The sequence below is a fragment of the Rhopalosiphum maidis genome, chromosome 3 (assembly GCF_003676215.2).
Source record: "Rhopalosiphum maidis isolate BTI-1 chromosome 3, ASM367621v3, whole genome shotgun sequence".
NCBI lineage: Eukaryota > Metazoa > Arthropoda > Insecta > Hemiptera > Aphididae > Rhopalosiphum > Rhopalosiphum maidis.
In genome coordinates, this window is record NC_040879.1 from 23,029,336 (window position 1) to 23,095,293 (window position 65,958).

Consider the following 65,958-nt stretch of genomic DNA (forward strand, 5'->3'; position numbering starts at 1 on the left):
TAAAATGTTGACAAAATTCGTGACATTTTGGAAGTTTTTACACTATTTTTTTTTAGTTAGGAATTCATAGTAATTTTTTTTTTTATAACTGAGATTTTAAAATTTAATTTAAGATTCTTGATATGTTTTACAATCTATATTAAAAAAAAATTAATTGCTAAGACTTGAAATTTTAATACAAAGCTTAGTATAATATTGTATATGAAATTAATCGATTGACGTTTTGATAATTTTCTGATACGACTAAATGTAAAAAAAAAAAAATCTAAATCATTTAAATCTACTTTAAATCTATTCCATAAGCGGCGTGAGTCAAGTACTTACATGAAAAAAAAATAAAATTTAAGAGCTTCGCAAAATTTTCAAATTGCACCATGTATAGAGTACTTCTGTTACATAGTCACATACAATAAAAATTTCTTAAGAAATATTTTGTTAGGCCATAAAATGTTCATGGAATCGTTAAATAATTTGGAAATTGTTTGCAAAACAATTTGCTTTTCATATATAACTATTAAATAATATGTTTTGTACATTCTGTAGATGATAATTTCCCAATAATAAAACTAGTGACATACCTATTGTCCTTGTACGTTAATTTTCTCTCCGATCGAAAATTCAATAAATAATAACGTAGATACTAGATAGAATGTAACAATAGGTTTATATCTAATACAATAAACTGTATCCGTACGTATAAACGTAGTTTTTATTTGGCCACTGACCACTGACTACAAAATGAAATGATTTGATCATTAAACTGTTTTCGTTAATGAAATGTAATTTTAATTACATTTTTGGTATTTTAATGAACATTATAGAATATACAACATTTATACAATTAATACGCACTTCCATTAAAAAATGCAAAAATATATAAAACGAATAATAAAATAAAAATCTTAGAATCTACGGATTATTATGAAATGTCGGCATTTTCAAATATTTGTAAGTGAGGTGTACAAAAAAATTTACAAAATAATTATATAATTGCATAATATAAATCTAGGATTTAATAGTTTTTTTAATATTTAATAACTTATCTACCAGTAATTTCTTTTGCGTTATTATTTATTAAATATTAGCAATATAAAAAAATTTATCAAAACACACGCTATATAGCAGGGATGGTCAACATAAATACGTTCGCGAACCACATGGATAAATAGATAAATACAATGATACCAAGAACCAAAATGTTGAAAAATACATTTTATAAAATGTAATAGTTTTTAATGAATATATACCATAAAATTTTTATTTCATAATAATATAAGTAGATTTTGATTTTATAAACAAAACGCGAGTTATTGCATCTGATTATGACGAGAGTCGCAAATTGACTAACCCTGCTATTTAGCATTATAATAATTCAGTTAAAAATTGTAATTGAATATATTTTCCTACATCATTACGCAAGTTGTTCCGTAATCGTGCCAAGTATATTCTAAATAAAATAAATGGGAAATTGACCCATCGAGCAAATAACACGATCACTATTACTAATTTATTACCTAACATAATTAAAATTTTATCTGAATCTTTTCCGTTGTTCATAATTTAAGAGCGTGATAGAACTATAGAAGGAAAATGAAAATATGAACAAATGTAAAAATATTTTATTATCCACTCTTGTATTCAAGGTCATAACTGGGAAGAGATGTCCAGGGGTCCGAATCCCCCGAAATTTTTAAAAGTAAAAACAATTAAGTGATGAATATAATATATAGCTATGGTATAATATAGGCCATAGGGTAATATACTATTATGTAAGTATCTATGTTAAAGAAATATTGGACTCCCAACATTTTTTTTTTAGTTCCGACTTTGTATTTTAGACTTAAGTTATTAATTTGTATAAGTTACACATAATAATAATCAAACTTTAATCTCTTTTTCCCTAATTTTTGGGATAATAAGAGATAGTACATTAAAAATTAAAATTTCAAACACTATATAAAATATACTATTGTAATTTTATTGTTTTTTTTGTTATTTAAAAATATAAAAGTTAATATATCTATTAAGAGTAAAATGTAAGTGGGAGAATTTTTAAAACAATTTTCATATACCTTTTCCTTATGCATTTTATATATATTTTAATCAAAAATCAAAATTCAACCATTTTTATTAGAAAAAAAAGAGGAAGAAATACTATTTATAAACTTTTATAGACGTGCTATATTGTATAAGTATACTATATAATATTATACCTAAATAACCCTAAACACAAATAACACATCCGTATGCTAACAAAACTGAATAATATAGTGAATAACAATAAATGATAACTATTACTATAGTATTATAAAACTATTACTATTAAGTGCATAATAATGGTGATACGCAGCCGCGGGTTTTGGATTTTTTTCTAGGGGATCCTTTGATAATATCTTATAACATAATAAGACAAAAAAAAGTTTAACCCATTAACAAGTAATTTATTGTTTAAAATTTAATTTTTACAAAGACGAAAAAATCCATAACATAGCATTTAAAAAATGTTTAAAATTGGGTACAAGACAAAATCTAATTTTTGTTTATTTTTAAATTTTAATTAATTTGTCTAAAACCTCGTCAGCCGTTAATCTATTTTGAATCATTGTGAATGCACTTTATAACTAGACCAGCAAGGCAGTAACATACTAACACGAAAGCGTGAGTTATATTAAAGGAATTTATATGATTATAATAATTAACAATTGACATACATTTAATAATAACATTTTAAAGAATATGTTGAAATTTTAAAATAATTAATATTCAAAAATAATCAGAATTACATTCACGATACAAAATCATTTACTTAGATTAATTTTTAAATGAACTATATTATTATATTATATGTAAAACAATAGGGATAAACACATTGTAAGATAACTTAAAGCGTTTGCATTTAATTAACTTGATTTTTAAAATTTTAAATACTTTTCAAGTATGATTCTAATTATTTGAGTATAGGTAATTTTATATACATTTATATACATACATACTTATAATGTATATCTTATATATATTTTAATAAATTCGCAACTGATAACTAAATCGTACAAGATTACAATTTATACGTTCGACGACTGAATATTGAATAATGTACCGATTTGTCAGTTTATGCATATTAAAAAACAAAATATGCTGTTATATGAACGTTCTTCGAAATCCGAACTGCCGAACGTTATTATTATCACCAAAAACCAATAATAGATATCGTAAACGTTGTCATTCCGGGAAAAATATAAATATCTAAATAGCTGTAACAACAATTCAAGTATACGGTTGGAATAACCAGATTTATGTATAAGTGTATATCCGCATATAAAAATCATAACTCTCGAGCTAAACTAAACTCAAGCGTCCCGAGCGAATATTACATCACAGCCTAACTCGGGACCTGTGGCGGGGTCAGACCCTTGGACCCCCTGTAAAACTTCCAATGTATAGTAAGTACTGTACAATTAGGTTATCATATTTAGACATTGAATGGATTTGTGAAAAATTTGAAAATACTTTACGAATATAGGTACAATTTTAAGTTTTAAAAACTGTCATAACTCATAAGTGGAATTGAAGAACACTATAACACTATATTATTAGCAAGTAGCGACAACATTTTATAATACAAAAAATACACACTCATTGGTTTTTTCAAGGAACTTGGTGTAGGCAATTTTTATGACATTTAAAAAAAAATGTTTGGAAAACTTAAATACATTTAAGTATTAACTATTTTAACTACTATTCCAAAGTACTTTACAAGTGGCTCCACATCAGTGCCAAGCTGACTATTATAAATAAATTACAAAGTTTTACTAAAAAACGTTGTCATGCGTAATAAGCTGAGATAAGTAATCAAATTTTTGATTATGACAAAAAAATAACTTTATATAATTTTGTAATTTTATAACTATATGTCTATATTTACTATTGGTATTACAGGAGGTTGATTTAATTTTTTTAAATGGTGCACTTAACAAATATCTAAACGTTCTATAATTTAATATTTATAATACATAAGTATTAATTATATTATTTATATTATTATTTATTTCAATACATTTTTTTATATATTATATAAAAATAATAATATAAACAAAAAAAATTAATTTTAAATCTATGTTCATTTTCATTCATAACAGAAAAAAAATAGTAAATTGATCAATTACTGGATAGATATCATGGGAACAATTTTAACTTTTATTGTTAGAAGTTAAGTAGGTACTTACAACATTTTACAAAGTTAAAACTTAGTAAAAGTTTAAATAAAATTGAGTATAAATTAGGTCGGTATCATCTAAAAGATTATTATTCTATAATATTACATTTCTAAATTTAAAATTATAAAAATGATTTATCCCAAGATTTTATGACTTATCAAATATCGAGTATTTTGATAATAAAGCTCGCTAAATAAATAAAGTACCTAATTAATAAAGTAGATATTTACCTATGATATTCTTCATTTGTAGTATATTAGTTTGAGTTTACTGTAGATTTTGGAAAAATGTGTTATATTTTAATATTAAATACTATTATTTATAATTTATGAATTAGGTAGGTATAATTTATATTATTAATAATGAAAATAAAAAGTTAATAATTTATACCTAACTTCTTTGTAATTGTTATTTAAATGAATGTTTATTTTTAATTATTACATTTTTTTATACGATTACTGTCTACTTAGTAGATTCTACTAGTTACTACTTTACTGAAGTCCAAAATAAAGGTTTTGAATCGTATAATAATATGATAATAATATACCTACCTAATATACTTCTATAATTTAGTGATAATTCTACCTCTGAAATATTAATGCACGCCAAACGTTTCGTAGCGATGGGTTCGTAGGATGTATTACGTTCGCAAACTGAATATGACCAACGCTAACCGCCGTTATCATCGACGGATAGAAGACTACACGGTAGATAATATCATTATCATTTTTTTCGAATAAAAATATAAACAGAAAAAAAAAACAAACAACTTTTTATACATTTTTTTTTCTCTGCTGGCGGTCTGTCGCGTCGTTTGATTTGACTATAATATTATTTACGCTGTTTGACATAAATAATAACATAATAACATCGTTCTAGTGACCTACTAACGCGTCGTCCACCACGGTTGTGTGCATATTGCCCGTGTCAGATCCTATGCAAATGCCAACGAAACAATTTGTCTAACATCGAATAACACCAGTCTCTCTAAATAAGAGGTAAGTAGATTTTTTTTTTATACAATATGTACATATTATTGTATTTCATTGGAGAATTTTTTATTACTGCTGGCTGATTACTTTGTGCATGGTAGATTCTCTGACAATTAACTCATTCAGCAGTTCTGGCTAGCTCTTACATGTAATGTAATTGTTATTACAAACTGCCAAATTAAAATAGTAGAAAGTATTAGTGGGATAAATGATATTGTATCGTTGCTAATACTAAGGGGAAACAGTAATCTTTTAAAAACTTTAAACACTAAATTATTATTACTTTCAATAAGAAAATGTATTTGCATGTTCTACTTAATACACAAACATTCAATCATATATTCATATTGCACAGCTGATATGAAAGAAGGTCTTTATATCATTGGCTAGGGTAATAGGAACTTTATAATATTATTTGAATGTTATGTACTAATGTATTTAAAGTTTAGTAGATTTGTTGTACCAAAATAGAAATGTTTATTCGACTGTTATTTATTATTGAATTACAATGCAGCAATAATTTGACATTGTTAAAAATGTAAAACAAATGTCCGATATGTCAGTACCAGACTGTCTCTTCTTGGTGATCATTCATCTATATATTACCTAAATGATTCTCTTATACATTTTGAGAAATCTTTATTACACAGTTTATTTTATGTTCAATTGTACATGAAATAATTTTATCCATGATTATTTTCTTAGTGTAAATATTAGATATTATACATTTTTTGAAATTTAAATTTGAAATAAGATAGTTAACAATGCTGATCGTACGCTACACTAGCATCACAATTCTTTAACAAAGCTTAATCGATTATTATAATGTGTTTATTAACCTGGTCTGTGTTTAGAAATTATCTGCCCCAGGGTACTTATGAAATTTTGCCCCTCTTTTTGGTGGCAGGAATACCCCAGGATGTCCAGTGTTAAAAATAAAAATTATAAATACCTATATACAATTATAAAACATAACTTGTATTTTAAATAAAGGAACAAATTCACTTTAGTAATTAGTTTCCTTGCGTGAAATCTTTACCAAAACACAATACATAAGGAAAAAATATTTAACATAATTTTAAAGTTATAACCTCCTTTATAACTAAGTTGGCTTATTAGATGAAAAAAGTTCATGAAAATTTACTGCCATCCCCCCCATGTTGGTTATGGTCCATCTTGGTCTCCCTTAAATATGGGCCTGTTGACATCCTTATATCCAAATGTGACACAACATTGAATGATTGAATAATGCCATCTAGACGTGATTGTCATTGTGTTAATTAGAAATACTTGGGTTTGTTTATTATTGGGATTCCTAACAAAACAAAACAGTGCATCATTACTGTTTTTAGTTACCAGTATGCTATTAGCTACAACTCTATTTCATTCTTCAAAGTATAGACATTCTTAACATTATAATAACTACAATGCTAATACATTTTCTATTGAACTATTCCAAGAAATTCAGTTGAATTATCTATTACAAAAAATGATTAATTTGTTCAACATACTAATGTAGTCAATTAAATTTGACTATATAATAAACTTTCATTTATTTTTGTATTATATATATTTTGAATATTGATACAGAAACTAGTTTTAAAATGAAAATATTATTTCAAACAGAAAAATTTAGATATTATAATAGTTTTAAAATTTTATTTAATATTATTATGTATTAAGTATAACCTATCGGTTACAAATACTGTAAAATTTGTGATTTGTGCACAACGACTATAAATCACTCACTACAAAATATTACTCATTAATTCAAATTGGTTGGCTTGTAATCAGAAACTTAAGTTTTTCTGTTCTAAAGTTGTACTATTATAATATTAACAATTAATTTGTAAATTGTTCATAATTTATTAAAAAAAAAGTTCAGTTCACTTAAACCTTGATACATCAGTTGTACCTATACCTTTGTCTTTAGTAAATAACCTTAGCTCAAAAATTTTTCTTAATGATAATTCTTAATTGAATTAAATTATTTTTAAAATTATGTAATGTTAATAGGTTTAAAAAATTGAAACAAACTATTTAAACGCTGTAAAAAAAACAATTGCGGAATACATTTAAAAATTACATTTTTTATCTACTTCAATTTTTAATTTAAATTGTTATTGTTTAATAATTAATTAAGGATCCAGTATACTAAATTTTAACTTTGATGATACACTTTATTTCTGTAACTAAATTATGATTTTAATTGTTCAATTGATACATTGTTGAATAATTATTGTTTAATAAATTTCATATTTTCCAGTAATAACAAAACAACTACAAGTAATTATTTAAAACCTCAGTTTTTTAAATAAAGGTAAGAATACAAAACTAAGAACTAAGAACTAAGTTACTAATTTCAATATACTACAAGTATAGATATGTCTTATTTTAAATTGAATACAACGTAAAGTAGAATCTAGTATTTTTATTAGTGTATATAAGTTATTATTACATATTTATTTTTATTCTGTTAAATTATTAAATAATAATCAATTAATTATAGTTATGTTTGCTTAATAACAACTATTAAGTTATAATGCAAAATAATATCACATATTTATTCTTGAAGTATAAAATAATAATATTATCTATTTTATAGTTTATAAATCATAATAATGATATAATAATTTAAAATATAGTAATAAAAAAAAAAAATATAGATTTATCTTTTTTTAATTTATAAAAAACTTTATGATATTCAGTAAATATTTTGTACTATTAGAGAATATAAAAGTCTAAAAAATTTTGTTTTAATATTTTTAAATTATATGATAGGTACATTTATAAAATATTTAAACACGAATAAAAAAAGTTGAATAACATTTAACAAATAATGATTATTAATAAATAATAATGATTATTCTTATAAACTTTATTTAGACTTTTAAATTCAGAGACTTAAGAGGAGACTTGTTTAAAGGATTTTTCCTAACAATATAATAGGCCATATAATGAAAAAAATCTTTTGATGAAGCATATGATGTGAATAGTTGTATGTACATTTATTTAATTTAATTAGTTAATTTTTTTTAATAACTATCCAGTATGTGAATGGTTTAACTTTTGAATATGTAAGATTTGAAAAGAAATTTTTGAGCTTAGAAAGTAATAATTTCAATCATAATTTCTGGATGATGTTAATGAACAATATTCAGTATTATCTAATTGTTCTTTGGTTAATCTTACGCCAATTTATGGAGAAATTAAAAATATAGACCAAATAATAATGTTCACTTATTGCTATTTCAAAGTTATCTGTAAAAATATCAACATTTTTGAACTACATAATTCGACTTCAAAAAAAGTTTTCAAATATGTGTGTAGCTTCACTATTTGTACAATAATCAACATATGTTTTTGATATTGTGAGATACACTTATTTCTTAAAATATTAGATTATATTATTTCAAGAGAAGAGATATTATTGATGAGATTAATATTTATTAATTTTTATTGGTAAACTAAAGTTTCTATTTAATATTTAAGTATTAAATTATTATCTGGAAAGATCAACTCTGCACTTCTGCAGTAGATGATTTCAATGTATACCTGCATCAGTTACCAATACTTATGAATTATAATTTTTATTTACAAAATTTCAAATATACTTCAATTATATATTTATATTAGTTATAGTAATTATTTGTAACTATTAGATATATTATATTTAATTATATGTTTTTAAGTTAATCTATTGTATTAAGACTTAAGAGTTTATATATATCTATATTTATTTTTGGAAACTATACCTATACGTATTATGCACTGACCAATATTTTTATTTTGCTTAAAATATGATTAGATTGTGTAATAAACATGTTTTAAACAGTATAAAAAAAAAACAATTGGAAAAAACACGTTTTAAACAAATAACATTTTTTAAATGATTTGGTAAAAAGTTTTTTATTTTTACCAACTCTGCTAACAAGTAATATTTTATTTTTAGTTGTTAAAATACAGTAAAACTGTGTATGTTGAAATTCAAGTATCCAACATTTAATTCATTATAAAATATGTTCAATGTATCATTAAAAAAATATTATTTTTTTAGTTTTGATTTATTATTATTACTATTATTATTGAATCATGTATAATAAAACAATAACCTAGTAAATAATAATTACATTTAATATTTATTATTTACAACTATAAGACTCATTGTTAATATTTTTACTTAAGATATTTTTTTTGAGATATAATATTCAGTGGATTGAATGTATAGTGTATACAGTATATGTAGTTAACACAATAAAAATAATATTATCATATTTTTATCATTCAGCTAATCAACTATATGGTTTGCTATAACCGATAACAAAATATATTACGCACTTTTAAAATTCTCAGTCATAAAAAAAAAGTATTACGACTGGATTTAATATTTTTTTTATAAATTATTTCTTATATAATCATTTTACAAGAAGAACATATATTTTTAAGTTAAAATATTAAATGAATACAAAATATTAAACTATTAAATATAAATATTGGAATTTAAATAGGTATTTAAAATTGTCTTTATGAAATGTTTGAAATATTTTACTCAACAGGTTTTTAAATTAAATTACTTATAAGGTACTTGCTGTTATTGCTGATATCTGTTATTTTAAAATTAAAACAAATAATTTAGTATCATTCAGAAACTATTCCATTAAATTATTGTGTTAAGTAAAGATAATTATTATATTTAAATTGTTATCAATACATAATTGAAAAAAATTTGGGAATTCTGTTAGCAGCTCAATAATATTAGTAGGTAGCAAGTGTTCCTTGCTATTCAGTAGGTCACTATAAAATATGTGTAACTAGAATTCAACATTAAATAAAAAAAAATAATTGCAAGAGAAGATGGAGGACACTCCTTATTTAATTATCATTAATAATTTTTCTATTATTAATAGTAGTAATTCTGTAGGTTAATCTAATTTTTTCAAAAACATAACAATTCTACTTATATTATATTGATAATACAAATTGTAATATAATATAATATTATTGTTGTTAACTTATAATTTATAATTCAATGTATATTGTATTAGAGTTTGAATAAGTTTATGATATAAATAGTTTAAAATGTGTCTAAAAATGATGAGAATTGTACTATTTATAGAAAATATTACATTATTATGTACATAATGGTAAAATGAGTCATGTCACTAAAATTAATATGTTTTTGAATTATGATACTACTAAAATTGTTAGAAAACAAATCATTAATTTTCGTTTAAATATTCAATTTTTATAAACATTTGAACATAGTTATAAAAAGAAATTGTATTTTTTTATATTTTTAGAATGCTGTAAGAATAACTTATGAATAATCTTATCAACATGAATCGAAAAAACTGAGGAAGCCACTGCTGTATAAAATTAGTGGAGTGTATTTCGTCAATGAGTATAAGTCATTGTAATGGGTGTGTTCATTTGAATTAAATAATAAATCATTGTGTACAATGAAAAACAATTCTAAACAGATGTCTAAAAAATAATTTGAAGATTTATGTCAAAACTTGAAATTTAGTCTTGTAAAAAATTAACGTGGCTTGACACTAATGTTTTTTAAAATGTATGAAATGATAAAGTATGTGAAACTTGTATTTAATTTTCATATCTAGTTTTAAAAATTCAAAATTAATGCAATTTTAACTATTTTTATGAATTTTGTCAAAATTTGAAATTCAAACCCTTATAAAAAATAAATGTACCATGTATTTTATTAGTAACTATAAGAAATACTTCTGAGGGATTTTAGATTAAATTTTCAAGCCGTCTTACTCCTAAATAAAAACCTAAGAGGTCTATAATTTCAAATGTCTATAAATACCTAAAAACTACCAATATATTATATAAGTTTAATTCTGTCTAAACAAATTGTAACATAATTATTTACTTCCTAAAAATATCAGGTATTTATGTATTTTTTAAACTATAGTAAAATGAGAAAATTATTTTGTAAAAAATTGGTATGGTGTGAATAAATTTCCCCTTTTACCCACATTTTTTTTTTTTGTTTTTCTATGAAATTTTGAAAAGTGCTGAGAATTTTATTTTTTTGACTTTTCCTTAATGTGCTGACTAGATAAAATTCGCTTCCAGAAACCACTTTTGAAGTTGGACATAGAAGTATTTTTACTATTCCACATATTCATTTTTGACAAAATAAACTTAAAACATAAAAAACAAATAACAGTTCATTCTTGTAATTTTAAATTTTCATGTTTAAGTATTTTCTAGCCATAGTATAGTTTTCCATAAATGTTGGCTTTTTTGAGCTGTTTAGGAATAAATATTTCATTTTTTTTTTTTTATAAATATATATTATAAGAGAATTTATTGCCTCTGTCTTAAATGTATGTAACATAGCAAATAATCTAAGCTCAGCAGTTCGCGTTGAACTTTGTTGGGTTATGTATAAGAGTAAATTGTCCTATTAAAACTAGATATTTTAACTTAAAATAACGATTTTTATTATTTTGTCTAGTAATTCAAAAAATATTAGACGTAGAAATGTAAAACATACTACTACTACCTATAATAAAATTAAATATTCAATTTATTTAGATTTATTTTAAGCTATTTATAATACTCGTTTTAATTCGAAAATACATGTGCATGATTTTTTTTTTAGGTTTATAGTTTAAATTTCTACAAAATTGGATATTTAAACAAAAAATAATGATCTTAAAGTTAAAGTATAATTTAAAATAAAATATAAAATATTTTAAGTAATATTTGTTAACGTATCCGCTTCAGAATCGTTTTTCCTAAACAATGAATACACCAAGTTTAAATTGATTAGGTACACATTTATTACGGTGAAATAGTCATTGACTAGATATACACTGGATATAAATAATACGTATATAACAGCGTACCTATATGTTCACTTTTACTAAATTTTTGGTTTTTATATTAGATAGCATTATATTGAGTTTTCTTCGAATACAATTACTGTAAATTTTCTTTATCTAATTTATTTTAAATTGATTAAAAGTTATATCGTTAGTTAAAAATACTATATATATATATTTTTTTTTAGTTATAATTTCTAAAAATAAATACATTTTAAATATTAGTGGGTATTATCGGTAACAACGCAATGTATCGGTCATTAGACAGACGGGTACAACAGAGATATATGAGAAAGGCGTGTAAAGTTATGCTATTAGAAATCTAAAATGTGATAGAAGTTTATAATTGTGTCAATCTATTTACAATTTTCCATATTTTAACTTCTAAAGTTCTAACACATAAACATCACAATATTAACTATGCAAGTATATCGAATAGGTAGGTACTGTTAATTTTTTTTTCAATTTCAGTAATTTTTGTGATTCAATGGTTGAAGATGATGTTACAAGTTCCATTTTGTTATTATTATTTATTCTCGAAGGTGATTTCAAATACAACGTGCTAATAGACGTACATAATCCCCTCCTTGAATTGTATTCCTTCAAATCCGTTACTGGTTATGTTCCCCTCTTATTAGATCGAGTAGAACACATGGTGAACTATAGTGACAGTCATCATGCCAGTAAAAAGAGACCGGCTCTATCAGGATCTCGTATTTTTTCTTATGGCGTCCGTGTTATTCTGTTTGGCCTAAATAATATGTTTTAATTTTTTAATCTCTTTAAATGTCGATAGTGTAAACAAAGAATGTAATTAATATTTAATGTTGAGTTTTATTTATGGTGTGCACCAAAGTAATCGGAGAAAAATGAATCCCGATCAACATTAACTAGTAGTTATTTGATTCTGAGTAACTTTGTTTTAATTGAACGAGAAATAAGTATGAAAACTAATGATATTAACGATCAGGTAAGAACCATACCAACAACTTATAACTATATTATGTATTTTCCACGATGTAGGATTATGTATATTATATATTTATACGATTAACAATTGATTTATATTTTATACACTTTATTTTAAGTTATAGAATACAAATAATATTTGTTTATTTTGAGTTTTGACTTTGATTAGCGTGATTTAGTTGTTAAATATAACTAAGTTCTAAACATTTTCGTCGTCGAATCAATTTGTTGATGCGTCAAAAATCTTACAAAAATATTTTCGTTTGAAATATGTATTTTAGAAATATGTACCTATTAGATAAATTTATTAAAAAATACAATATCATAAAATACTATACCTATATAATTATTATCGATTTAATGTTAGAAATTTCATTGAAAATATTTTATTGTATTAATCAAATTATCGACGCGCGAGGGCAAAATTTATTGTGAGTTAATATAATGGTCTTTGGCTTTTTGTAATAAGTAAATCACATTTACTAATATAGATCGAAAAATTATCGACACCATGATTATTTTTGTTGATCTCAGATTATATTCGTATTATAAAAATGGATTTACTTATATAAGTTTATATTATTTACATATTATAATCAGCAACCCTCTTCTCGTCCTTGGTTTATTAAAATGCATTCTGTCAGTTTTACCAGCTAAACGTCATTGATTTATTATTTTTTATTTTTATACATTATTATGATTTAGAATATTTTTTTTAAGAAAAAATGTTGGGCCTTGTGCCCATTTTATAATCTTAATAAATAAATAAAAGCACGTCCAGATGCATATCATGTATTCATGTATAATAAGATTTTCTATTAGGAAAAAAAAACAGAAAAGTTTTTGTTTAAATGTTACACGTATGTGTATTAAATTTTAGGATTATGTTTTGAGAAGTATTTCTATGCGAACTATTGAATTTTAAATAGGTAAAAATAAAGTTTTCGTATCAATTCTTAAACTATATGATTATTAATAATTATATTATTATAATTTATTTATTTAAGTATAACATCATAATATTATGTTCAGCACAAGGTTATTATTTACGTGTAGTCATTCTTGCATTATATTTTGTGGTAACGTATTGTATACTTTATCATTCTAGGTATTCGTCGTTCCTATAGATGCGTTTATATGGGTATACATCGCGTGCTTAATAATTGTATTTGTATGCTGTTTAATTGTTAAGGTCTTAAAAAAATTGTCATGTGTATCCACATAATTTACATCTGATGACTGTAAGGACAAACGTCTAGTCTATATCTATACGAAATAAAAATGTATATTATTAAAATGAATTGTTTGAATACATACTGTTTGTTTACGTACCGTACGTAAATTCAAAAATATTATCACCAGATTTGATAGATATTGAACTCAGACAACCTTGTCATAATACAAAGTTTTCTGTTTTGTTAAAAATGACACGTTATTGATACATTGTACCACTATCCACTTCAGGTTTATAGATTAAAGATAGTTATCAACAATTTAACGTGTGAAAAATATATAAATATAGATCGTTTTAATTTAAAAGAAATTAAAAATATTTTTGTATTTGTACATAATTTTAGGTAGTTTATTGTTTATTATATATATAGTTTATACACACATATAATATATTAATATGCTGAAAACTTATTACAATAAAATTATTAAATATAAAATTGTATAAAAGTATATAGTATAATAATAACCTTAGAAATGTTGACATTATTAGAATTCCTATCTATATATGATTTAACAATCAATCAAACCCGTAGTAAATAGGGATATAGATTATATATACCATATAATAATAGAAAATAGTTAAACACTTTATGGGCTGATTGGGCTATTGCTCATACAAACACAAATGTTACTATATTATTATTTATCGAATGCGCTCAACCAATCATATATTCATATGCATTTATAGTTTATTTAGAACCAAATTTGAATAATAGCGCTAAATAAATGTTTAAATGTATCTATGTTTGAGCCGTAGGTATTATATGACTGAATAATTTATAGATTGATCATTGATGTAATTATAGTGGCGCTGATGTCAGTTTCGAAAGAAATTGTACAAAAATAAATTCTGATGTATTAGGCGGTGTATCAGTTAATAGTAAATTTGTTACGTTACACTAAAATACAGAACAAATTTCATGTACTTTTCTATATTTAAAGATATTTATTACTAACTGTTATTTTTAAAACAATAAGTTAGTATGTTACAAGTATATATATATATTTAGCACATGATTCATTTTTGAAGGAAATTGTTCTCTAATAACACCTCAAAATATATAGGTACTTATATCTAAATATCTATAGTTTATACCTATAGTCCTATGGTTTATCATCGCTCGCCACATTACCATTCACTCCCTTTCATAGTATTTTACATTGTAGCCATTGGATGTGATCTGTACGACCATAATTAATTAATAATTAGTTTAAAATGTTCAATTAAAATTCCCTTGTTAGATATATGTATAGTTTATGCTTAACTAACAATACTTTAAGTATATAGGTGCCTAGTTGGGCTAAATAAATCGATGGTAATGAAAAAACTTTAAAATATGTTTTTCCATAAGCTTAGCTGTTTACTAAATTATAAATGCGTTAATAAAACATTTAAATATAAGTACCTATTAATAAATTAATAAAATCGAGAAAAACGCAGTTTATAATGATAAAAATATTTGGTAGGATTGAAAAGTGGTAATGAGAAAAGTAATTTTGTTAATGATGTTTTTCGGGTTGGAATATCAATTAGAGTTATATTAGGTATTTACTTATAGTGTAATAATAAATCATAGATTAACTATGGTTGTTTGAAACTCATTTGTGATTTGTAAATAGAGGTAAAATCGCTAATTATATTTGAATGACAAAAATATTTTTTTTAATAGGTGTTTTTTTAAATATATAAAGGTATGCTTTAAAAATTCTGACAAAATATTTCATAGTATAATATAATTATTATAAAATAATAATTGTTATAATATTATATTTATTCACTATTATATACTTATATGATATTGCTGATGATTTTAGTGACACGTTTATTATGTATTCATTCTATATTGCAATTAGGTTTAAAATTAGGTAGATAGTAATGATTAAAATTAATTTAAGATAAATAAAAAAATTATGATTTTAAGTTTGCATACAGTTGTAAATATTATGATGTTTGATTGTTTAAAAAAAAATTGACCTTTTTTAATATTATGATAATAATTTAAATCAAATCAGATTAACTAATGTTTTGATGTGTCGATCGACGAAATACATAATTATTTTTTTCAATATAATTCTGCGTGATCACAAATCGCAACAAAGTTAGCAGTATGTATACACAAATATATAATGTACTGGTGTAAGACGCAAGTACAACTACAGTGAGTTATAATTAATCAATACCATCGTTGTTATTTCGTAACAATTAACATTTATAAACTACGTTAATTTTAATTATATTTTCATTTACTCTTATTAAAGTTTTACTCATCTTTTTTTATAAATTTTTGAGTACAGAGTTATAATTAAGAAAAACTCAACGCATATATTAAGACACAAAGATATTAATGCATCTTTTATAATATATTTAAAAGAAGTTTTCTAAAAAAAATATATTTGGTATTAGTTTGTTCTAAAGTCTATTAGTCTTATTTTTAGTCTTGGAAAACTTCTTTTAAATATATTATAGAAGATGCACATGATGCAGAACGATATATCTTTATATATAAATATATGCGTGAAGTTTTTTTTATAATTCCATCTACCATAGTACCTATACACATTTATGTATTAGGTATTTTTCATTGAAACTCAGTTTCACACTCTCTGATTTCAAGAATATTAATCAGGAATATTATTCTAAATATTACAATACCTAGTTAAAATTTTCCAATGTGACAATACCTACTTGTCGCACCTTGCACTACTAAGCTCTATCATTTCAAGGGTAGGATGCTATTGGGCGCTGATATTACAGCAGTGTAAAGGATTATGAAATTAAATGTACGTATTATATTATATTTAAATATCGGGAATCAGGACAACGAAGACTATGTTAGAAGTGTTGAAGAACCGAACAGCACAATAATAACATGTGTGTGTGCTTTTATAAAGTTGCACACGTCTACGTTTAAATATTGTTTACAATGAAGACGCTTTCTCTTATAAAAAATATTGACTCAACAGATTGTCCGCTATTCTTTTTTTATTATTTCCTAAAAGCACCTGTCAATATTTTACGTCAATAATCCTATACATATTATAATACGTATATAATATGAGTGTATTTATAGATAGCGACGTTGTGAACGCCACCATTATCGTACCTTTACGATTTTACACCGTTCCTTCGGTAAATAGATGACTATTGACTAAATTTATATTACATAGTTACACAAGCGTTCTTTAAATACGACGAGTAATTTCACTATTTTAGTTTAGCAACGCGTAACAAATTAGTATTTATATGATGAATTCATGACATTAATGTGTCTAAATTATGCCGCGTAGGTAGGTAGTTGTAACTGCAAGTGCTATGCTTAGTGTATATACTTGCCGCGTCATTGTGAATATCTATATACATGAACATGATACGTATAGAAATGATGAGAGTAGCGAGTAATATATAAGTATATAAATTGCGTTTGAAATAAAAGGTGCAACGGTAGTAAAAACTATTTTCGTCGGTTTTCATATGCATTATGAAAATATATTTAGTATAGCTTCGATATTTTGTCTTTTTCAAAATGTCAGTCGACAAGGGCAGTGATGGAAATAACAAATAAAAGCATAATATGGTTTTTGGTTACTTATTGTGCTATGCTACCTGGGTTGGGCGATTACTTGAACTGATTCTGGTTATACAGGTTATAAGGTAATAATAATAATATGATAAAATATGTTCCATCAAAATTCAAGGCTCTGATTTCAAGTTTACCTACCTAATATACGTATCTATCTTTTTAATGTAATGTACGAGTACTTATGTCTTGATTACAGTTGATAAGAAAGAAAAATCCTCATAAAAATATAAAAGCTGAAGGTTAGTTTAACATTTTTATTTTACTCACGAAAACACGAACGCTGCAGATAACTAATCAAATCATATTATTGTATACGCTGTATGTTCTTTTAATGATTTTTTAAGAATATTATTATTATAGTAAAGGATATAATTGAAGACAGCTGAGATAGTTTATAAAGCAACATTAACAGTAGTCGACGCATTAAAATGATAAATTATATACTGGTATGACAAAATATATAAGTCCTCTAAATCGTTTTACGGAAAACTTGACGTAATAATTGTAATATATATTACAATACAATGTATGCATCTGAAAGTTTTTGTTTTTACTAGATTTTATGTAGTTTTAATTTTGTATTCGATTTATGTATTATTTATTTTAAATTAAAAATGTCTAGCTTTGAATGGCCAACATTTTTAGGATATGTTTCTGAAGTTCAAACGAGTTTTTTTAATTAGGAGACTATAGGAGATAAATTTAGAGAGTCACTGAAGATTATAAAAATGTTGTTTTCCTAACTTTGAAATATACATTATACTGATTTTAAAATGGTAGTGACATCTAAAAACATATAATTCATCAATAAATAATACAATATATAGAATTATAATTTAATAATTGATTAGATAATTATCATTAGATTTAATCTAATATTTCCTGTAGTGAACATTTTAATTAGACTCGTTGTTACACGTCTGCGTGGTAGTGTACAATGTATATTTTATCTTTATACTTTATACTAGTTTATAGTATTGCGTTTTTATGTAATATCTTACTATTTTTTTTTTTTAATTATACGCGTTTAACTTTTTTGTATCTATTGTCAAGTATAATATAACGGTTTTTATAACATTCAAGTAAATGTTGTTAAATCTCAAAAACAAATTTCGTTACAGGTGTGATAAATTAAGCATCTGTGTCATTTAAAAGATGGAGAAAAAGAGTACATAAAATATATTATAGCTCTGTCTATAGGATGATACAGCAAAATCTACATCGTACTATTAAGGAATAGTACCTATTACAAATACCATATACAAATATGGCGTAATGATACGACATGATTTATTGTGCAAAAAATAACCAATAACAAAGCAGCATATTTACATGTTTAGCAGCACGAATCCAATAGTCAAAAGTATAAACGATAGTTTTAGTGTAACATTTACGAAAACATGTTTCATATGCCTAAATTTTGTAGACAATACCAGTAGACTTAGTATGTAGAAAATTTCGATCGATACTACGCATAATATCTTGTATAATTTGTTTTTAATTAATGACCACATATAAGTCTGAGTTGTACGCTTGTTCAAGTCAATTTGAAGATAATATTTATTTAAATAAATTAAATAAAGTTGACGCAAGCCGTAAATGTTAAGCGCAATTGTGTATTAAAAAAAAAAGAAAATGTATGGTAGATAATGACCGTATTATATGCACACATTTCACCAGGGTTCACTATACAAATATTTTCGGTTTAATTTCTCGTTATTTATTTATTTATTAAACAACGTTAAATTTAAAACTTATATTAATATTAATATTTTACGTTTTTTCAAACATGGAAGTATATTGTTCATATATTTGTATACGAATTGTTCGTACTTTTTGTGTAAATAAAATTCTATTGCTACTTAGTACTTACACATTTATTGACTATTGTATAACTGCTTCAACTAATATGAAATAGAATTTTGTAAATCTGCCTTATAAACATTAATTATAAAATCAGTTATCAAAATTAATTATTATAAAATATTGAATTCAATTCAATCAATACTTTTGTGCACGCGTTCATTTATTTTTATAAACACAGTATACAATAAATAGGTTCTTGTATATTCTATGTGTTGGGTATACGGTATACCTATTGTATAATATGAATCGATTATTTGTGAATGGAGTCATGACGAGTAGAAAACTTTCAGAAAAGAAAATAACCATATTTAGTGCACAATGCCGCAATTTAATTGAAAAAAAAAATAATATTTAATAATTGTTTATTCATAAATGAATAAAACGGGCAAATTTCTCAATAGTACAGGTAAGTTGTTACACTATAGAAAATATAGACAATTAATATAACATAACATTTCTTAGTATTAATTAGCTTTTTAAAAAAAAAAGAATATAAACCAATAATAAAGTCAAATATTGCATATTATTATTTAAATATTATATTTTATGAATTGTGATTAACGGAGAAGAAAAAAAAATAAACATTAGGAGCAATTTTATTGCGCAAAGCCATGGGAATAGATTTCTTTAAGTAATTTGTGCTGTTTTCCGGCAAGAAAAACATGGGAGTGGTTCGATTGGCTAGAATTTTAAATCGAATATGTTGTAATAAATAAAGGGCATCGATGTAGTATTGATTAATTAATAATTAATTTATTTTATTATTATTAATTTATTAATTAATTAGTATTAATTTTTTGTTTTTTTTATTTTTTTAATTAATTTTATTGTTTTTATTAATTTATTTTTTAATTTTTATTTTTTAGAAAAGAATTGTTAGCTAATGTTTCGTATAGAGGCTAAAGTGGGAAGGTTTAGAAGGTATCTTATTTACGTATAATTGTGTTGGTTAATAGTTAAGTTGAATTTACGAACTTTAAAAATCGGTTTGAATACTTTAAATAAAGTCAAAGTTGAGTTTAGTATAAGAACTCCATATAGGTAGTCCATGCTTTAGGAATGATTTAATTAAAGCACAATAGAACAATTTAAATGATTCCAAATCCTTAAAATCATATGAGTTGCGTTTAAACCGTTTAAGGCTGTAATACACGGAAAGATTTTTTTACTATACTCTCCCATATGTTCCTGAAAATGTTAGTTATGTGTTAGGGTTATATCTAGGCCTTTGATGAATGAATCTGAAATAAGTTTATTATCGTTAATAATAAACAAATTATATCAAAATCGAATAACATAAAAATATTTAAATACATATGAACTATATAATTCTAACTTTTTTTTATTATCGAGTATATATGATTATAATTAATCCTTTGCATATGTTATAGTGGATTAAAAATCATCAGTACCTACCTATATGTATAAAATAGGAATAATAAAAAGATAAAAACCATAAATTGTGTGTAATAATATTTTGTAACCCATTGTAACCCATTCTCATATAGCAGCATGTTAAAAAATAAACAGATAAAAATTAACAATTTTTTTATATTTAAGGAAATATTATTTATATTGCCTATTTTTAAAATTTGACATAATTTATCAAAATTATCTTATCTGTTTTTCATTTATTGGATGATTTTGATTTTAAAATTAAAAGACAAATGGAAATACTTTTTTCTTATTTTGTTAAGAATATGAAAAATATTCATATATTTCTCTTAAGTTTATCGACGACCATATCTCGTATTGTTATTGCATTATCATCGTGATAAATTTAATACACTTATTCCAATTTAATTTAGTAAACAATTTACATTTTATTCGTACCACATTTTTTTTAATAATCGTTTTTTGTTTAGAACATAATTCCTAAAACACAGGTATTGAGCAAAATATTTTTTTACGAAATGTATTATACATATAATCTAATTGTAATTATTAATTATTATACTTTTAATAATAATAAAAAAATAATAATTTAGAAATTTCATAATATAATAACTGGTAGTCAGGCTTCACTTTTAATTAATTTAATTTAAATTGTATACTCTTAATAAGGTTAATATTATATTCAAAATAATTCTAAATTCTAAATGTATAGTTTTTATTTATTATAATTGCTATACCTGTAGAATCGATGATAATATATATTAATATAGATGTAATAGGTCATTATATAATTATAATATAAAAATTATAACAACATTTTTTTAAGTATTTTTGAGTGTTCAACTACTGAATGTCAATTGCTATCAGGCGGAGATTCAGTATGTCTATACATACTCGTAATATTAACAATTTTGTTCAGTGTTGAAATGAACAGCTCAGGAATATGTATTGATTTGAAACTAGATTTTAATTTTTTGATCCTTTTTAATAATAATATTAAAAATGGTTTTAATAATTAACTAGCAGTGTAGAACTGTATTATTAAACAAATAATAAAAGGAACATTTAATACATTTTACTCGAAAAATGTGTTTTGTATTTATTTTGCCAACGTGTATGAAACTAAATTATTTTTAATCGATATTTTTCTGACGAATTATTGTTTCTGCTCATTCTTCTTTGTACAGGTAACTAATAATTCTAGGTAATTTTTAATAATTAAATATATAAATGTATAATATCATCCTTGATAATATAATGAAACGCATTCAAATGGTTCCTCGGATAATTTTTTTCCAATTGTTGTATACCAAAAGATACGTAATGAATTTTGGTACATGGTACATTATGTTTAGTTATGTACCGTATAATATTGTAAATTTTAGATTCAGAATAATCAATTCAAATTTTTCATTTCTTATTTTTAATATTAGTAAATGGGTCAACCTATAATGCAATTTATAGGTGAGGGAGGCCTTAGCATTTTAAATTTTACAATACATTAATTACATTTAAAAATTACATAATATCATTATTTTAAATATGTTTTTGAAAGGTTCAAAATAATTAAATAATTTTCAATTTATGTTAATCCCACGAAAAACTATCTTCTGCGTCATTTAACCCGTGTCCCGAATAAAATTACTAGAACCGGCAATCAATAGCTACTAGCTAGTGGTGTATTGCATCTTTGACTGCGCTGCAGTGAAACCGCAGTGCAGGACTCTATACTATATTTATGAAGACAAATAACATAACGAAAATTATAGAAAATAATATTACATTACGTATAAATAATAATAGTATACTCGGTAAACCGTTATTTTAGGTATACAATCATTGTCTTGATTCTAACACGCACAATTTAATAATATTGCGCGCGCACTCGATCCTCAATCATAGAAGCTTACAAACAGTGTCGATGTGTTTTGCACGAGTCATTATACAGTTAATTCATTTCAGAGAAAGTAGTTATAATAATATAACGGTTGCAAGTGTTCGTATAGTCCAAAATAAAATCTCAACACATGACGGCGGAAAACATAATAAGTATGTATATTATTATTATGCTCTATTGCTATTCACCTATAATTTATATAAGTATTAAATAGGTATGTACTACTATATAAATTTTATGAACAGTTATTTTTAAATTATGTAATACAGGTTAGATAAATTTGAAATTATTGTTACCTACATTTTTTGCTATGCTTTGAAATATAAGTATTTTTTACCAATAAACATCGAAAGCTCAAACATTATATACATGATGTATTCCAAGTTTCAGAGAAATATTTATTCATCTGTCTATGGAACTTTTAATTCATCTACGATTTGCCCGTATTCTATAAATTTCGAAATAAATCACCTAAAATCGGATATTTAAAGAATAATCATGATTATTTTCAATAATTATAATAATACATTTCATTTGTGTTTTCTACATTCAGATTTTATAAAGTTCGATTGTAGGTATAAATAATAATTAAAGTATAAAGTTACTTATCTACATTACGGTAAATCAATTAACATTTTTTAAGCTGCAGAAATTTCAGATCGCGATGAATTTCCCTACTTCTTATTTTACTTTACTAAATGGTTAGTAAAGGTCAATAATACACGTATGTTAGGAATTCGAATGTTAACCGTCGTTTTATGTAGAATCTTTGAATTAAGAAATAGTTTAGAAGAGTCGACGAAACGTTTGATTAAACTAGTAAATACTGAACTATATAATCGAGGGGCAAAAATTTAATACGCGCTATTGTCAAAATTGTCCCAAAATAACAATCTTTGGCATTGAGGTGTTTTTCTGGTTGTATTTGATGTAGTACTTTGAAAGGAGGAAGTACTAAATTTGCAGAACTTTTCTTCACAAATGAGAAAAATTAACAAAAAAAAAAAAAAAAAAAATAGTGGGTAAACGGGAAATTACGCGTTACAATAGTTTTGCGATAATATCAAAATCATAAAAATTTGTAATTTGTTTTGTGTTTAAAAATTCGTAAAATTTTTACTTTTAATACCCACTATTACGACTTTTAATAAATATGAACAATTTTAGTTATTTTGATGTAATTTAAAAATTACTAACCGTAAAGGCTTATATAATAAAGGGTATATTCGTATATTTAAAATTTATTTATGATACTAATAATATTATACATTTAGGTAGAACAGATAGGTTAAGTAATATGGTATATATACATATTTTATTGGTAATATTATAATTAATATTTAATGCCTATTTTAAAAGTTTGAAGGATCCTTTTTTTACTAAATACATCATTGTAATTACTGTCAGGTTCCCTAAACGAATGATGTTGTAATAAATAAGAACTTTACGTGTTTAATAATCAATTTCATTAATTTTAAATTTCATAGGTTTCTTCATAACCTCTCATTTCTTTTCACGTGAACAACAAATACGCAAAATAAATAAATATTTAGATAACATATTTGAATACTACGTTTCAAACGTATTTAAAATATGTATTGGAATAAGTACAAAAATATATTATACTGTTGCGTCTGTATTCACATATTTTACAATACTGGTTATATAATTAAGAGTTATACAGGGTGTCCCGTCTCCCGTGAGAATTTACCCATTGCGATATCTTCTAAAATAATGAAGATATCATAATTTTGTTTTTTTTTTTTTTTATGAGACCCGTAGAGACAAAAACTAAAAGTTTTATTTAAAAAAAAATTCAAAGATAGTCCATTTTGCAGAGTTTATAATTTTAAAAATGTTAATGTTTCAACATTTTATTTTCATTAATCTCATGATTTTTAATATTATTTTTAGTTTAAAGAAAAATTGTGAATTATTTAATACCTTAATAGTGTCATTGTTATCAAACATGTGGTCCAACGGGCTCATGCCCATATAATATAATACTAAAATATTTTCAAAACGACGCTAATAATGATAAAATATTGAAACATCAACATTTTCAGAAAAATAAACTCTACAAAATGGCTGATTTGTTTTTTTAAATAAATGAAAAAATTTTTTTTTTTACTTTTTACCGAAACATATTAAATTAAAATATGAATTACTCGTAGTCTTTGTTCCCGTGAGTAAAAAAAAAAAAAATTATGATATCTCCATTATTTGCAATGGGAAAATTCTCACAAGATACCCTATGTAAACAAGGCATGTATATTATTGTATTGTTGTGTGTCAATATCGTAGTTTTAATAATTATTATTGTTTTGTTTGTTTGCGATTTTGGAATACCATTATTTTTACGCATATGGTGGCTATTATGCCTGCGTGGAGACGTTAAGCTTATATCGATATACGCAGCCATACAGGTATATCTGCATTCTGCAGGTGGCTGTTATAATATAAAAGTGTGTTACATAAATATTAGAAAAATAAAGCACGCCTTGCATTATTTTGCTTTAAGACAAACAAAACATATTTAATGTATGTATACACGCAATACGCGGACATTGCATTTTTGCTCAAGCGAGTTATGATCAATAAATTGTACGCTTTGTGTTTCCGTGCGTATTCAGTATTTCGTTTGCAAGTTAAAAAAACACAATAAAATCAAATCGAGTTCCTTAAAATGCCTATTTGGAGTGAAAATAGATTAAAAATAATATCTCGTTCGATGCGTTTTTGATATCGATATTGTTATACAAACCGAATTTCCGGCTGTCGCTCATAAGCGAAAAAAATATCCAAACGAACTCAAATGGGCGGAAAAATTATCTTTTTAATAATTTATAATATGTGCGAAAATAAATTATTATACATACAAAAATATGTTTAATCATTTTATTTCAACAATTGTCAATTGAGTTCAAAATCGTAATAAAACAATTAGGTAAATACAATATATTATTGACAAATAATAATTAATAATAATTGTCTTCTTGAAATTAATGATAATTTATAGCTAGACAATTTAAGTTGTGTTTACATATTGAATAGAATTATTAAAACGTATTACTTAAAAAACAACTGCGGTTCTGATTTTTAAACGTGTTACCCATATAAAGTTGAATAATTAATACTAACAATAAAATTAGTTTATAGTGTACAATGTGTACATGTTATGTTACGATTAATATTTTGGTCGCACTTTTCATCTATTAAATACATATTAATAATTTATAATACCTTAAAGATCAGTTATAATTATTTAGTTCAAATTTAAAGGCTAAAAGTTATATCTCAACTTAAGTATATAATTAATGAGTTTTATAAGAGTACCAGATAATACATTTGCAAATAATATCTTGATTTTATCCCATTGTTTGTTAATAATAAGGTACAAAAGTGCAAATTTTGTCTTCTTATATATGTAAATATCAGTGTCTGGAAGAAGTCCAGACCTCCCTGGACCCCCCGTAAATCCGCTACTGATTATTATTACACATTATTACCACGCATTATCATATAATTTTATTATTTACATATTACTATTTGAGAGACTTGTATTTACTGCAGACATTTCTAACCGTTTGGTATGCAGCATATATTATACTCGTATACGAATAGTATATTTTATTTAGTATTTTTTATTTTATATTTTTATTTCGTATATTTTTTTATTTGCAAAGTACTAGGAGAAAGAAAAATTATGATGGTCGTGAATATACCTAATTGTAACAACATCGAATTACACACATCTACGAATGTTTGATTTTTACGCTATTGTTTATTTTAGTATTTTTTAAATCAAATTACTCAAAATGTTTTTGCTCGTATTTTGGTTCACAACTATAATCATTGTAAATTAAATATTAACCTCAGAAACTATAGATATTATATTGTAATTCCTATTACACGTGAAAAATCTTTTTTTCAAATTACGTATTTTCTGATGAGTGTTTGTTGTTGTTTGTGTATAAGTATAGTGCTGTATACTATTTTGGCATGATCTGCTGTGATGCAGTTCTTTATATTAAATTCTACGTTTGACCTGTGCAAGAAATCGAGTTACGTAATAATAACTAGGATACATACGATCAACATTGCAGAAAAAAAAAATACTCAGGAAATTCCGGTTTTTGCAAGAATTTAAATTATAGTATGGTGGTGGTAGTACTTGAATCCACCTTTACATATATAGTATTATATATACATACAGTTTATGCAATTTCTATAGCTACATAAGAAGGAAACACCTCCTCCAGTGTATAATTTTCGACCGATGTCAAGGTCAGTGGTTGCGTATACGTGTATTTTTGTATTGTCTGATGATAAATTATGGGTTCCTATATTGATACACCGCGTGCTCATGCGGTGTACATATTGTAAAAATAGTATTTTTTTACTCAGTGCGATTGCTTCATATAGATTTGATTTTAAAGACTTAACTTTTTGTGTGTCAAAAAAACAATAATTAGATAGCTATTTAAGCTATTATACTGAAGTAGTAACTCTATATTTTAAAACAAATTTGATTTAAGTTTCAAAGTATAAATCAAAGTATGAAGTAGTGGTAGTAGCTAGTGTATTATGTAAAAAAATATTACATATACCTAGGTGGCTAGGTATAATAATTATTGGATTACTATGTGGATTATTGACTAATAATAATAGCTTATATAATAGCTAGTAATACGTTTATATTATTATTAAATTGTAATCAGTGATTAGCAATACTTGAGAAATCGGGAAAACTCGGCTTGGGTCCACGTAGTAATTTGTTAATATTATGTAGGTAGGTACTCGAATTGGGTCCGCAGTCACACATGGTTGTTGTGATACATCTATTTTAATATAATTAATATTGCTGTTAATGCCGTAGGTAACTATCATAACATAACTAAATGTAATTAAAGTATTAATTGTGGATAAAAAATAAATCTAAGTAACTATTTATATTATGGAAAAAAAAATCAGTGAGATATCACTTTAAGTCTACGACTAGACAAATGTCAAATTAAAATTACTCAATGAGATGCGTAAAAAAAAAATTCGTCACAATGATCAAAACTAAATAGCTTTTATTATGTTTATTGCTATATCAGTTTTAAAAATTTAGAAATTCCGAGATACGACTGTGGCTTTCCTTGCAGCTATATTTAAACTTTAATTTATTAAATTATTAATTTATATCATAAATTTTTTCGGGCAATGTGAGAGTAGCATCGGATTTTACAATGACGTGTTTGTTATTATTTTTCTTGTGCAAAGAAACTCGTGAACTAAGCTTTTGAACGTTTATTCTTTTGTTTGGATATTAAATATTTTTTTATTTTACATTTTGACTTTATGTGAGGCTTAACCTTTAGTTAGTACTATACCGTCTGTGCGTTGTTACGGTCATCAACTTTCGAGACCTAATTCATTGGTAACGTAAAATCATTGTAAATAAATAAATATTTACTATTTCAGAACTAAATATTCGTGTATAAATATAATTTTCTTACAGTTTTATTGTTTTATATAATTTATAATTTGGCATTGCCTACCTCAAAACAAGATTAACCATTTATTATATGATTTTATCGTTATATTATAACCATGAAATATATTAAAATTGTTGTAAAATGTTTTTGTAACATTTTAAAATCGAAACTTAGTTTTAAGATAAACTTTTTAAATCTAATGTTTTTTTTTTAAATTTAATTTTAGATTCATGTATCAGGCTTTTACGTTTTATTATTTATTTAATAAAATAGCTCATAACTATACAGTCGATAAATTTTAAAAATCCTTTATCATTTATTCGTTTAAGATTAACTTAATATTTAAAAATATCCTATCAAAATTCCTAATGAAAATAGGTACTCATAATTTAGTAAATTGACCTCCGCTCAAAATCATTTTTCAAACAATAACTCATTATTATATTAAAGCTATTATTGTAATAATACACCAATAAACGGCACCTTCAAGGTCTTTTATGGTTATTTATAATTAAAAAAAAAATAACTATAGAAACTTAAATTTCAACTTCTTATTTACAATTAAATCACTGAATAATTACCTACAATATTTTAAGATACTGGAAAAATTGTTAGAATATTTATAAACATTCTTCTATTAAAATTAAAAAAAAAATTCTAAAAACCTGAATATATCTACTTTATTGGAAGTAATTTAAATAAATTTATTGATAGTATCAAACTACATCTTGTTGTATAAACAAATTTTTTAATGTACTCTTTAAATACCTACAGTTACTTATATATTAATTATCATTAATGATTAAAGTTGGTCATATATTTGCTAAAATTGATTTTTAGGTTTTTAAATTTTAATTTAAATCGCAATTTTTTTTAAATAATACTAGAAAAAACAGCTAATTTTCAAAATTATGCATTTAATCAACAATTATATCACATCTATAACATAAATGAGATTTATATTTCAAGTACTTAACTATTTTAAAATAGTGCTGTCATTTTTTTTTTTGCAAGTTCAATTATAGAACAGTCTGAAGTGTGTTCATGTATTCTAAGAAGGAGATTATATCTACTTTTTGCATGTTCCTAAAAGATCTATAACATCAAAGAGTTCATTTCTTTTTTATTTAATGGTTAACCTTCATATTTTGTCTATGTTGCATTTAAACACTTCTACAATGAATTTCTCATTCTTTAATTATCTTTACAATAAAATATTAATTAGTTTTCCTTGACGTCAAAATTCACACTGATAAATGTGTCAGTTACCTTCTAAATTATTTAACTATAATAATTACCCTTTTGTTTATAAAGGTATAATATTGATATAAATCGTATTTAATCTATATCAATGTATCATTATTCATTATTAATATGTAATATTATGTATTCCCATGCTACATGAATAATAAATATGCTTTTAGATAATTAAGACTAGGTATAACCAAGATATTATATTTCTATCTTTATTTAGAAAATAAGGTACTTGTTTGTTATCGCCCCGCCAATTAAATAAAATAAACAAAATAATAAATAAATATAAAATATGTATGTATTATTAATAATAAAAAATGATAATAATAAATGAATGAATGAATATATGTTTATAAATTAAAAAAAAATATGTATAAATGCATTAGTAAATAAATAATATAATTATAATTATAGTGGAGGTCAAAACTCGGATATATCTTTTAAAATGGTTTCAAATGCGTCTTGTTTTTCGAGACGTGTTCTCCAAATAAATTCTGCTAAATATGATTCTAAAAAATTTCTGTTTGTTCCACGACGCTTTTTATTTCCCCATTTAGCAGAACCCCACAACCTCACGATATTTTGGATGTGTGCCCCTGTGTCTGGATCAACAAAATTATAAGTATGGTTTACAATATTATGTTAGAATCCCATTTGCTGCAAATTATTATACGTTTTCCGACTATCTGACAATATTACTGAGCCTGGTCTTATATATTTTTTGATTTTAGGTAACAATGTTTTTTCCGATGGATCAGGTACACTTATTATAAAACATTCATTGGTTTCCCGACATATTCCACCGAAAATCCATTGTTGAGGTAGAATACGTCCAGTATTATTTTTTCTGAGCACAAATTAAACTTTCATTTATTTCAACAATAATACCGGGACCACAAATTTCTTTATTTTGGTTATTTTCAAACTTCCATATACATACTTCACGTAGATAGTTACTCCAATCAACCACAGCATTTTGTCCCATTTTTAGCTCATGTTTACAAAAAGTTACTGAAAACATTTCTCAAGTCCAGTAGTATATGAAATGTACAATTGTATGTATTGGTAGTCTAGAACCAGTTAACCAATTGTTAGCTCTTAAACCCTTTTCCTTCCGGCAACTTCTTTTCTGACAACGCCATCGTGACCCCTTGATGAACATTATATGGCCATTTTCACATATTTCTCTAGTTTTAACTATATTATTTTTTTGTAAAAATGTAATTACAGTATCATTGTTAAAAACAACTGTAAATAATTCATTAAAATTAATTTTATTTTATTTTATAAAAAATTAATTTTTTGTATTGGTTTGAATGAAGTCAAAGTTTAATAAAATAGCGAAAGCCAGCAGTGTACTTATATGGTTTAATATAAAAAGTACAGTAGTTTTTCCATTTCCTAAATAGATCATCCATCACAAGCTAAATACGATAATTGTAGGTATAATAACGGCACCCTATATGGCGGGGTGTTAACAAACAAGTACCGAAAATAATTCAAACTAGTGCATAATATATTTATATAGTATCTACTTAATAGAGAACGATCTAGACGTATTTTTCATTTTACTTTAAGTAGTGGGTACTTTATAAAATGCATACAACTTAAAAATTATCAATTTAATAAGATACTACTGCATTCAGGTAGTTTAAACAAGCCCCATTCAATGATAGAAGTTCTATCATAGAACGCCATACTTTAAGAATAACTTTTCGTTTGTTCACATTATTTACATTATATATTAATATTACATTAAGTTAGTATAAACTGGGAACAGTATATTCTTGTGAGTCTTTATATTCGATAATAAAAATGATTAAATCTAAACATCGCTCAATTTTAACGGATGATCATTAGGGGAATTGTTAAGGACTGCTCTAACAACGTATATAATTCCGATTTCAAAAACCTTACGAAAAAAATTAACACGCAACAAATATGATATTCATTAATAATTAAAAATAAAAATAAATGCATATTTAAATATTATATTTGTAAATTTTTTCTATAAATTGTAATTTAATAAAATATTATACTAATTTAAATACATAAATTCATAGGTATTACATTTTTTTTTTTTTGTAAAAATGTTTTGTACCTTAAAATAAAATACGAGCCGCAGTTTGGCCACCCTTACTATATACCTAGTTTATGTTTTAGCAGGATTATGCTAGTGACATGTAATTTAAAAATGTAAAACTAAAATATTTAATCAACTAGACATAATTTTTTAATAGTGTTCCCGACGTTTCTAAAATGTTTTTAAGTTTAAAAATTGATTGTGAGTTGTGATTTACCAATAGTAATTAGAATTAGATATAGTTCATTTGATTGAAAAATATAATTTTTTTACTCGGTCACTGCAGAATAGATTGTTATCATATGCGTGCGAGTGTTTAAAATAAAATTACATTTCCTTAGTACGTTTATAGTATATATACCTACCCAGCCACCTATTCAACAATTATTATTATCAGTCCTTAAAGTTTAAGTTGAATACTATGTGGACAAAAATTCTAAATTATTTTTATTCAAACATATTCAATTTCACAATTGACGCAATTATTATTGTATAGAATTCTTTATTGATTTTTTCTGAATAAGGACCATTAGGACCTATTGGAAATAAAATATTTTATACTATTTATGTGCCATCATGATCCTAACGCAAATGTTGAAGGATGTTTTTATTGACAGTTGCTTAGTAGAGCAAAGAACGAAATTATTGTGCAAAATCAATTCTAAAATAATTTACCCGGGATTATAAAAGTACTTTATATGAAAATTGAAACTACTGAAATAGATCAAAAAGTCAGTGAACTATCAAAATTGATAATAATTTATAATAAACATAAATTTTTATTTTGACTATATAAAATATAAATTAGATAGACATCCACAATTCATTGCTAACATTAATTCTACAAAAGATAATTAAAATTATTTTTTTTTTTTTTAAATCGCAAAAGGGAGGTTTTTCTTAGTAAAAAAAGGTAATTTAAAATGAGTAAATAAAAAATAAAATTCATTCAACTTTCAATTATTAATCAATATCCAGGTCAGGACTTTTATAGGAATCCTATGGCAAACATTTTCCCGCTATAATAATGCTGCTAATGATTATTTGCAACTAAACGGCCGAATGCATAAGGACTAAGGAGTTGTCTATAAAATGTTCTTTATGGAATATCCCAAGACGCATTGGATACTTTACCCATCTCTGTTCGAGTTTCAATATAAAAACCCCTTCGGCATGCATGCTTTATGTTGTCGATTGTATGAGCATTATGCGCTGACGAGATAAAAGTAATTTAGGAAAACAAGAGAAATGCGGCAACGAAAAACTTTTTAAGTATATTAGTATAACGGTTGTAAAAACGAAACGCATTGTATTCAGGTAAACACGTCTGTCAATTAACAAAGTTATAGGATTGCGGTAATCTATACTAATACGGTTACAAATTTAAAATACGATTTTCGTGACAGAAAACTGTTCAATATACCTTATGCTCAAACGTTACTTCTGTACCTAAATAGTACACATAATATGCTATTTTTTTTATACAATTGCATCCTTATATTATTGTTTATTTAGGAAATGCTGTTATATAACCACGAGTACTACCAGCTAAAATTATTTATACCGGCCATTAGCTAACATTATTCGAAATATTTGGCTTCAAATTTTAAGTCGCATTTGTAAATTTGTTCCATTAATAAAATTAATATTATTGATAACGACTGTGGTTTGATATAAATAGGTATTGAAACTCTGAAAAACATATTTTTTTCAAAAAGATCTACTATGTTTAAAATGTTTAAATTCTCGATTATTATTTCTCAAAGATATTTTAATTTTTTTCTCGCCCAAGTTCCATACAAAGAATTTTGATCCAACGGAGTTTTGAGAAAATACAATTCCCGTTTATGTACAATTTACACCATAGATACATCGTACATGGCGGCTGTTTTTTTAGATTGATGTTTGGTGTTTTCCATTGTTCACTTTCGGGAAGACGAATAATATGTAAATATCATACGCTCCAAAAAAGATCGTTTCGTCGATGCAATACACTTCGGTTGTGGTTTACTCGTGGATTTGTGGTGAATGGGAATAAAGGCTTTTTACTTTTTTTTCTATATTGGTAATTCGGTTATATCATTTAGAATACTCGCAAGGTGTGTATACAAACGAGTAAAACATTCAAATTCACTACCTGGTAACGTTGGTCGATGAGTAGTATCGGAGATCATTAATGTGATATGTATTAGGTAGTACACTAGTACCTAAACGTCCTAAACCAAATTAGTAATTGGTAACTAACAAAAAGAGCAACTACGAACGACATACGGCAGTATTATAGTGACGCCGCGCGAAACATACACCCGCAGACCAATAGTCACTTTGGAGTGTATGTTTGCGTGTGTATACGCCTGAAAATGTATTATTATGTATTACTAATATTATGTTTCACAGTGCTAACTTATATTTTTATACATATCCGCTTTCGATGATATTAATATTATTATATCGACGCCGGACCTTACGTCCTATATGCTATGCAACTATGAAAATATAAGTACAATATAGATATAAGGTGTAGATAGATACCGTTATTGCAATGTATATATTTTATTACACTTTATTTTATCATAATAATATAATTACATTTCGTCTCTACAATATTTAAACGTTTCGTGTTACTATATCTATTATTGATAACATGCACGTGGGTAAGCCACACTCAATGCCCATATTATAGTAAAAAATACAATTTTTAAATAAACAATGTAATTATCATTGTTACTACGATATTTAATACTGTTATGAAGTACATCCTTGGATTTGGTCGCTTTAGTTTTCTAAAAACCGAGAATCTCCGTTTTTAACTTAATGGATTTTGATTTATTTTATCGTGTTAATAAGATAATCGAATAATTCCATAAGAAATATCATTATTCTATTATAGAGATTCGACTTTTCAAAAATATGTTTAATGTAGTTTTTCATTAATTTTTTTTAATTAACAATTTAATTTTGATGATTTTAAAGTGGAATTGCAAACTATTTATAATATAATGACCACGGATGTTAGGTTCTCTATTCTATTCATGTCTCACCTTGGTGATGTATTACCTGTATCTAGTATACCTCCATTTTGAAACAATAATAAGTCATCGGGTTTTGAGTGAAGGTCGGTTAACAATATAGTTAAAAGAATTTAAATTGCACGTATAAAACATTTCAATTCTTCTTGCTTATATTTGATAAACTTACTAAAAATTTGATTGTATAATTGACATCTTTTAAATTAAAAAAAAAAAAACACAATAAGGTATTAGCGATATAGATGGTATACATACATTACTTCTGGACGGACCGCGGATCGATGAATGTACATTATAATCAGGGCTCAGGACTTAAAGCATTTGTTTATTTTTATGGATTATGTCATGTTACAACACGTTCAATTATGAAATTTGAAAGTGCTTTTTTTTTTTTATTTTTTCAACGTTTTTTTTAAAAGCTGCTTATTTTGAGTTTTTCGTATTACTTTTACTTTTTTTTTACCAGTTTTTCTACTTTTTATAGTTTTTTTCAGAAAATCCCTCGGAAAATCTATAAACAATAAGGCAAAATGTCTCGAAAGTGAAGTTCGTTTTTTTTTTCATAATATAAAGATTTATTAATTTTTTTTAAATTTTTAGTTAGAAACTTCTCCTAATCATTTTGTTATAAGAGAACGCCATACCCGCATGCGTTGTCTCTGTCTTACAAACGTACATCATAACAAATTTTTGTTCAGCAGAATACATTTTGTGATATTAGCTTTAGTATTAGAGTAAAATTAACTTATTATCAATTTTAAAGGTAAGAATATTATCTAGACAATGACATATGATTTTATTGATATTATCATTTTAAAGTGAGTTACAGCTATGTGAAATATTACAACTTTAAAGTTGCGAGATTTAATTATATTATATTTAGCACAGTCAAAAATTATGTCTAGTTACTTTATCATGTAAAAAAAGTTTTTTTTATTAAATATTTTTGCTCAAATTTAAGTTTTTTAATGCTTATTTAACTGTTTATAATGATGTTTTTTAGCGCTTATTTTAATGATTTTAAGTCCCGAGCCCTGATTATAATATACCGTAGTATGTACCTATTGTTTTTACAACGATGTGTTGTTTTTTTTTTATGTGTTTATATGTAACATTTAGAAGCAGAAAAAACTTCCAATTTTTAATTATGAGAGTGGTAACAAATTTAATTAAAAGTAAAAAATTCCCAATGCTTTTTAACTGAGAAAAACTAAAAATAAAATGAAATTATGTACGCAACACCAGTTTTCGATTAAATATCGATTTTATTTTTATTTGTAATATTTTAAAACACTAAAATAAATTACCATTAATTTAAAATAAGTAGATAACCTTGAAATCATCATTCCATTTAATTTTTATAATTTTTTACGTAAGTACCTATAAAGTGACCTATAAAGTGGCCTATACATATTTTATATTACGATTTATTTTTTTTAGGTACAAAAACTGAGGAATTTAAAATTAATATAATTTATATTCTCTTAGTTATTAAATACATTTAAAATATACATCATGATTTATTTTCATAAAGTTGAAAGTTCGATTTTTAAAAATATTTGGCAAAAGTCACGAAAATTTTCAAATATATTCTTTAGTTATAAATGATATTAAGTTTCAATTGTAATATCAAGGACTTAAAAATATAATAGAAAGTTCTTCATCAGTTCATCACTTGTATTTTATTACTAGTAGCTTTTATGTCACATTTGTTTTTTTATAAAGTTTGAAATTTAAATATTGACAAAATTCAAACGTACGATAAGTTTAAAATTTTTTGTTATTTTTTTGTAATTAAAAAAAAAATAACTCGTAGAAATTATTCACTATTGTTTAAAGTATGCTGTATAGCTGTATATATATATGTATATATATATTGTATTATTATTATTTTTATAATAAATATACAATCTATACTACTTAGCATAATAAGTATATGTGAACAGAGAAGAAAGGAAAAACATGGTATGCGTGATTAAGAAGTCACCCACTAGTGACTCTTTACTTGAGGCCTGAGGAGTGAGGGGGCATATATATTTAAATATTTTTTTTCTCGAAAATCTTGAAATTGTAATACAAGGTTCTTTATAGGTGCTTGTTCTATCACTAGATCTATTCAAGGTATAATTATTTTACAACAAAATAAATAAAAATTGATTTTGTTAAAACTGGTGTATTATATAATTCTTACTATTTTTTTTAATGTTTTCTCTATATTTAGCTATTTAAGAAAACTGCATTGCTTGTGAAAATTATCTCTCTTAAATAACTACTTTGAAACATTTCCAATCTAAAAAAATTGGTTCACGATATTTTTGAAACATTCGCACACAAAAAATATTTTCACGTATTTTTAACTTACACAACACATAACTGACAAATAATGTGTATAAAATTAAGTTTCCACTTTATTTTAATTAATTGGTTGTTTTTAAGAATATTGATATTTTTACATTGAATTTGATTTCAATAAGTAGTAATTAACGTTATATAATATAATATAGCTATTATTAATGTATAATTGGTACTAACTAATAATTACTAAGTAGATAGTTTTTAGCACCTTAATTAATGTAATGATTATAAAAAACTTTAAAATTTAAGTGATAGTTATGTATAAAGTATAGCACAAACGTGAACGTCATCTAATTAAAAATAGAATACTTAGGTATAGTTGTATAAATGTTTTCTAATTGGTTAATAGATGTTAACTTTAAGGTGACTGATGAATCTTATAAATAAATCAGAGTACCGATCAAATCACCGCTTTAATCTAAAATGAATGAAATTAGTAATTGTAAATGACGTTGACTTAATTGTATTATATTAAACTTTATATACTCTATCTGTATTATCAAAAATATCGCGAATATTATTTATTTATTTTTCAATTTTCTAAATTTTAAAATTATAATTACGATAAAATTGATCAAGTATATTATAATTTATGATTTTAATCTATTACATAATTTATCTACTATAATAGTATAATCTAATGTTTTATAAATAGTTAATATTAGTAATAAACTAATAACCTTTTTAATAATTTATATTACTTAATTGGATAGGGTAATGCTAATGCACTAACAGTTTACTGGATAGGTACTCCCGGAATTATACGTATTTGCATGTTAAGTTATAGTACAACTGTATGCACGCGATTCAAAATATCGAATGTTTTATATCAATCTAAATTTTATTTTACATATTTTGACGATTATTATTATTATTATTATTGGCCTTTTGGTTCATAAATGCGTATTATAGGTAATTTGTATATTTAATATGTAATGAATCAACTAGTTCAATTTAAAAGGATATTTTCGCACCATTTGTTTTCTTTCTTTGACACACGCGTAACATAGCAAATCTACATTCGGCAGAACCAATCTTATGATGATATCTTTAATATTAAAATGTATTGAGTATTTGAGTTATAATTAAACTTAAAACTAAGAGTATTGCAACATGTTTGTATGTTGGATATTTTACGGTATTTAAATAATATTTATTCATGTTAAGTATGTAGAATATTAAAATGTAAAAAGCCAATTTACAAATACAGAAATATTGTTAACTTAAAGTAACGTGTGGTCCAGAAAGTGTGTTGACATCTTTCTTATGGTAAATCCTATTTTATTGGAGAAAAAAATCAGTTGACATTGTTGTTGTGATTATTAGTGGAAAATGATAATGTTAAGTATTTTGATGTTTGAAGTTTGAATATATTAAAAATATGTTTTTAAATTTATTTATTTGAGTTTTTCTTGTAAATCTCAAAAAGTTTTATGTTATTAAAATAACATTTTTATCAAGTTTATTATGAAGTCTGAAATATTTAATGTATTACATATGCTGAAAAGTTTTCCCTTGCATATTTCCATAGTATTTAATAACACTTGTTATTTTATATATTTACAGGTATATAAACCTAATATTATGCAAGTACCCCCTTTAATACTGAGTCGATATTCGATTTTTGAACATCAAAGAAATCGTTAGAAAAACATATTATATTATAAATTTTATAATATATGTTGTCGTTTAAAAGAAAAAAATTAGAAATAATATTTGAGACACTTACATTTACCGATAATAATATAATCGCGCCATTATTAGTGTATGTAGTAATATAAAAATACAGTATATATTTTTTTATGTACAATTTTATACTTAGTAAAATAATACAGATGTATTCAAAATTTAAAATCGTTGAATTATATACCTACTTCAGTATATAATTAATTGTTATATTATACACATTTTAAATACGGTATAAAATTCGAAATCTTTTTTTTCAAAAGATTGTATTTTGTAATTCAATAAAAATATGGAAAATTAAAGTTTGACATTTTTTCATCGGTTTAATTTTTACCCAACCCTGCTTAACCACTGAGCGCGGACAATTTTAAAAATGAATTTAATCTTTTGGTTTTCGTAGAAATGTTCCACATTGGATAAAATAATATTCTATTCCTATGCGTACATAATTTCGCGTCATTAAGTGTACGTGTTGTAGAAACTATAATGTCATAATATTATTATCGTTATCGTGTTGTACGACAGGAGTGGGACGTTGAAAAAGGTTTGCCGAGAGGAGTCGCTGCAGGTCTCGGCGACGACGGCCACGGCGATAGCAGCAGCGGCAGCCCGAACGCCCAAAACAACAATTGTTGCGACAGCACCGACGACGACGGCGTTCACGGCAAGCAGCGACTCGGCGGCGGCGGCAACAGTAAAAGTACCGGCGGTGGCGGCGGTGGTGGCAGGGCACGCGGGGCGGTGTGCGTCGCGGTAAAAGTCATCGTCGCCGCAGCGGCGTTCACTGTGACGTGCGCGTTCGTATGGTACACTATGGGCCTGCCGTTCCTGTTGCAAGTCGTCGCGGTCGCGATCATCGCGTTTGTCGCCAGTGGCGGCTACAAACTCGTCTACCTGGTGTACCGCACCGCTCCCAGAGACGTCAGGTCAGTTCTAAACGTGGTATACGACGACGATAATGTTATTAGTTATTTTGTAGTTATTAGTTATTACAATATTTACTTACCATTTGTCTGTACAACATATCTATTCTATGGTATATATCATGACGATTAATTGCATTATTGTTACCGGCTGTATAGGCGTAACTATATATAGGGCTTTAATTTATCGGACGGGGTAGCGTACGACGAGACTGAGGAGGACCTGACTTTTTTTTTTAAACAAAAAAAATACGACATAGACGCCATAGTGTCGGGTTGTCAGCCTCGCGTACTCATAACTCAATTAGAATATATTTGTTTGCAACGTTCAAGTGTACAACAGGTATATTTTTAATTAAATCGAATGAGAAAAGTAATGTTTACGATTTTACGCGTAGACACGCTTACCAAAAAATTCTCAGTTGGCTTCGAACAATTTTTAAGTCCTCCCCCCCCCTCGAGTTGCGCCTATGGTATTAAACAAACGCGTTAGTATAATAAACATAATATATTATACATAACAGCATCCACAGTGTATTAATGAGGGCACACGGAACAATAATATTATCGCGACCGAAAACGCCGCCGCCGTCGCCGCGAGTAGATTGTTATTACGATTATAATAATAATTATGGCGCGCATTCAAGACGATTAGATTTATTGTTATTTATTATTTATTATCGTCGGAGACCGGAGTCGTATATCGCGGGACGTGTGTCATTTCAATACATTCCTGACGACTACTGTCGTGTTTTCGCGACAAGTAGTTTTCCTAAAATGTTTTTGTTCGGAATTCGCACCGACGTATATCTAACGCATTCGTGTGAAGCCCGCCGATAGCGTATAGCAGTAATAAATAATAATAAAAAGTAAATAATATCATATTATTTATTCGTGTAGAAAATGTGTATGTGATATTATAGTGGAAAAATCAATTATAGAGACAACCAAAATCAGATAAATACTTACTGACAGCCGATGGTTAGCTATACGCAAATTATCGCACTAACTTTACATCTATCTATTCAATTACAAAAAAAAAAATAATTAAAAATTTAGATTTTCGATTAATTTTACAATTGACCTGGGCCGGGACCCGAAGTCCGTCCACCCTTCTCGGGATGCCTGTGATAATAATACGATGTAATATGATAATTAATATTATATCGAATAACACTGCGGCTACTGCAATAATAACCGACTTTCCTGTAAGATAACAATTCACTAACAAACGACGACTGTATTTTTTACACGTATATAGTATGTTTTCGTAATAACTATATATACTGTACAACTATATGTGGCTCGTGTATATTGTAGCATTTGTAGCACCCATTTCTCAATCGAAATCCACGAATTCTTGAAATTATTTCAAAACCATAGTTTATTAGTGTACGTTAGTTTTTAACGTGTCGATGGCAATATAAAAATATACACGTGGGTAATGGATCGTGCAGGCTAATGAGGTATTTATTAAGTGGATTTCCAGGCAATCGTGTCATTACTACACTAGGACACCTGTAGTATAATAATGTGACGTCCTTGTATCTTAAACGTACTTCATCAACGTATTTCTTTTTTATCGTAGAGTAGTATATTATAACTTATATAAGTTATGTTTTTAATTTTTCACATGTCAGTTTTTTTTTCCATGCCTCGTTTTTAATCCGCGTAACTAAGATCAGCCTGACCAAGTTCTCGCCTCTCCTTTTCTGTTTATTGAATGCACATTTCATATTAGATTTACAGTCATCGTCATAGAGTAAATACGCAATGGAATTCTCCTAGAATCAATATAATATGGTTTTTCAAAATAATCCTCTTACGTTTTCCTATTAGGTAACACAAATAGTAACACACTTAGTTATTCGTCAATATGTATAATATGTAGTGCAGTATAGTAAACTCATATTGATATAATATTTCGTCTAGTCGCAATTCAATTAAGTGTGTATGTATTACATTGCATAGTACCGAACCACTGATGCGTTTGAGTTTCGTGTAAGTAACCCATATTGGTCATATTGGTATAATTAATTCGATTTTGATATTTTTAGTAAACACGATATTTTCTCTTTTGGGTTGTGAGTTTCCAAGTTTCTACTCTTATGACACATTCGTCCTAGAGTTTAATTGATATTGTATGCTTATATAAAACCGAATACACCTATATGTTGGATTGTACATGATATTACACTGTATACTTATGGCCATGTACAAATACACGTTGGACTTCAAACAAATCAAACAAGTTTTACTACGACTATACAATTGTTGACTAAGGTTAACTTGGTTTCACTCGAAGTCACATATCCAAATATACCGGTTGTCGGCCTAAAACTATATTTCGCGGGTGTATGCTTCCTAACCTTATTATATTAAGTTATATAGCACATCTAAAAGTATTATTTTTTTAAGATAACCGATACCTAACTATGTACTATGTATTAATTGTTATGATGTTATGTTGTATTTAACTACTATACAGTCAGTGTAGTTTAATTTGTAAGCGTAAGTCATATTGATTATAATATATAAAGTAAACTTGTAATTATGTACTGTGTTTTTATTCTAAATAACAGTAGGTATAAGTGATTATAATAGGAAAAATTATAATGAAAATCGTATATTTTTGATTACGCTGTTGTTAATACTTTATTCATATCATAAAATCAATGTTGATACACTTCATTTTTTATAACATTTAAACTTTAAATAAATTCGTCAACATTAAGCAGACGATTTAATAAAACTTATCATATTTACTGAACTTTTCAGAACGACTATTCTGCTGCATAGTTGAATATATTAGCATTCATTATTGAAAATTTCGTATTATGAAAAAATCATATTTCCTATTCACATAGTAGAATAAACGGCAAGTTAGCTTAAATAATTTGTCAAAAAAAAAAAAAAAAATAGAATAACAATAAAATCATACAAGAATTATTTTTGTAAATACGTAATAAGTAATGCATAATAGTTCGTTGAATTTCAAAGCCGAAGTAATGGAAATATTATATTAAGCGTAATAAAAGTGTATTATAACATCAAACTAACATTTTAAATTTAAAACGTTTTAGGTATAGGAATTTTCTCATTTCGAGGTTTGTTGAATGAAATCTTCTACAATAAACATTAATGATAATTACTAACTCGAAATGTATTTTGTGCGGCTGTGAAACTAAAAAATAATAACGAAACGTATTTACCGCGATTTTGATCGACCCTAGTTCTTCCTGATGTACTAGTTAACCTACAGAACGACTCTCGATACACGCTTTTTTATTGAAACTGGTTTATCTAGTATTACAAGATAATATCATTAAGTCGGTCACGAGTGAAATATAGTAAGAAGCGTAATAATAATAATTAATAATAAACGTATACGAAGATATTAAACTGTTTGATTTGTTTCCTTATTCTACATCATCGCAGTTCCAATTACAGTTTTTTAAATTTCAGAATTGAATAAAATGTATTGGACTGTATACCTAGTAAGTTTTTTAAATCCATATCATATAATTCGGGCACGTTTAATCAGAATTTTGGAGATAGCGTGCTAACTATAAAAATCGTCTATGCGTGAAATCACAATTGCTAGTTTTATACATAAAACGAGCAGACTATAATAATATGTATTATTAACATATTATGAGCATTACACATCATTTATGAACTCCGATATTCATACGATAAATTACTGTCATATTTCTACTTGTATAATGTATATACAAATGAAATCAGTTGAACCGACGTCAGAAAAAATTAACTCGAAATTATCATTTGAATAATAAACTCGTTGTGCGCACTATCTGTACTAAGTACATATTCTATACATATATACTAGATGTATTAATATATTGTTTTATCGTTGACCAATAAAACTTTTTAATAAATTACTGAATTGTATAAAGCTTTTATACGATTTCCTATAAAACCAAAACCTTTTAACTATTAAATTAATTCAACCGTAACATGAGTTCATATTTATACAATTTGAGCGTGTAAACTCAACCTTTAAATACAACGGCCAATACGCTTAATAATTGTAATTCAATAAGCCATATTCGCCGATCCGCATCATATGATTGTTCATAAAAATTTTAGATAAAAATATTTACCGTGAGCCGCATCCCTAATGTTCTATTGATTTTATTTTTAAACATTGTTTGATATGGCCTTTTTTTTACACACGCACTTGTGAACAAAGTGTATGTATTATGCTAATTTAATTTACATATACGTAATTTATTATTTCATTAATATACCTCTTAATTTGATTCGCTAGAAATTATGTTTCTAGAATGTACTCTTATATACTGCTGGAATGCATCATACGAAATATTTCTATATTTCTATTCAGGTGTAACTAAGAATGAGTAGAATTTCATAAAAATTATTTGATTTTAATAATCCTATAATGGATAAATAACAGGTGAAATAGATTATCAGAATATATAAACGAAAACATTGTTCAACATATCAAATTTAAATTTAATTTACAAAACTGTAAAAAGATAAAATTTGAGTTTCTAAAATTGCTATACTAATAAATAAATAAAAAAAAATGTTTTGAACTGTTGTCAAATGTCTGAATCGTGAAATTAGTACCTATATATTATGTATTGATCAAAATGTTATTTCAATAATGATGTAATACCTTTTTATGGCAAGAATATGGTTTCTTACATAGAAATAAATAATTTTATTCAATAATTAAATAAAATAACCAAAACTATGAAATTTAAGTTACAGCTCATTAAGCTGCAATTCTAATTTTTTTTAAATTATTATTTAGTTATATTTTACATGTGACATGTCTTATCGCTTTTATTACACATAGTTTCTTGAATAAAAAAATGTAATAACTCATCGAACATTATCGTCAATACTATAAACTTATAACTATCTGAATCTCTAATCTCATTTATAAGCTAATTTGTATTCCAAGTGAATTTATTGTTCGTATAGCTTTCAGTAATTTAATTTCTCCAAAAAATTCATCTTGTACGTGATTTTTGTATGTTTTTTGCGTCAATTAAATTATTGTATTTTGATAAACCGAATTCATAAACATTACCATTTAAATATTAGTTGTTCGTTTTTCTATTTTTTCAGTAAATCATTTATTTTATACTTAGAATTCAATACGTACATATTTATTTTCAGACCTTGATATGTTTTATTTTAGTTTATCCCTAAAATCATTTCACGTTTAGAATAAAATAATTTTTACCTATCGGTTATTTAAAGCAATGAAATAGTTATTCAAACAAATGTGTATGCAAGTACACCTACTAATTTATATTTATTTTAATTTGTTGCTGTTTATTTATTCATTCATTACTACTGTTAAAATTATATCTTAGCATTTTATTAAATATATCTCAAGTGTTGAAACCAAATTGCTTATTATGAGTATTGTTTTTGAAATTAATTGAAATTTTAGAATTTGATTGAAGTGTTGATTATTTATAAATGTTAAGTACATATTTATTTTCCATTTTAATTGACCTAGTTGTAAATTTAATAAATTTAATTATTTTAAATTAATTAAACTTTGTACAAAACAAGTTTTTTTTTATTATCTGCTGTAAATAACAACAGCACTTTGAAATCTTTATGCAATAATGCACAGTAACAATAATTGAATACAATCACAAGTATAAATATTAATTATTATAAGGTAAAGTTTGACATTATATTTCTGCTTTCACGGGTAGAGAAATCTTGTACTTTAAGTTATATTTTAAATACTTGAACATAACGTATAATGTAGAACAATAAATAAAGTTATAAAGTTAAAACACTATCGACAAACGATCTGTCCAATATTTATACACTTATGAAAAAACCACTTGTTTTTTGTCATTCAAGTGTCTAAGTTCCACTTAAAATTGAGATTTTTTTATAATGGCACCTATATGATTCAGAATTATAATAAATGAAAAAATTAATCTTTGCTCTTATTTTAGTTCTTGAATTTGTGGTATTCAATAAAGGAGTGTAGTGAGTGTACCTAACGCTAATCATGTTTGATGCGGGCACGATTTAATTTAACATAATTTTTGTAAGCCAAATTTACAATTTATATTACTGTTGTCTGTTACAAATGCATTTAAATTGTACTTTTGTGTTTTGTATAGTATAATAGTATAGAATTATTCAAAATAATTCATCCAGTTTCAAATGTTAATAAATTTTAAGTTTTTAGATTTAGAATGATAATTGATTCATTAACTAAGAGGATGTCATATGTGTTGTCACCGTCTTATAACTAGTTATAACGTAAATCATAATAAATTTGCGTTCAGCGGAATCAATTTTATACTATTAGCTTTAATATTAGTCAATTTATCTATTATCAAACATAAAGGTAATAATATTATCTAGGGCATCTCATAGACTTTTATCGACATTTTAATTCTTAAGTGAGTTACAAGCGTTTAAAGTTTTAATATTTTACATAACTATAACTCACTTAGTAATTAAAATATCAATAAGATCCTATGGGATTCCCTTGAAAATATTAATACCTTAGTGTTTGATAACCGGTAAATTAACATTAACTCTAATATTAAAGTTAATAGCATAAAATTGATTCAGCTGGACGCAAATTTACTATGTTTTACATTCGTATGATGGAGACAACACATGTGTATATGAGGCCCTTTCAATAATATAATAATGTTTACAATTTTATGTATGGAATTTATATTTATAAGTTCTATGACTTACTTTCATCATATGAATAACATCAAATCATGGATAGTTAAATTCATATACTATACCTGTTTGTTTCGGTATGTCTATTGTAATTGACTCTACCAATTTTTTTTGTTCCTGTACGGTTGATGGTAATGACGGTATTACGTGGGTACACATTATCTTTAACATAATCACAAAAGGAGAAGTCACACGTTATAAAATCAGTGGACCTAGACTGTCGGGTCCTAAGCAACAGATAAATCATTTTGAATAAACTTAAAATAATAATACATACTATGCGTTTATACACTAACCACATCGTTCGTTTTAAGTTGAAGAGAATCTTTGACTGTTCGATTCTAACATATTATAAGTCAGTAAGTCATTACTGTTTATATCATTCTATAAAATACATCAAAACATTATTGGTTTTAAAAATGAGCACAATCTATGGTATAAAATTAATAAGATAAAAAAATATAATAAAACACTTAATATTTATTGATACTAATATAATAATATTAGGTACACTGCAGTATACTTAATGCTTATCATATAAAAGTATACTGAATATGTTTTTGTAACGTTTATGATAATAAATCACATTTTGTCTACAAACTGAACGGAGTGAATGTATTGATTTTACAATGATGTGTATTTTTTATTTTATTATTTTTGTGTTTGTCATCACGTTTTGGAAAAGTAATAGTGCTTTGATTTTTGAATCCAGCTCCATTTCTAAAAGAAAATTGAATATAGTTGGTAATTTAGTGGGGTCAAATGTAAAAATTTCCGATAGTTTTCAAAAACGTCAGGAAAAACACTAAAATAATACCTAACGGAAAAACGGGAATTCTTACGCATAACTAGTTTTCGACAAAATCGATATTTTTATTTTGCTGTAACTCAAAAATAAATCATTGTAAATACTTGAAATTTTCACCAAATTTTTATATTAGCGTTATCTATTTATGATTGAATTTTTAAAATATTATGACTTTTTTAAAGCTACTTATAGACAATTTAAATTTTCGATTTTTCTAAGTTTTTTTTTTGAAATGTCGATTTGGTATTCCAAAAATTCTTAAAAATGTAATACAAAGTTTATTTTAAGCTTTACATATCTTTCTACGAAATATGTCAAAATCGCGAAAATTTGCATGGCATTTTGAAGTTGAAAATTCATATAATGTTTGTGATTTAAACTTAAGGTTAAAAAACCCAATACAAAGTTCTCTATAAGTTTTCCTTCAAATAACTGTAAAAAAACTCCAGCGTCAATATAGTAAAAATTTTATGAGCGTATGAAGTTTAAATTTTTACAAAATAGCATAAAATAACGATGTATAAAATGATTTAAGATATTTATTGTTATTCAAAAAGTATGTCGTAGAAACCTGAAACTTTCATCCGTAGTTGAGATTGGCATTTACTTCTCATAATTTTCCTTTCAAAATATTTCACTAAGTTTTATGCTAGTTATAGCTAGTTATAGGCGTTTGAAATACTCGATTTTTTAAATCTTACTGTATGGAAGTATACAAAACTTGCCCTAAATCCTACTTGAAAAATAAATTACTTGTATAAAAAATAATATATTACAATTTAGTAATATGATATACCTTAGACTGATAAATCATCTCCGTTCAGAATCGGTTTTCGTATATAATGATACCTATCATTGCATTCAAATTTAACACATCCATAACAATGACCCACTCGACACCAAATGCACCGCAGAGCGATATCCACTTGATGCCTACCTCTTTTTAATTGGTTTCTGCCCTAATCTTAGTGCCGTAGCCAGAGCGTTTAGACACTAAGAGACATGGCTGTCTCCATCCGAAAAAGGTTTTTTAATTATTGGTTTTTAAATGTGATATATAATAAAATTTACACACCAGCTATTATATTAAAAATTTTAAGAATTAATTAAGCTTGAAATATCAATTGATGATTATGCCAATAAAATTTCAAAATACTACATGTTTTTTCTGTAGTTTCAAGAATAGCGGGAACTCAAAAACACAGTATCACATTATGATATTATATAATAATAAATACACATGTAAAACAATATTTTAGTCATGTCAAACATTTTATTTTGATATAAAACGAAGAATGTTTTAGTATTGTGATTATACAGTACCTATATATTTTAGTGATAAAGTTTGTATTATTTTAATAATTTTTTTTTTTTCAGAGCACTATGTCGTTTTTATTACTTTTTGTACACCGCGAAGAAATTGGGCAAGAAAAATTGGACGGTCGCAGATGTATTCAAACACAAAGTTGTAAAGAATACTCCGCACAAAGTGTTGTTCGTATTCGAAGACAAAGAATGGACTGCGCTGCAGGTTTGTGCAAAATGTCGCCTTCTATACATATAATATATAGATATCATACGTCCCTGAAATGAGTTAGTAATTTTATAGGCTCTGAAAAAAGTATCGTCTCCGATAAATTGTTAAAAGACTCCGACTATCATAGAATAAAACATTTGTCAAGCATATAATATTGCATTTAAAAAAAGGTTTTCTAAGTTTATACACTATAAAAAAATATAAAAATTTATTCTGTTATAATTTATTGAATATTTTAATTTAATTATAATTACGTTGTTCCGTTGTTCCAATAATATACATCACAGACAGTTTTAATTAATACCAATTTTATGGAACATGCAAAACACAATATAAAGATGAAAATTAATTTAGTGACAAATATTATATATTATACAAAAGTATTATGTTGTTATTATAGTCCCACGGATTTTTAAGAGTAAAATAATTAATAAGATGCGTTTACTGTTGTATTTTCTATATAATTAATTGGTTATCCCTTAGGAACATCATTTAGCCCTTTTGGTTTGATTTTTCTTCGAATTAGATTATTAATATTAATGTTACACTACCCATTTAAAAAATAGTGATCATTGATGCATAAGGGCCTGATAAATAATTCATATTTTTCTTACGAGTCCCCCATACGAATTTTAATGTGGCTGTTTAGATCAATGTATTTATTTTATTATTTTGATATTATACATTTATACCAACTATTAAACTTGTATAATATTCAAAGATTCAAAGATAAAATAAAGAAATATATATATATATATATATATATATATATATATATTATCAAATAAAAGCTAATCAAAAGCTATGAAATGTAAAAGTTTAAATTTTTTTCAATTCAATAAAATCCTCGAAAGGAGTCTTATGTAGTTTAAAGTTATTCTAATAATTTGTAGTTTATCGTTGTGGATGATGGTTAAATTAAAATATCAAAGAACTGAGTAATAGAGTACAGATAAATAAATAAATTCGTGTTTAACTCCTATAAATTTGTTTTTTATCAACGTTATTACCCAATTCTTAAAATTTAGTAATTTAATCATAAATCTCATTAAAAACGTATTATAAAAGTATAAATTTATTACATCACTTGAATTCGTATATATCTATTAAACAAGTTACAACTTGTATTCGGCGCAGGTTTGAATGAAAACTATGTTCGTTTGTGTTTGAATTATCACGCTAAGTTTGTTGATCAAATCATGGGCGCCGGGTTTTGTGTTGCTTGAAACTCAGACATCCCGCAAAACCATAAAACTCGACGCCCGTGGGTCAAGTTATTAAATCTATTAAAATCAAGGTTCTATAATATTGTATTTTGCATTTTTGCTGAGTTTTACTATTGATATTAAAAAATTAAGTCATTAAAAGCAGTATTATTTATGATTTTAAAGTTTATTTTTGACTTTAATTTTTTAATCAAAACTTTTTTATTTGGATTAGTAAACTTTAAATAAAATAAATGTAAGAAAAATGTAATTTCTATTTGTATTGTTTAAACATATAGAATGAATACAATTACAAAATTAACAGATTTTTAATGTGATAAAGTGCAACTTTTATTTTTGTATACATTTGTATTGAGTTATTATTTTTATATAGATGTGAAAGTAGTGTTTATTAAATTGTACTATACTAATTAAAATTTATTTTATTTACCCACATTATCCTTACATTAATATGACAATTAAAATTGACTATATTAATTATGTATACCTTTTAATATTTTAAAAATCAATTATTAATATAATAAGTAAGCGGGAGGTATACATTTTTATAGAAAAATGGTTTTTCGATTTTAAAATTGAATGTCCTTAAAAATTAAGTCGTTTAATAAATGTCAGTATGTTGATGGCTGTTATGATATATTAAAGGAAGTAAAAAACTTGCTTGTGGTCTAATTTTCAAAATGAATTTCTTATGATTGAATATCAGAAATACGTTAATCATATTATGTTATTCAAATACAAATAAAATAATAACGATTTAAAGGCTGCTGCTAAAGAGTAAAAACCAGTTTTTATATTTAGTGGTAGGTTTAGTACTGAACCTTGGTTTTATTTTTTATGGTTACTCGATAATTCGAACCCGGTTTAGACTCTTTGAAGCTTTAACAGGACCTAGTTAAACTGATTTTGTATAACATGTTTTCTTATATTATATCTAATTATATCCATGACTCATCGAAGGTATAAGATGATACTTACTATACTTGAAGTTTTTTTATATGTTTAACATGAAAATTAAATAACAGCCTGTATATAATATCATATACATAAAGACATAGTTTATAAAACATTATATATAGGTATGTATAACAATTTTAACATTTAAACGAAAAGTGGTCTGAAAAACATACATAGATAATAGATATACGGCAACTCTTTTTAATACAAATAAACGTATTATCTTACAACTTACAAGTCGTAGGTACATCGATACGCTACGGTTACACATTTTAACAATTAAACTTTTGGTCATTACTTATCATTCTCTTTAATCACATAATGATTTATATGGGCGCCATTTTAATGTTTAAGAATTACATTTTAACAAATTTTACAGAAAAGTTAAATGTTTTAAAAAAATTAACAAATGTAAGTATTGTCGTAATATTTTTTCACGATTTGTTTGTGTTGTACGTTTTAATAATACTTATGTATATACATAAATAAACAATTTATTTTATCTAGTTACCACTGTAAATAATATATAGGTATATATATAATTAAATTATACCGTACGAATTAGAACACTTATGAATGTTATATTTTTATTTATATGATCTAAATGTATTGCCTAATCTATACGACATTTTTTATTGAGACCTATACTTTGAAACCTTAAAAGATTGCGTTTCTGCAACTTTTTTCGTCTAGTTGTAGTATTGTTCATATATTTACTTTGTGTTAACATTATTGAAACATGTCCTAACAGGTTGAAGAATACAGTAACAAAGTGGCTAATGCCATGTTGGAGAGAGGTTTCAAGAAGGGCGATGTGGTCGGATTACTGATGGAAAACCGACCTGAGTTTGTAGCCACCTGGTTAGGCATGTCCAAAGTGGGCATTGTAAGCGCGCTAATCAATTACAATCAGAGGCTGGTGTCGTTGGTCCATTCTATCAAAGTGGCCAACTGTATGGGTTTGATTTACGGATCCGAATTGACATCGGGTAAGAATATAGGCTACAGTTATTATACGTTTACATGGTGCCGTTAAAATGGTTTTAAATATACAGATAATTATATTTACTGGTAGAAAAACGAAACTCAACCTTTAAGTAGGGAAGCGAAAAGCACCCGTGGATATGAAACCGTTTTAATATCACTTCCGGGATTAAAATCTTATTCTTGAATGCATTTAAATCCGTTCTTTTTAACATTTTCTTCTAAGAAAAGATTATCTTCAACTTTTAATTTAAATCAAAATATTTTTTTTCATTAAAAATAATTAGTTGTTTACTTATTATCGAAATGTAATTATTTTAGTCGTACAAAGTTTTTTTATAAAATATTTTCAATTTGATAAACATTTTATTATATTGGATATTTAGTTCAACTTCTGTAATAAGAATTATTTAAATTTACACGTGTGGAACACTCGATATAGTATAATATTTCAATAATATACTTACTACCTTTTACCAGTTCGTATAACTTTAAGCCCTGGCGTTACGTTGTAAACGTATTAAATGAAACAGTAGTTGCAAATAATACTGGTTAATAATTTTCATTGAATTCTTAATTCTAAATATTAAATGAAAAAACTTTATTTACAAATAGTAACGAACCTGATTATTCGCGATTCTTATAACTTTTTATATGGTATATGCCGATTGCAGATCGAAACTTATAATAATAGATACACAGAGAGTGTGTGATTTTTAACTATTTTATAAACTCCACATGATATAGTCGAGAAAAAACGTATTTTTTTATTGTACAATGTTATTACATAAATAAGAATTCATAATATATAAAAGTCATATGTCCAAAATTCCACATGAATAAATTTTTAGAATTATAACAAAATATTGCGCGTTATATTCATTGTTAATATATATATTTGTAATTTAGTCAAAATCTGAATTACAAATATTCATAAAAAATAATTGTGTTTGTACATTTTTTAAATTTTTAGTTCCAGTATGAATTACTTTGAGGAACATTGTATTACATTTTTAAATCTTAGCTATGAAAATTGAGGATTAAATTTTTTACTACAAAATACTTTTAGTTTGTAAATTCAAATAGTAAAATCAAAATTGTATCATGTCTATATGTTGGCATGTATAACGTATAACATTAAAAACTATATAAAGTAGGTATATGTATAATATTTTAAATAATTTAAAAAGATATCTATGGTTATTCGTTTTTGAATTACAACAAAAAATAAAAATCTTTTGTAGAGAATAGTTATTATATAGGTAAATATCGTAAATAATGTCGTAAACATTTTAACTATAAACGGTCATAAAAAAATTATTAACTTTCTGATAGAAATTTTTAATACGGGTTGAAAAACTTATAAAGTAAGAACAGAAAGGTTATTACTTATTATGAATTTCTAACTAAAATTGATTTGTAATAATTTTCAAGATTTTGACAAATATTGTTAACATTTTTACTTTGAATGCTTCTAAAATAATGTTATCACTTTCAACTGTAGATGTTTTTAATAAATTAGAAAATGAACATTTTAATACGAACTTTATATTAAATTTTTACCGATTCATAGATTTTTTCAAAATTACTTCATGCATACAAAATTATCATGTAGATAATTAGTAAAAATTTTAAGTTTCTACGGTCATTTGCTTTTGAATTATAATAAAATGAAACAATAAATATTGTCGAAGATTGATGAAACTGCGTAAAAATTCGTGTTTTTTCTTGTTTTTCTCAATTAATTAATAAAATACTGGGTATTTTTTATTTTGACCTCTTTATAATACAAATTAGATCCAATTTAATATCCAATACCACCATTAAATTTGAAAATCTGACCATTTTTACGACTTCTTATTGTGTATAGTGTATAATAGACATAAAATAAAATTATAATTTTGAAACCAATTTATTTATCGTTTTGCTCAAAATCTAACATTTAATAAAAGTATTTTAAATTCATGTAAAAGTAAAACTTACAAAAATAAATCTTAGATTATATAAAAAGCAACTTTATTCAATTTATTTTTAATTACAAGAATCTTATCTTTTATTAAATTAGGGTCTTGAAAAATATTAGAAAATTGTTTGTATATTTTATTATATATTTTAACAAAATTAAATGTATATTTTAGTATTTTACTATTTTATTGAGTATATAAATCTTATCCTTAATTACATTATATTACACAATATTTATTATAATTGCCTCTGTGATATAGTCATCGTATAATAACTTTTTAACAAGTATTTTTTTTTTTTAATACTAATTAAGATAAATGAAATAAAAACTTTTTTCAGACATCGAAGATATCAAAAATGATCTGGACAAAGATATAAAACTGTTTAGATGGTCGAGTACTCCACCGCCCACTAACGACGGTACTTACTTGAACCACATTCTGGACAAATCATCGCCGTCCGCTCCCAACCCTCCAGAAAAACCCGGTTACAACGACAAATTGCTCTACATTTACACATCCGGTACTACGGGTTATCCGAAAGCAGCCATCATTACCAACGTCAGGTATAACGAAAATCGACATTTTTGCGATGATTTTGACAGGCAGTGTCTGTACGAATTCACTCAGTGGCGACGCGAATTTGTTGTACAAGACATCAAACAATTATTTGAGCCACCAATCCATCAATTTATTAATAAAAGCTTCCTTTTTGATACATATTTTTTATATATTGCATTTCTTTAATTAAACAAATCTTGTTTTTTTTACCTATAAAATTTCTAAGTTTTTGTACTCGTTGTTTTAGATATGTTTTCATCGCTGGTGCTTATGCGTATCAAGTGGGCCTCAAGTACAGCGATCGGTTCTACACGCCATTACCATTGTACCACACCGCCGCTGGCATAATGTGTATCGGCCAATCGCTACTTTACGGCTGTACCACGGTTATACGGAAAAAATTTTCCGCTTCCGGATACTTCCAAGACATTTCCAAATACAACTGTACCGTAAGTTATTGTTTTGTATTGTATATAAATATATTATTATATATAAGGCAACGCCGTGTTTATCCTTGCTAATTACTTTTTTCCGATTAATTTATATGTTCTAAATTACATTTTTAAAAATTATTATCTTCTTACTGCAACAATTTTTATAACTCATATAACTTTTGTTAGTTTATTATATTTAATTTCAAAACAAAAATATATGTAGGTAATCTAAAAACCTGAGACACTAAGTGATAATTATATATAATATGTATAATTATTATTGTATATAATATGTGCTAATTATATTTTGTAAATATTTTAAAAGTTTAATTTTTAGTTTGAAGATAATTCTTAAAGGTGGATATGTAGTGCTAAAGTTTTATCTACACTGAGAGCCGGAAAAGGGTCTAAATGGTTCTTTACAAAATGAAACACATTTTTACATACATTTAATATAGAATTGTAGTAAATTAAATTATAAATTTCGAGCGCAGCGAAATCAAATTTTTAGTTGAAATTAAATGAATTTAAGTCTAAAATATCATTATTCACGACCCCTTACAAATATATTTTTACAACGGCTCTGAACGCATACAACCCAATATCGCTATCCGATGTATAATCTATGCATTTATTTTAACTATGTCCGTATACCACAGGCGGGTCAGTACATCGGTGAAATGTGTCGTTACATTTTAGCCACTCCACCCAAAGCTGACGACACCAATCATAAATTGAGAATCATATTTGGAAATGGACTGAAACCTCAGATTTGGAAAGAATTCGTGTCCAGATTCAACGTACCGCGGGTCGCTGAGTTTTATGGATCAACGGAGGGAAACGCAAACATAGGTAAGCTCGTTCAATAAATTGTATCCTCCACGAATACGAACTTTGTGAAAACTTTTACTATGTATCACAAAAAAATTTATTGGGTAGGTACTAAAAAACAAAATAATAAGTAACTTATCAAACATATTTTGAAAATTGCACTCTAATATTATATAAAATTATAATAGATAGATAGAATGCTGAAGTGTCTACGATTATTATTTATTGAATCGCAACTAAATGTTGTTTAAATATAAATTTAAATATATCCAATTTTGTTAAAAGTTTAATTTTAATGTTTAAAGTCTAAACTGTAAAAATATAAATAAAAATAGTGACTAGATTTTTTCGATATTTTTTCTGCTTTGAAAACAATTTTATAAAGTTTTATACACAATTGTAAAGCTTTTTATTAGTAAAATAAGTTGTATCAACATAAATTAAAAATAAACTTAAAAAATTTAATGATTATGGGTAAATAGCAAAAAAAAAAAAAATAACCAAAATATTTTGTTTATTATTTAATGTCTACAAAATGCTAATAAAAACATTTGATGAACATTTCCACGTTTCAAGTCTCTACAGTAATTCCTTTCTTAATTAAAATAAAAAAAAAAAATGTATTTTGTTGAAAATGTGCTAATAAAAACTTCAATTTTGAATATTGAATCAAATCGTATACAAAAAAACACACACACACATATACGTCGATATAAAACCAATACATTTCTTGTTTAACTATGAAAAATTATAATTGATTATATTTACATTAAAATGAAATGTTCACATTACATGCCATACATAATAAATTAAAAGGGTCATCGGTTGTTAAATAATTGGTTTGTCCATAAAATTGGAAACATTTGGTAACTACCACGATGACCATTATTATAATTTGACTTTAAAATGGTGGTCTTGAGGTTTATACACATTAAGTAATTACAACTTTTTGGTTTTGTAAAATAAAGTTTAATTTTAAGATCAATATTTAATGTACGTAATATCCTTTCTCTATGTAAGTGCTCATATGAACATTTGAAACTGGCAACGATTCACATTTTAACTTTTTCAATTATAAAAACAAATTTGAACTATAAGCTCTACATACTTGAACTTAACAATACTCTACAGCCTGAATACTCGTCTTTTATTTGAATTGAAACTGCAGTGATTACCGATTTTACTTTTAAAATATTGACTAAAAATAGATTAATATATTATATTATTTTCAAAATCCATGGAACTATCAACTGGTACAAATACTTCTACTCTATAGTCGATTGTATATAGATTAGGTATTAGTTTATTACCATATGAGGCTCAGCATTATTCATACACATTAATAATGAACATAACATATTTATTTTAAGTTTTGTTTAATTTTGAACCTGTCACGTTAGTAGTTTCGAACCGTTTATTTGAAACTTTCACGTCAACCTCCTTCCCATCATAGCAACACCACTACCAATGTTACAGTTGTATTTATATATATTAATTACATTATAATGCTTATTATTTTCTTGTTTTGCAGCAAATACGGATAACACATTCGGAGCCATTGGCTTCGTGTCTAGACTGATACCCAGCATATATCCGATATCGATTATACGGGTAAACCCAGAGACGTGCGAACCCATCAGAAACGCTGAAGGACTTTGCACAAGATGCAACCCAGGTATGAACGAATTAGCAGCGACTCGAGCTCGAGTACCAGCTCATGCGCTATCGTACTCACTACTCATGTATTTTAATTTATATTTTTGTAATGTACAAGTATTAAATACTAAACCATATTAAACTACTTACTATATATTTACAAAATATGCGGACGTTAGACAGTCACTCATAGTCTCAGTGAAGTGTGATGTTTTTCAAAAATATATTTTCACAAAGTTCGGAGTTAAAAATAGGTTGGCAGGTACCTATACTTCCCGAAATCCTATAATTTTTTATTGTACATAATCTATTTTAGAAATACATAATAATAAGTTTTTAAAAAAGTCGATGTATATAAATGTTGAATATTAAACAAATCACATTTTTATCATCGTGACTAAGCACTAAATATTTAGTTTGGAGGAATACTCAATGGTATTTTTATTTTTTAGTTTACTATTATGTGTCTAGATTTATCCAAACCTAAAATACTTAAATATTTAGAATAAATAAATACATATGTTAAAAATTCAATACTTTAACCTAATACGTATTCGTTTCATTTATATTGTGGAATTACAAATAAGGGCTAACATTTTATTACAAAACAATCACCTATAATCATCATTGTGATAATAAATGTTTTTATTTCAAAAATTTACTTACAGTTGTATAATAATGGCTCTGGCCGTGTTATTTTAAAACACATTAATTGACCAAATACGAATGAAAAATGATTTATCCAAAAAATTACTCTTTGATATATAATGTAAGATCATCGTTGATAGCATCAAATAAATTCTTTCAGGTGAACCGGGTGTGATTGTCGGCAAAATAATCTCAACCAACCCGTCCAGACAGTTCTTGGGTTACGTCAACAACGAAGAATCGGAGAAGAAAGTTGTGCGTGACGTGTTTGATAAGGGAGACGCCGCCTTCCTGTCCGGCGATTTGCTCGTGGCTGACGAATGGGGCTACCTTTACTTCAAAGACAGAACCGGAGACACATTCAGGTAAACACGTACTTCCGATACAGGCATAGATAACCATTTTCACAAGGAAGTATAAAATATGAGGATGGACAAGTGTCGCTCAAGTGCGTCCGGTTATATATATTGTACCCTTTTAATGGCCAAGTATGTCTGCGATAGTACCGCTAATAATTTTGGTATACACAAGGGTGCCTGCAGTAATGTTATTTCTGATAATATATCTACTATAATGATACCCATAATATTAATAGTCGTACTTCCCTTCTCAGTCATTATACGTGGATAGAAATGAGCAGTAGTAGTGGACCAACCACAAATGCGTGCGAGAGCTTCCATTTAAAATATATTCGTGTTTATATATAACTCATCTAGACATACTATATTTCTTCTTAAAAATATTTAAAAAAAATGCATATAGAAACAAAAATTTTGGTTTAAATTCCTAATCATGTAATCTAAAAAAAAAATGTAAATTAACCGAAGACAATATAAAAATATATCTAACTAACAAATATCTAGATTCAGTTTTTGTGAAGACTATGGCATTGAAAAATATAAAAATTAAAAATGGCTAATGAGAGAAATATTATTAAATTAAACTTTATCAATTGTCAAAAAAACATAAAATACAATTACTAGCACAATTAATATTGTATCATTATACAAAATAAGTAAAAACAAAAATGATTTTGTTAATATTATGAAATCAAAATTTAACAATGTGAAATAATGTATAGTAAAAATAAGTAAATAATTAATATAATATGAACATAAATAATTTTTTTTAATAGTATTTTTTACCATTCCAACCTAGTTAAATGGGTCGCAATATATTTTATTTATAATAAGACGTTATGTTTTGATAAAACTGGTTCAAATAGGATCTCTCCGACTTCCGACGTGTAATCGCTCTGTTAGTATTAATATAAATAGAAAATTATTATAATTTATAATCATGATCGTTTTGTTGTTGTTATAATGCACTAAAATGTATTAGTATCTAAAGATCTATATGCATCAGATTTAGAACGAATAATTGGGTAACTGATATAGGTGCTATATGTTTGTGCTGAAAAAATTTCAGTATTACAGTTTGAGAAGATGATAGATAATAATAACAAAAATAACTATTCACATCAATTTTCCTAAACTATTGCAGTTGTTGCAGAAGTGTCAATAAAACGATTCAACATTTTTGGCAGTGTTTTTTTTTCATTTAACTAAAATTGAATAACTTATAATATTTATAATTTTATAACTAACTAATCTAAGGTGATTCGCTGAGAAAAAAAAATGAAATAATAAAACATTTTGTTTGTCGATTGTTGCAGATGGAAAGGTGAAAATGTTTCTACAGCTGAAGTCGAAGGAGTTGTTAGTAATATTGCTGGTTATCGTGATTGTGTTGTCTATGGAGTAGAGGTAGGCATTTTACACGTTTAATACTAAATCATCATTATGAAATTGTTATTTTCATATTATTTTTTATCCAGGTGCCGAATTCTGAAGGACGTGCTGGCATGGCCGCTATTGTAGACAAGGATAATACTTTAGATGTATCCACTTTGTCAACTGCATTACAGAAAGCTCTGCCAAGTTACGCACGACCGTTGTTCATAAGAAAACTCAATGAAGTTGAAATGACCGGTAAATTATTATTTTTACAATCATCAATTGACCAAAAAAATGACTAAATTTATATATTTCTGTTTCAGGTACATATAAATTGAAAAAATTAGACTTACAAAGAGATGGATATGATATTGGACGGATTAAGGATCAACTTTACTACTGTAACAGCAAGGGTATTTACCAAGAATTGACTAGTGAAACTTATTCAGATATTTTATCAGGAAAAATTAGGTTGTAAAAAAATTGTAAGATTAGTAGATAAATATTGGTTGTTTTTTAAAAAAAAAAACATATTTATCATTTTATTATATATTATTGTCTTGCCAATTAAACTATGTTATAATTACACATAAATAATAGCTTATACAAATGTTTATACATAATGTAAACCATCGCAATATTTTATGTTTTAGACAAATATTTTAATTTAATTTTGCAATTTAGTTTTGCTCAAAATGTCGTTACTTAAAATATGATTTATGTTTTTAACTTTGTATTATTATTTTTAAGTATAACATAACTATTTATTATTTATCATTTGTTATTATTATATTTATTTTGTGTAGGTGCCTTTTAATACGTACAATTTTACTATATTATAAGAGTACATTTATTATCTGTATGTCACAATACTCATTTATGTGAATTAATTGATTGCCTTAAACAGAATAAAATCTATGCGATTACCATACATTTTAATATATTATTTACATTTTTTTTTTTTAGAGGCATAGAGTTCTTAAATAAAAGATCAATGGTTTTGTTGAATATATTACTACCCTAATACTAATACTAATACTCATAAGAAATGTATAAATATCGATTGCCAAGAGTACTTTAATGTTAAAATTTTGTAAATCGTATTATTAAAAATGGATACCTAATAAATGTCGATAATGCAAAAGATCACATTATTAAAATAAAATGTAATAGTAACTAACCAATTAACAATAGGACAAAGTGCCCATAATCATATAATCTAAAATAAATAAAATATCAATATAAATATAAATTGTATATGTTCACATAAAATGTTTTCTGTATTGACTTTAGAGTTTTTACAGTTATTTGAAGAAAAAGTTATGGAGAACCTTGTGTTAAGTTTTTAACCTTAAATTTTTAAATCACAAAAATTTTATGAATTTTTAACTTCACAATTCCATGCAAATTTTCGCGATTTTGATATATTCCGTAATCATTTGAACGTTAAATGCTTATAAATAAAAATTGTGATTAGTGATTTTTGATTTTTTTTGTACTACGATAAGTTCAACTTATAATAAATCTTGTATTAAATTTTAAAGACTTTTCTGATCGCTAATTTTTTTTTAGGCATTTAAAAAAAAAAACTTAGAAAAATCGAAAATTTGAATTGTCTATAAATAGCTTAAAAAAATGTCAAAATATTTTGAAAATTCAGTCGTAAATAGATAACGCTAATATAAATATTTGGTAAAAATTTCAAGTATTTACAATGATTCGTCTTTGAGTTGCATCCAAATAATAAATCGATTTTGTCAAAAACTGATTATGCGTAAAAATTCCCGTTTTTTCGTTACTGGACATTTTTCATTTTTGACCCCCCTCCCCCAAAGTACCAATTTTCCTTTTCAAAGAGGGACTGAAGTCAAAAATCAAAGCATCGTGATGACGACATAAAAATAAAAAACATACATCTTTGTAAAATCAATACATTCTTCACTCTGTTCAGAACCTAAAAAAGTAATTAGACATATTTTTAGTATCGTAGCAACCACTTAGAAGAAATAACAAATATCATTAAACAATTAAAAAATACATATCTATACTATATAGTCTATAGCTTAAACCCCCTTAGAGGTCGAATTTTGAAAAATCCTTTCTTAGTACGCCCATGCATTGCTTAAGGAACCTCTGTACAAAATTTCAAATCTCTTGGGTCTAGAGTGTAGACCCAGCGGTTCGGTCTGGGCGTTAATGAATAAATTACTAAATAGATAAAAAAAAATAGATAAATAAATAGATAACTAAAAATAAAAAAATAAATAGATTACTTTAGAGTCCATGGGTCGCCAAACTTTTTGATAAAGTTATATTGAGAAATGAGAATACATTTTTCATTTGTGGAGTCATAAAAATATATGCAACTATTGGATAGGGTCGACTGAAATTTTTTATTAAACTATTAAATATATAATTGTACATTCTAAATAATAACGCCGCTGCCGTCTGACGTACTTCGCTTCCATTGCATCTTGCGACTGTCAAACACATATTTATTTGAACACACTTTGAAAACCGTTTGATTGACGTGAGCTTCACACATTATCAACACATATAATACACTGGCAACGCCGTGACGGAACAGCTAGTTACTTGACAATAATATTACAATTAAATTATTAAATATATTATTATTAATTGTAAAAAAATGGTAAATATTTTTATTTTCAACAAGTACCTATTATTATTATATATTCTGTTCTAAATTTCTAATGTATTATGTACAAGACTTCCTATAAAGAAGAAAAAAAATTATGTGCAAATACTTTTCAAAAAAAAGTAATATATGTCGTATTAATTTATAACGCGATTGGGTTAAATTTAATAGCCTAAAATAAACAAAGATTAATGAACAATTTACATTTTTACTTCCATACTATAGATTATAGTATTTCATTTCTCATATTTATGAGGATAAAAACACAATATTAATGAGTCTATAATTCTGTATGCATAACCTGTCCAATTTATCTTGGTATGAGGAAACTGTGATAATTTAAAAAAAAAAACAGTAGTCTAAAAACTAGAAAACATAATCTCATAGACTAAGATAAAGAGTTGAGAAATGATAATTTTTTTTAAACACTATAAATATAAATACAAATATTTAATATCAAATTGAATATTTAAAATCAGTGTTATAAAATAAACGTTTACGCAATATTTTGAATATGAAAAGGGGAAATTAACTAAATAATTAAATGTTTAAATTTGTAAATACATTAAAGTACTTTGCATACATACATGGTGTTATAAAAAGAAACAACTATTTTGTCCTAATCAATATTTTTAATTTTTTTATTGCGTATGATTTGACTCTTGTGCAATATTTGAGGTACACCATTTGATTTAATCATTTTTAAAAAATTCAATATAGTCAAATTGTATATCTATTTTTTAGAAAAACATTGATAGTAAAAACAATTTAAATTGATTATTTTTCAAAATACTTTTTTTGAAAATCTTTTTATTTAATTGTTGGAAAATTAAAGCTCTACAAAGTTACTTATTTTTTTAAGGTGCCATAAGAATTTATTGGAAATAAAACCTTTAATTGAAACAAAATTTTATTTCAATAACCATAAATTATATTATTTACTTAGTAATATACTGTTATTATAAAAGTATACTCACTATTTAATATCAGAGCTTGCGCTAACGTGCAGTTGTGCATAAAATGTGCAGTTCATAATAAATAATATGTTTTGAATTTTTAATAATTAGTTCTATATGCCTATGAACTTATAACATAGATGGCATTTGACATTATTTTGTTTTCCAAATTAATTAGAAATTATTAAATAAATAAATAAAAATCTACTACGGTCTAATGGTCATGACCATTGCGTTATGCCACCAAATATTGTGATTGTGCTCAAATTAATAACCAAATAGAAAATAGTGTTATTAATGAATAGGTTGTTAAAAAAAAGAAAAAAACTTTTAAAAATGATTTTAATATTAATTGTTGTTAATCAAAATATAATTTTCGGAATGTTCGGATGGAACATAATATACGACAATATTCTGTTATGATGTTATAGTTAGTGCTTACAATAATATAATATATAATGTAGGTTTATTTGGCGGGAATACATTTGGTAAACGGTTTATCATTGAAGTATGATGGCGTCAAATTAGCTCGTGTACGATTCCGCCTTACTACACCTATCTCGCGGACACTAAAAGGCCCGACGGTAAACGTCTCGTTTCCAGTCCTGTGTAATAGTCCGTGGTACAAAGTGTCCGCGATATGCAACTCAAATAATAGATAGTACAAACTGTCCGTTTACCACATAATATATGACTAACATTTATTTGTTCAGATTGATTACCTAGACAACAAACAATAATCCTGGAAAAAAAATAGTTGATAAAATTATAAGATTACTAATAAAACTAATTTAGTATGATTATTTTTTAATCTACACAAATTATTTACAGTTGAAAATAATTAATAATAAACACAATTATAGCTCAATGAGCTTGATTTAGAAGTCGAAATATTTTTCTCTTGATTTTATAAAAACTTGTTGCTGAAATACAAGGTTATGTAAAATTGATGGCAGTCCTATAACAATAAAATTATGTCCAACATCAATAAAAGAAGAAGAATAGTATACTAATGAACTAATGTAAATCAAAATAACAAATTTAGTTTTTCGCTTTTGAATGTACACTGACAAAGTTATTATTAAAAATAAATGTGTAAAGTTAGTAACTGCTCTTCTATACAGTAAGTATAAGTGTTCTAAGTCATTAAGTAAGTCACTTTAATATGTATGTGTAGTCGCGTACCTAGTGTGTTAAAGTATATTTCATAATATATATTTAATATATCTATTACAGTATCTAATTTATTTAAAATAAATATTAGTAGGTTGATTTAATTTTTTTTCAAAAACACTTAATTTATTATATTATTATTTAATTATATATAATATAATTTATTATTGCTGTTAACTTTTTAGATAATATATTGCCTTACGTTTTATAGAACTGTATAAACTATAAATAGGCAATAAGCTTAAAATGAATCTTTTATATCATTATTGCATTGTATATACAACATATAATAATAAATTCGCTATGAACAATATTTTTAAATTACAATAACAAAATAATTAAAAAAATTTTCTTCATTTAGATACCTATCTAAATTTGTCCAATATTTTTCATGTCTATAAATAAAAATTGTTTAAAAATATTTGTTTAGATTTTGTTTCAGAATAAGCTAGGTACCTTTGGGGAAACTTGTATAATATTTTCAAACTTTTGAACAATATTTTTTTTTTTATCGACATTTATAATCTTTAAAAAAAGAAATACTTTTCATAATATTCGTCAGGATATTAGTAGAATAAAAAATAATTTCATAAAATTATATTAACTGATCATAGATGAATATCAGTGGGATAAATAAGAGAGTTCAGAAACCTTGTCCGCCGCCGCCGAAGACTTCAGCAGCAAATTATTATCAGTTATCACAATTTATTATTATTTTATATATTATAATTAGTTAATTATCGCATATTATTACCTATTAAGAATAATTATAGACTACAATTATACAGTACGATATGATATTGCATTTTTGTTTTAGTGAAAATGTGTTTAACACTTCAACCTTTGTTTCAGACCAAAATCCGCGTTCAGACACATTTTTTCAATATTATGATTTACATATAACTATATAAGTATAACAAAATCAATAAAACAATTTTGCAGCTTTAAAATCCTTATATCTATACTTTAATTTTCCTTCTCATCGTCGAAAATATTTTTCAATTAAGAGTAATGACTATTGATTTGGATAATATATTTGTTCGTCTTAAAATAAAAAATTTAAGTACATACAATATTATTTCGTAAACTAACTTGAAAATATTTTTTCAACGACGTTAATCTCTCGTAAGTAACCCTCTAATCTATATCAATGCAATTGATACCGTAATATTCGACGATGATATTATCAAGATTAATAGTACTTTCGACTTTCGTATAGTTATGTACGTGCTACGGCCAAAAACATATATTTCACTTTCAAAATGATATGTTTAACTGGTTG

At 25.4% G+C, this 65,958-nt stretch overlaps 1 protein-coding gene across 1 annotated transcript; it reads left to right on the plus strand.

The window, feature by feature from the left end:
• Window positions 1-12,745: 12,745 nt before the first annotated feature.
• On the plus strand, window positions 12,746-60,401 carry LOC113555847 (long-chain fatty acid transport protein 4-like). Its single transcript, XM_026960411.1, has 12 exons — window positions 12,746-13,033; window positions 39,420-39,820; window positions 48,732-48,885; window positions 51,826-52,063; window positions 54,363-54,588; window positions 54,831-55,032; window positions 55,677-55,869; window positions 57,380-57,523; window positions 58,313-58,517; window positions 59,828-59,918; window positions 59,990-60,143; window positions 60,212-60,401. Exons 1-12 carry the CDS (start codon window positions 13,007-13,009, stop codon window positions 60,364-60,366), a joined length of 2,190 nt encoding a protein of 729 aa, XP_026816212.1. The 5' UTR covers window positions 12,746-13,006; the 3' UTR covers window positions 60,367-60,401.
• The last annotated feature ends 5,557 nt before the right edge of the window (window positions 60,402-65,958 follow it).

Bases quoted from the DNA above. Each gene is read 5' to 3' on its own strand.
- LOC113555847 (XM_026960411.1), top strand. From the start codon at position 13,007: ATGAAAACTAATGATATTAACGATCAG. The intron at 55,870-57,379 runs GTAAGCTCGTTC...CTTGTTTTGCAG, and splicing joins GGAGGGAAACGCAAACATAG to CAAATACGGATAACACATTC. The intron at 60,144-60,211 runs GTAAATTATTAT...TTTCTGTTTCAG, and splicing joins CAATGAAGTTGAAATGACCG to GTACATATAAATTGAAAAAA.